Below are 55,704 nucleotides of genomic sequence, written 5' to 3'. Positions count from 1 at the left end.
ACATGCCAGTGTCCTACTTGAATAGGAACAGTTATAAGAAACTACAGAGAAATGTGTCACACGGTCACCTTTTTTTAGGATGACCTGGGCTGTCCCAGATTTCAGTGCAACCTCAGGTTTCCTGAGACGGCTGTGCAATCAGGTCACGCAGCAGAGTAAGGTAAAACCTCCATCCTGCCTCAAAGCAGTCTTTAATGAGAAGATCTGACTGTGACCTCGGAGCAGCTCCAGGATGGGCCAATTTCATCCAGAGTCACACAACAGCATGTCGTCGTTTACATGATTAACCATTAAAATTACAAACTATGTGAAACTGCATGTAAGCGTTCAGACCTTCTAACCGTCAGACTGTAGACGTCATGTCTCCATGCAGAAGTCATGTCTCCATGCAGACATCATGTCTCCATGCAGAAGTCATGTCTCCATGCAGACGTCATGTCTCCATGCAGAAGTCATGTCTCCATGCAGACGTCATGTCTCCATGCAGACGTCATGTCTCCATGCAGACGTCATGTCTCCATGCAAAGGTCATGTCTCCATGCAGAAGTCATGTCTCCATGCAGACGTCATGTCTCCATGCAGACACGATGTCTCCATGCAGACGTCATGTCTCCATGCAGACATCATGTCTCCATGCAGACACGATGTCTCCATGCAGACGTCATGTCTCCATGCAGACGTCATGTCTCCATGCAGACGTCATGTCTCCATGCAGAAGTCATGTCTCCATGCAAAGGTCATGTCTCCATGCAGACATCATGTCTCCATGCAGACATCATGTCTCCATGCAGAAGTCATGTCTCCATGCAGACATCATGTCTCCATGCAGAAGTCATGTCTCCATGCAAAGGTCATGTCTCCATGCAGAAGTCATGTCTCCATGCAGAAGTCATGTCTCCATGCAGACGTCATGTCTCCATGCAGACACGATGTCTCCATGCAGACGTCATGTCTCCATGCAGACACGATGTCTCCATGCAGACGTCATGTCTCCATGCAGACACGATGTCTCCATGCAGACGTCATGTCTCCATGCAGACGTCATGTCTCCATGCAGACATCATGTCTCCATGCAGACATCATGTCTCCATGCAGACGTCATGTCTCCATGCAGACACGATGTCTCCATGCAGACATCATGTCTCCATGCAGACGTCATGTCTCCATGCAGACATCATGTCTCCATGCAGACGTCATGTCTCCATGCAGACGTCATGTCTCCATGCAGACACGATGTCTCCATGCAGACGTCATGTCTCCATGCAGACATCATGTCTCCATGCAGACGTCATGTCTCCATGCAGACGTCATGTCTCCATGCAGACACGATGTCTCCATGCAGACGTCATGTCTCCATGCAGACACGATGTCTCCATGCAGACACCATGTCTCCATGCAGACGTCATGTCTCCATGCAGACATCATGTCTCCATGCAGACGTCATGTCTCCATGCAGACGTCATGTCTCCATGCAGACACGATGTCTCCATGCAGACATCATGTCTCCATGCAGACGTCATGTCTCCATGCAGACATCATGTCTCCATGCAGACGTCATGTCTCCATGCAGACACGATGTCTCCATGCAGACATCATGTCTCCATGCAGACATCATGTCTCCATGCAGACGTCATGTCTCCATGCAGACGTCATGTCTCCATGCAGACGTCATGTCTCCATGCAGACGTCATGTCTCCATGCAGACACGATGTCTCCATGCAGACGTCATGTCTCCATGCAGACACGATGTCTCCATGCAGATGTCATGTCTCCATGCAGACGTCATGTCTCCATGCAGACGTCATGTCTCCATGCAGACGTCATGTCTCCATGCAGACACGATGTCTCCATGCAGACGTCATGTCTCCATGCAGACATCATGTCTCCATGCAGACGTCATGTCTCCATGCAGACACGATGTCTCCATGCAGACGTCATGTCTCCATGCAGACATCATGTCTCCATGCAGACGTCATGTCTCCATGCAGACGTCATGTCTCCATGCAGACGTCATGTCTCCATGCAGACGTCATGTCTCCATGCAGACACGATGTCTCCATGCAGACGTCATGTCTCCATGCAGACACGATGTCTCCATGCAGACGTCATGTCTCCATGCAGAAGTCATGTCTCCATGCAGACGTCATGTCTCCATGCAGACATCATGTCTCCATGCAGACACTATGTCTCCATGCAGACATCATGTCTCCATGCAGACGTCATGTCTCCATGCAGACGTCATGTCTCCATGCAGACGTCATGTCTCCATGCAGACATCATGTCTCCATGCAGACATCATGTCTCCATGCAGACGTCATGTCTCCATGCAGACACGATGTCTCCATGCAGACGTCATGTCTCCATGCAGACGTCATGTCTCCATGCAGACATCATGTCTCCATGCAGACGTCATGTCTCCATGCAGACGTCATGTCTCCATGCAGACATCATGTCTCCATGCAGACGTCATGTCTCCATGCAGACACGATGTCTCCATGCAGACGTCATGTCTCCATGCAGACATCATGTCTCCATGCAGACGTCATGTCTCCATGCAGACACGATGTCTCCATGCAGACATCATGTCTCCATGCAGACGTCATGTCTCCATGCAGACACGATGTCTCCATGCAGACATCATGTCTCCATGCAGACGTCATGTCTCCATGCAGACACGATGTCTCCATGCAGACGTCATGTCTCCATGCAGACACGATGTCTCCATGCAGACGTCATGTCTCCATGCAGACGTCATGTCTCCATGCAGACACTATGTCTCCATGCAGACGGGATGTTTTCAGCCTCAGGTGGCAGATTCTGAGGCTAAAATGATGTAAAATGAATGTATGAATAAAGCAGCATAAAGAGCAACCAGACGTTTTCACATCTGAATCACACACAACAGACACTGTTTCCATGTTTCCACACGTCTTCCTGCTACTATCTACCTGCTATCCTCACTGCAGCACCTCCACCTCAGCTGCATCCCAAACGTCTTCCTGGCTTTATTCCAGCCATAGAGGATCATTATTTTCCTGATTTTCTCATCACTTGTTGATCTTTGGCTGCTCCTGATTGGACGTTACCGTCAGTTTAAGCTCTCTGATTGGTGGAAAGTCTGACAGGAAGTGTCTTCATCATCATCATCTTGGTAACATAGTGGTTATATTCTTTTTTTTATGATGAAAATGGGATAAATAATGGGGTTATCGTGGATCATTATGGAATTAGCTTGATTTAAACCTCCTGGATGGAATAGAAAGGCTGGAAAACTTCTGTAAGTCCTTTAAAGCTGGGGGGGGTCGGTACCCCTAACCAACACAGCCCACCCAAACGGATCCAGCAGCTTCTTGTCAGCCTATTTATTCATTTCGGTCAGGTGTGTTGGAGCATGGAGACAACAAAAACCTGCATGAGACCTCTGGATGGATGGATGGATGGATGGACGGGTTGACGGACGGGTTGATGGATGGATGGATGTTGGATGGATGGACATACGGACAAACGGATGGAGGAATGAATGAATAAATGGATGGACGGACAGATGGACAGGTGGGCGGATGGATGGATTGATGGATGAATAAATGAACAGACAGACGGATGGCTGAATGAATGAATGGATGGATGGACAGACAGATGGACAGGCGTGCAGATGGATGGATGGATGACTAGATGGATGGACTAATGGATGGATGGACAGACAGACGGATGGATGGATGGATGGACAGACAGACGGATGGGTGGATGGATGGACAGACAGACGGATGGATGGATGGATGGACAGACAGACGGATGGATGAATGAATGGATGGACAGACATCTACATCTACATGAAGCCTGGTCACATCTCCAGCTGCTACATCTACATGAAGCCTGGTCACATCTCCAGCTGCTACATCTACATGGAACCTGGTCACATCTCCAGCTGCTACATTCTACATGGAGCCTGGTCACATCTCCAGCTGCTACATCTACATGAAGCCTGGTCACATCTCCAGCTGCTACATCTACATGGAACCTGGTCACATCTCCAGCTGCTACATCTACATGGAGCCTGGTCACATCTCCAGCTGCTACATCTACATGGAACCTGGTCACATCTCCAGCTGCTACATCTACATGGAGCCTGGTCACATCTCCAGCTGCTACATCTACATGGAGCCTGGTCACATCTCCAGCTGCTACATCTACATGGAACCTGGTCACATCTCCAGCTGCTACATCTACATGGAACCTGGTCACATCTCCAGCTGCTACATCTACATGGAACCTGGTCACATCTCCAGCTGCTACATCTACATGGAACCTGGTCACATCTCCAGCTGCTACATCTACATGAAGCCTGGTCACATCTCCAGCTGCTACATCTACATGGAGCCTGGTCACATCTCCAGCTGCTACATCTACATGAAGCCTGGTCACATCTCCAGCTGCTACATCTACATGAAGCCTGGTCACATCTCCAGCTGCTACATCTACATGGAGCCTGGTCACATCTCCAGCTGCTACATCTACATGGAGCCTGGTCACATCTCCAGCTGCTACATCTACATGGAACCTGGTCACATCTCCAGCTGCTACATCTACATGGAGCCTGGTCACATCTCCAGCTGCTACATCTACATGAAGCCTGGTCACATCTCCAGCTGCTACATCTACATGAAGCCTGGTCACATCTCCAGCTGCTACATCTACATGGAACCTGGTCACATCTCCAGCTGCTACATCTACATGGAGCCTGGTCACATCTCCAGCTGCTACATCTACATGAAGCCTGGTCACATCTCCAGCTGCTACATCTACATGGAACCTGGTCACATCTCCAGCTGCTACATCTACATGAAGCCTGGTCACATCTCCAGCTGCTACATCTACATGGAACCTGGTCACATCTCCAGCTGCTACATCTACATGGAACCTGGTCACATCTCCAGCTGCTACATCTACATGGAGCCTGGTCACATCTCCAGCTGCTACATCTACATGAAGCCTGGTCACATCTCCAGCTGCTACATCTACATGAAGCCTGGTCACATCTCCAGCTGCTACATCTACATGGAGCCTGGTCACATCTCCAGCTGCTACATCTACATGAAGCCTGGTCACATCTCCAGCTGCTACATCTACATGAAGCCTGGTCACATCTCCAGCTGCTACATCTACATGAAGCCTGGTCACATCTCCAGCTGCTACATCTACATGAAGCCTGGTCACATCTCCAGCTGCTACATCTACATGGAACCTGGTCACATCTCCAGCTGCTACATCTACATGGAGCCTGGTCACATCTCCAGCTGCTACATCTACATGGAGCCTGGTCACATCTCCAGCTGCTACATCTACATGAAGCCTGGTCACATCTCCAGCTGCTACATCTACATGGAACCTGGTCACATCTCCAGCTGCTACATCTACATGGAACCTGGTCACATCTCCAGCTGCTACATCTACATGGAACCTGGTCACATCTCCAGCTGCTACATCTACATGGAACCTGGTCACATCTCCAGCTGCTACATCTACATGGAACCTGGTCACATCTCCAGCTGCTACATCTACATGGAGCCTGGTCACATCTCCAGCTGCTACATCTACATGGAACCTGGTCACATCTCCAGCTGCTACATCTACATGGAGCCTGGTCACATCTCCAGCTGCTACATCTACATGAAGCCTGGTCACATCTCCAGCTGCTACATCTACATGAAGCCTGGTCACATCTCCAGCTGCTACATCTACATGGAGCCTGGTCACATCTCCAGCTGCTACATCTACATGAAGCCTGGTCACATCTCCAGCTGCTACATCTACATGGAACCTGGTCACATCTCCAGCTGCTACATCTACATGGAACCTGGTCACATCTCCAGCTGCTACATCTACATGGAGCCTGGTCACATCTCCAGCTGCTACATCTACATGGAACCTGGTCACATCTCCAGCTGCTACATCTACATGGAACCTGGTCACATCTCCAGCTGCTACATCTACATGGAACCTGGTCACATCTCCAGCTGCTACATCTACATGGAGCCTGGTCACATCTCCAGCTGCTACATCTACATGAAGCCTGGTCACATCTCCAGCTGCTACATCTACATGAAGCCTGGTCACATCTCCAGCTGCTACATCTACATGGAGCCTGGTCACATCTCCAGCTGCTACATCTACATGAAGCCTGGTCACATCTCCAGCTGCTACATCTACATGGAGCCTGGTCACATCTCCAGCTGCTACATCTACATGAAGCCTGGTCACATCTCCAGCTGCTACATCTACATGGAGCCTGGTCACATCTCCAGCTGCTACATCTACATGGAGCCTGGTCACATCTCCAGCTGCTACATCTACATGGAACCTGGTCACATCTCCAGCTGCTACATCTACATGGAACCTGGTCACATCTCCAGCTGCTACATCTACATGGAACCTGGTCACATCTCCAGCTGCTACATCTACATGGAGCCTGGTCACATCTCCAGCTGCTACATCTACATGGAACCTGGTCACATCTCCAGCTGCTACATCTACATGAAGCCTGGTCACATCTCCAGCTGCTACATCTACATGGAACCTGGTCACATCTCCAGCTGCTACATCTACATGGAGCCTGGTCACATCTCCAGCTGCTACATCTACATGGAGCCTGGTCACATCTCCAGCTGCTACATCTACATGGAACCTGGTCACATCTCCAGCTGCTACATCTACATGAAGCCTGGTCACATCTCCAGCTGCTACATCTACATGGAACCTGGTCACATCTCCAGCTGCTACATCTACATGGAACCTGGTCACATCTCCAGCTGCTACATCTACATGGAACCTGGTCACATCTCCAGCTGCTACATCTACATGAAGCCTGGTCACATCTCCAGCTGCTACATCTACATGGAACCTGGTCACATCTCCAGCTGCTACATCTACATGGAACCTGGTCACATCTCCAGCTGCTACATCTACATGGAACCTGGTCACATCTCCAGCTGCTACATCTACATGGAGCCTGGTCACATCTCCAGCTGCTACATCTACATGGAGCCTGGTCACATCTCCAGCTGCTACATCTACATGGAACCTGGTCACATCTCCAGCTGCTACATCTACATGGAACCTGGTCACATCTCCAGCTGCTACATCTACATGGAACCTGGTCACATCTCCAGCTGCTACATCTACATGGAACCTGGTCACATCTCCAGCTGCTACATCTACATGAAGCCTGGTCACATCTCCAGCTGCTACATCTACATGGAGCCTGGTCACATCTCCAGCTGCTACATCTACATGGAACCTGGTCACATCTCCAGCTGCTACATCTACATGAAGCCTGGTCACATCTCCAGCTGCTACATCTACATGGAGCCTGGTCACATCTCCAGCTGCTACATCTACATGGAACCTGGTCACATCTCCAGCTGCTACATCTACATGGAGCCTGGTCACATCTCCAGCTGCTACATCTACATGGAACCTGGTCACATCTCCAGCTGCTACATCTACATGGAACCTGGTCACATCTCCAGCTGCTACATCTACATGGAGCCTGGTCACATCTCCAGCTGCTACATCTACATGAAGCCTGGTCACATCTCCAGCTGCTACATCTACATGGAACCTGGTCACATCTCCAGCTGCTACATCTACATGGAGCCTGGTCACATCTCCAGCTGCTACATCTACATGGAACCTGGTCACATCTCCAGCTGCTACATCTACATGAAGCCTGGTCACATCTCCAGCTGCTACATCTACATGGAGCCTGGTCACATCTCCAGCTGCTACATCTACATGGAGCCTGGTCACATCTCCAGCTGCTACATCTACATGGAACCTGGTCACATCTCCAGCTGCTACATCTACATGGAGCCTGGTCACATCTCCAGCTGCTACATCTACATGGAGCCTGGTCACATCTCCAGCTGCTACATCTACATGGAGCCTGGTCACATCTCCAGCTGCTACATCTACATGGAACCTGGTCACATCTCCAGCTGCTACATCTACATGGAGCCTGGTCACATCTCCAGCTGCTACATCTACATGAAGCCTGGTCACATCTCCAGCTGCTACATCTACATGGAGCCTGGTCACATCTCCAGCTGCTACATCTACATGAAGCCTGGTCACATCTCCAGCTGCTACATCTACATGAAGCCTGGTCACATCTCCAGCTGCTACATCTACATGGAGCCTGGTCACATCTCCAGCTGCTACATCTACATGAAGCCTGGTCACATCTCCAGCTGCTACATCTACATGGAGCCTGGTCACATCTCCAGCTGCTACATCTACATGGAGCCTGGTCACATCTCCAGCTGCTACATCTACATGGAACCTGGTCACATCTCCAGCTGCTACATCTACATGAAGCCTGGTCACATCTCCAGCTGCTACATCTACATGAAGCCTGGTCACATCTCCAGCTGCTACATCTACATGGAACCTGGTCACATCTCCAGCTGCTACATCTACATGAAGCCTGGTCACATCTCCAGCTGCTACATCTACATGGAGCCTGGTCACATCTCCAGCTGCTACATCTACATGGAACCTGGTCACATCTCCAGCTGCTACATCTACATGAAGCCTGGTCACATCTCCAGCTGCTACATCTACATGAAGCCTGGTCACATCTCCAGCTGCTACATCTACATGGAGCCTGGTCACATCTCCAGCTGCTACATCTACATGGAGCCTGGTCACATCTCCAGCTGCTACATCTACATGGAACCTGGTCACATCTCCAGCTGCTACATCTACATGGAACCTGGTCACATCTCCAGCTGCTACATCTACATGGAGCCTGGTCACATCTCCAGCTGCTACATCTACATGGAGCCTGGTCACATCTCCAGCTGCTACATCTACATGGAACCTGGTCACATCTCCAGCTGCTACATCTACATGGAACCTGGTCACATCTCCAGCTGCTACATCTACATGGAGCCTGGTCACATCTCCAGCTGCTACATCTACATGGAGCCTGGTCACATCTCCAGCTGCTACATCTACATGAAGCCTGGTCACATCTCCAGCTGCTACATCTACATGGAACCTGGTCACATCTCCAGCTGCTACATCTACATGGAACCTGGTCACATCTCCAGCTGCTACATCTACATGGAGCCTGGTCACATCTCCAGCTGCTACATCTACATGGAGCCTGGTCACATCTCCAGCTGCTACATCTACATGGAACCTGGTCACATCTCCAGCTGCTACATCTACATGAAGCCTGGTCACATCTCCAGCTGCTACATCTACATGAAGCCTGGTCACATCTCCAGCTGCTACATCTACATGAAGCCTGGTCACATCTCCAGCTGCTACATCTACATGGAACCTGGTCACATCTCCAGCTGCTACATCTACATGGAGCCTGGTCACATCTCCAGCTGCTACATCTACATGGAGCCTGGTCACATCTCCAGCTGCTACATCTACATGGAGCCTGGTCACATCTCCAGCTGCTACATCTACATGGAGCCTGGTCACATCTCCAGCTGCTACATCTACATGGAGCCTGGTCACATCTCCAGCTGCTACATCTACATGGAGCCTGGTCACATCTCCAGCTGCTACATCTACATGGAACCTGGTCACATCTCCAGCTGCTACATCTACATGGAACCTGGTCACATCTCCAGCTGCTACATCTACATGGAGCCTGGTCACATCTCCAGCTGCTACATCTACATGAAGCCTGGTCACATCTCCAGCTGCTACATCTACATGGAACCTGGTCACATCTCCAGCTGCTACATCTACATGGAACCTGGTCACATCTCCAGCTGCTACATCTACATGAAGCCTGGTCACATCTCCAGCTGCTACATCTACATGGAACCTGGTCACATCTCCAGCTGCTACATCTACATGGAGCCTGGTCACATCTCCAGCTGCTACATCTACATGAAGCCTGGTCACATCTCCAGCTGCTACATCTACATGGAGCCTGGTCACATCTCCAGCTGCTACATCTACATGGAGCCTGGTCACATCTCCAGCTGCTACATCTACATGAAGCCTGGTCACATCTCCAGCTGCTACATCTACATGGAGCCTGGTCACATATCCAGCTGCTACATCTACATGGAGCCTGGTCACATCTCCAGCTGCTACATCTACATGGAACCTGGTCACATCTCCAGCTGCTACATCTACATGAAGCCTGGTCACATCTCCAGCTGCTACATCTACATGAAGCCTGGTCACATCTCCAGCTGCTACATCTACATGGAACCTGGTCACATCTCCAGCTGCTACATCTACATGGAACCTGGTCACATCTCCAGCTGCTACATCTACATGGAGCCTGGTCACATCTCCAGCTGCTACATCTACATGGAACCTGGTCACATCTCCAGCTGCTACATCTACATGGAGCCTGGTCACATCTCCAGCTGCTACATCTACATGGAACCTGGTCACATCTCCAGCTGCTACATCTACATGGAACCTGGTCACATCTCCAGCTGCTATATCTACATGGAACCTGGTCACATCTCCAGCTGCTACATCTACATGGAACCTGGTCACATCTCCAGCTGCTACATCTACATGAAGCCTGGTCACATCTCCAGCTGCTACATCTACATGAAGCCTGGTCACATCTCCAGCTGCTACATCTACATGGAGCCTGGTCACATCTCCAGCTGCTACATCTACATGGAGCCTGGTCACATCTCCAGCTGCTACATCTACATGGAGCCTGGTCACATCTCCAGCTGCTACATCTACATGAAGCCTGGTCACATCTCCAGCTGCTACATCTACATGGAGCCTGGTCACATCTCCAGCTGCTACATCTACATGGAGCCTGGTCACATCTCCAGCTGCTACATCTACATGGAACCTGGTCACATCTCCAGCTGCTACATCTACATGGAACCTGGTCACATCTCCAGCTGCTACATCTACATGAAGCCTGGTCACATCTCCAGCTGCTACATCTACATGGAGCCTGGTCACATCTCCAGCTGCTACATCTACATGGAGCCTGGTCACATCTCCAGCTGCTACATCTACATGGAGCCTGGTCACATCTCCAGCTGCTACATCTACATGGAACCTGGTCACATCTCCAGCTGCTACATCTACATGGAACCTGGTCACATCTCCAGCTGCTACATCTACATGGAACCTGGTCACATCTCCAGCTGCTACATCTACATGGAACCTGGTCACATCTCCAGCTGCTACATCTACATGGAGCCTGGTCACATCTCCAGCTGCTACATCTACATGGAGCCTGGTCACATCTCCAGCTGCTACATCTACATGGAGCCTGGTCACATCTCCAGCTGCTACATCTACATGGAACCTGGTCACATCTCCAGCTGCTACATCTACATGGAGCCTGGTCACATCTCCAGCTGCTACATCTACATGAAGCCTGGTCACATCTCCAGCTGCTACATCTACATGAAGCCTGGTCACATCTCCAGCTGCTACATCTACATGGAACCTGGTCACATCTCCAGCTGCTACATCTACATGGAGCCTGGTCACATCTCCAGCTGCTACATCTACATGGAGCCTGGTCACATCTCCAGCTGCTACATCTACATGGAGCCTGGTCTCATCTCCAGCTGCTACATCTACATGAAGCCTGGTCACATCTCCAGCTGCTACATCTACATGGAGCCTGGTCACATCTCCAGCTGCTACATCTACATGAAGCCTGGTCACATCTCCAGCTGCTACATCTACATGGAGCCTGGTCACATCTCCAGCTGCTACATCTACATGGAGCCTGGTCACATCTCCAGCTGCTACATCTACATGGAGCCTGGTCACATCTCCAGCTGCTACATCTACATGGAGCCTGGTCACATCTCCAGCTGCTACATCTACATGGAGCCTGGTCACATCTCCAGCTGCTACATCTACATGGAGCCTGGTCACATCTCCAGCTGCTACATCTACATGGAGCCTGGTCACATCTCCAGCTGCTACATCTACATGGAGCCTGGTCACATCTCCAGCTGCTACATCTACATGGAACCTGGTCACATCTCCAGCTGCTACATCTACATGAAGCCTGGTCACATCTCCAGCTGCTACATCTACATGGAACCTGGTCACATCTCCAGCTGCTACATCTACATGGAGCCTGGTCACATCTCCAGCTGCTACATCTACATGAAGCCTGGTCACATCTCCAGCTGCTACATCTACATGGAGCCTGGTCACATCTCCAGCTGCTACATCTACATGGAGCCTGGTCACATCTCCAGCTGCTACATCTACATGGAGCCTGGTCACATCTCCAGCTGCTACATCTACATGGAACCTGGTCACATCTCCAGCTGCTACATCTACATGGAGCCTGGTCACATCTCCAGCTGCTACATCTACATGAAGCCTGGTCACATCTCCAGCTGCTACATCTACATGGAACCTGGTCACATCTCCAGCTGCTACATCTACATGGAACCTGGTCACATCTCCAGCTGCTACATCTACATGGAGCCTGGTCACATCTCCAGCTGCTACATCTACATGAAGCCTGGTCACATCTCCAGCTGCTACATCTACATGAAGCCTGGTCACATCTCCAGCTGCTACATCTACATGGAGCCTGGTCACATCTCCAGCTGCTACATCTACATGGAACCTGGTCACATCCAGAGGATGGAGCTTTCTGGAATGAACTTGGTAGCGATGGAGATCCATACACAACTGCAACAGCTGGTTCCTCATGCTGGTAAGCAGTCTGCTCATCCCGGAGGACACATTTAGGTACCAGATTCTGAGGATCACCAGAAGATTTTTCTTATATGTCTATGAATCAGCTGCCAGTCGTCCTCAGCGACTGGGACTCACCTGCAGCAGCTGAAACACAGTAAACCTCAACAGGAGAATATGACGGGAGTTAGCTGTGTTTTCCATCCCACAGAAGCTCCATGCCACCACTTCTGCAGGGTTGTCACGGTGACGGGTCATCCATGCAGGGTTCAGCATCAGGGAGGAGAAACAACCCACCAAACATCTGTTTACTGCCATGTTAACGTCTCCTCAAGCCTCCAACTTCAGTACATGTCAGCCTGACCATGATGATGATGATGATGATGGTGATGATGGTGGAGCCAACTGGTCACCATCTTCAGATAAAGAACATCTAGGTATTCAGAACTGGTCCCGGTTCTGACCCGAGACATGATGAAGGTCTGGGAGAAAACGGTTTGAGTAAAGTGATGAAGACTCTGCGAGCTTTGTCTCAGTGATGAAGATGAGCTGTAAGCATCGGTGGATTCAGACCAGGTCAGAACCGGATCTCAGTCCAGATTCCAGAGATGTGAGAGGTGATGAGGAGGAGGAGGAGGAGGAGGATGAAGCTCACCTCGCTTTGATGATCAGAAGGAACCACAAAGACAAAAAAAAAAACAAAAAAAAAAAATCTTTCAAAACAAAAAAAATAAAATAAAATAAAACCCCTCGACGAGCTCAGCACGTGAGGCTCGACCTTGCTGGCATCCCGATGAGTCTATGCGCGTCCGGACTGATGTGGCGCGAGCCTGACGTCCTGATCCGCGCTGACCGAGCTGCGGTGTGTCATCGCCTCGCGCCGTGCTACTTCCGGGTCACGCTGCGGACCCTGACTGCGCGTGCGAACGCGCCCCCTCCCTCCCTAAACCCCCCACTTGTCCGTGGGGCTCGGCTGCTTCAAAAGAACCGGTTCTTTGTCTCTGCGGACGAGCTGACTCTCAGAGCCGAATCTTTTCAGTGACCGAAGAGTCGGTTCTCGCCGCGGAACGATTCTTCAGAATGGGTGGGACTTTATTGTGATGGACACACCTCACAGCCAATCACAATCGAGAACGGGTTAGATCACGTGACAGGAGGAGGGCGCGCAGGAGTACAAGAAGTGTTGCGGAAGGGAAAGAAAGCAGCTTTTTTATTTATTTATTTTTAATTTTATTACACAATTGAACAAGAATTGGTCAAGAATTACATGAAAACAGGTACAAAAAGAATATGGAGGTCATGGAAAATACATTTAAAAAATGAACATCTTCACCTGTGTGTACGTCTATAGACATACATGTCACACAAAGTATCAGTGAGAATATGTCAGTGAAATAAGAATTTGTACAATATGCCCATAGTTTTAAATCCTTAGGATTTTCAAGATCTTTAATTCTGGTGCTGTATTGAAAAGGTTCTTGTAAAAAACATTGCAAAGCTCGCCCGCTATCAGCCCATTTCCTTTTGTGAATATGAAACTTTCCCATGAGTATAACAAGTTGTACAAAAAATGTCAAGTCCTTTTCCACTTTTTTATCTTCAAAATAAAACAAAATGTCCTTCTTTCTTCCTTTTTTAAATGTATGCAATGTTGTGTTTTCTTTCAAGTAAAAGTTTGCACATTAATCAGAACAATTTACTGAATAAACAGTGATAAAATAAATGATCAATATTTTCTACCTCCAGGCTGCAAAAGATGCAAGAGTAATCCATCTCAAAATGAAAATCTTCTTTAAGTGTTTTTTGCTGGATAAATTTTGTGTATGATGTTGTAAGAAACCTCTCTAGTTTTATTGTTAAGAAAAACATTTTCATTCATCAACCACACCTCTTCCAGTCAATATCATTAAAGAGAGATGTCCAAACATACTGAGCAGAAGGAACCGTTACATTTACCAAAAGATTTCTAATGTATTTGTTACAACATTTGGTAATATCTACATTTCCAAGAAAAATATTATTAACAGGAGCCATCATATAACGCTCAGATCTAGATCCTATAAGTAACTGTAAAAAAGGAGGCAGCTGGGTTTACATGCAAAAAGGGGAGACATTTGTGAATCTAAAGTGAAAAAATTTTTAGTTTTATTTTTTAAAATATGTTGCTTAAACAATGTGCTACCCTGTCAGAACACACTGCCAGCGCTGCGTAAGGAAGAGTAGCTAGTTAGTACTTTGCTTTAAGGATAATTAATTCACATATTTATGGATTAACGATCCAACATAACGCCCATTCAAAGATCAAACTTAGAATAAAGAAGGCTGTCTCTACGGTATAAGTTACCCCATCAAAGTATGTTGCGTTATATAGTAGGTCTATTTTTATGGAGGTACATTGTAAATTAATTATTGTAGATATTCAGATGTCATATAATAATGATAGTTTATGTCACAACACTAAAGTCCCATAAGAACTACATTAATTATACCTCGACAATATAAATTGACCAAAGTAGCTGCATGGTATATTTAAGAATGACCCAGCAGAGTAAATTACTAGGGGTGGGAAAAGCAAATTGAAAAATCAAATATGGGGATTTTTTTTCCTTCACAATTTTAAATTTTTTTTATTAATTTTTTTTTTTGTTTGTTTGTTTTTTTTTTTTTTGTTAAAACAATGGATTAAAAAAAAAAATCCATTAAAATTTTTTTTGCCATTTTTATTGTTCTTCATTTGTAATCTTTTTACTTGTCTTCTTGCATCATAGCAGCAGAATGATGGTCTGGCTGCTGTGGTGTTTTTCCTGATTGATTGTTTTTTTTTGTTGTTGTTTTTAATCTACAAAAATCATCAATATCGAAGAATCGTGAGAATCGCAATTTAAATCGAATCAGCACCAAAAAATTGGAATCGAATTGGGACAAAAGCTAATCGTCACAGCCCTGTAAGTTGTCCATAAAATATGCTACCTCATACAGTAGTCTATATGTGTGCAGGTATGATGTCTCAACATCGTAAATGACCTCATCGATGTCTCTGCAGTATGAAGGAAAGTTTCTACTGTTTTATAATTCTGTGCAACTCCTGCGACATGTTGGAGACTCTGCATCAGAGAACAACTGCAGATGTTGCTTGAAGTTTTTAAAATGACATTTTAACTTGGCCAGGGGTGTTTTCTAATTCTCTCTTTTTTTTATTTTTTTTTATTAATCTTATTTTTACAGACACTAAAAGAACCTGAGTTTACAATATTAATGTCTATTATTTGATTCAGTCAACCACTAAAATTCATTTATATATAAAAAACCCTGCTTTTTGGGGCAAATGTTGTTATGTGATTAAAATGTGATTAATTACAAAGCCTGTAATTAATGAAGTTAATTTCTCTAATCGAGTCCCACCTCTGATGAAAACACGTGAAATGTTTAACATGACATGAAAGTGAGTTTAGTTCACGAGGTACAGCTGAATAAAACCTCACATGGAGGTTCGGCTGTTTGACATGGACTCATGTATACGTGACCCTACAGCGTGTTTGTGTGGAATCTGTGTGTGTAGAAGGCATGATAGCATGTCTGATGGGTAGGATGAAAAGTTAGGACCCCAGACCAGGCTCGTTTTCTGTTCAGAGCTGATATTTTACATAAACATTCAGGTCATGTAACTAATAAATAACTGGGATAAAATGGTACGTCCTTTTTTAAAGCTCTTTATTTATCTCTTTAACAAAATGTAAAATAAAAAATACCAACATTTTTTATGTTTAATCTGCTGCTTTCTGTTTAAGGGACAGAACATCTGATTGTGTTCCAGACCTCCAGATGATCAGACGAAGAGAGACCACCTTCAACACCGTCTCCATTACAATAAATCTGTTTAACCTTTGAGTTCCTTAAACCGGAACTCTAATTTAATGTTAAACAGGTAACTTGTATCTGTCACTGCTAACTAATTTGAAACCAAACACATTTGAATTGTCACAATACAACTGAGTCCATGAAATGAAATGTAACTTCAAATGTTTTTAACCAGGAAAAAAAAAAAACTTAAACCAAGCTAAAGCATTGTTTATTAGGTGTTTATTACACAATCTACGTAATATTTCCCCATGCTGTGAATTATCAGGTATTCCTGGTGAAAATTCCAGTTGGTTAGCTGAACTAAAACGCTGCCTGAAGTTTTTACAGTGTAATGACTGCATATGTCCATTTAAATGATGCATATCAGAATAAAACCAATGTGAAACTTTCTATTTAATAGAAATTCTGGAGATGTATTTACTTGGTAGTTACGCTGCATAAACCCCGAATTAAAAGTTGCAGGATCTCATTAACATTGTAAACAAAACTCATCCTTAGACAAAGTTTGGCGTGATTAAATATCTTTCCTTTTATTCCACTTACAGTATAAAACCTTCATTTAAGGGTTTGAGATGACCTGCTGACCTGTAATTTTAGCGTTTCGTCGACTTTGCAGCGACGCTGTTGCTGAAAGGTCACACATGTAAAGAAGAGGTTCTGTTGAAGCGGCGCCGGAGTAAGATGGCTGAGAGGAACATGGACGGATCTGAGAAAGATGAAGGTTTGCAACTGTTTCCATCTTTGTTCAACAACTTGATGCAGCCGGGAGAAAGGAAAGAAGGATGGAGAGAAGAGGGAGGGGATGTTGAAAGTTTTCCTGTTACTCGTGTCAGCTGTTATTTTAACTGTTGGATGATTTTTATCAGCTTGCATCACTTCAGTCTGATAGTTTTATGACTTTTAATCCTTGTCCGGAATGTAAAGTCTGAACAGACATGATCCCGCCGTAGGTTCAGCGTTGCCTGATGGAGGAATAAAGGTAAGACGTGGTGACAGCTGTGATATCTGCAGCTGTTTGTTCTCAACTTGCTGTTTATTTACAAGCATTTTTCCTCAAACTTCCTGGTTTGTTTCTTGTCCTGCATTGAAGCAGGATGATGGTCTGGCTGCTGGGTTGTACTCAGCAAAGAGGAGTTTCTATAAATATAAAGATTCCATCAATAATTTAAATTTTGTTTTTGTTTATTTTGCATAAATGTTTTACTGCCCTGCGATGGACTGATGAGCTGTCCAGGGTGTACCCTGACCTCTGGGAGAGGCTCCAGCTTCCCCTGTCATGCCGACAGTAACACGCCCTGCTTTTCTTTTTGTTACATATTTACTACCAGGTAACATCTTTTCTTCTCACATCTGTGTTCCACCATCAGGATGTAGTTCATCGTGGTCCTGCTGGACCAGTTCTCCTGTTCCACCATCAGGATGTGGTTCATCGTGGTCCTGCTGGACCAGTTCTCCTGTTCCACCATCAGGATGTGGTCCTGCTGGACCAGTTCTCCTGTTCCACCATCAGGATGTGGTCCAGCGTGGTCCTGCTGGACTAGTTCTCCTGTTCCACCATCAGGATGTGGTCCTGCTGGACCAGTTCTCCTGTTCCACCATCAGGATGTGGTCCTGCTGGACCAGTTCTCCTGTTCCACCATCAGGATGTGGTCCAGCGTGGTCCTGCTGGACTAGTTCTCCTGTTCCACCATCAGGATGTGGTCCAGCGTGGTGGAAGGTCTTCCCTGAAAGAGACGTTGTCTGGATGGGAGCAGATGTTTCAGCATTGATGGAGCTTCCCAGATGTGGAAGCTGCCCACGCCATCGGCACTAATGCAACCCCATCCCATCAGAGATGCAGGCTGATAACAAGCTGGATGCTCCCTCTCCTCTTTAGTCTGCAGGACACGCCGTCCATGCTGTCCACAAACTATTTGACATTTTAGCGTTGCAGCTCTCTGGAATCGGGGATTTAAATCAAACCAACGATGCAGATTTAAAACAAAAACAAGTTGCTGTTCCAAGTAAAACACAAAGGAATTATTCTGGATTCTGTTCGCCAGCATCGTTAAAAGCTTAAATCTTGAATTTAAGCTGGAAATTCCTCCAGATGATCAGTCCACCTTACAGGTAAGCCACGGCTCTGGCATCAGTGTGACGTAGGCGAATGTGGAGACCGTTTCCTGCATCACTTCATAACCCTGAGAAGACGGAGAGACTGGTATTCACACACCTTAATGAAGAGAAGTTTATTCGATTAGAAAAGAGGGAACAAACGGCTGCAAGTGACAAGCAGAACGGTTTGTTGGCACAGTGAAGATCCCACCGATAAGAGAACCGTCATGGCAACAGTTCCTCACATTCAGACACGCTGAAGGGAAAACAGCTGCAAATAAAACCAGTTTAAGACATAAAGAGCAGCCATGCAAGGCGTTTCAAAACAAATAAATTAATAAGGAGAGCATCGGTTAAGGCAGACAGTAGCAGGGGGAGAGGGACCGACTGGACCAGCGGCGTTCAGCTGCAACGCAGGCCGTTATCTTAACGGGACTTCCTGGCAGCTGCCGGTCCAGCGCGCCGCGTCTCAGTGGGACAGAGCGGTGAAAACGGACTCTTCCGGCCTAAAAACGGTAAATCTTTCAGAGAACAGAGAGTTTGGTGAAGACAGACTCCCAGCGGGAGTCTTCCTCACTTTGACGGGTATAAATAAGTTTCCAGAGGCGGCTCAGCTCATCACAGGAAGTAGGGCGTGGTTGTTCGGGGGGGTATGACGCGCTCAGAATCCGGAACCGCCCGGAACAGCTTGGGCTCGCTCCGGTTCACGTCCTTGAACACCATGATGGAGGCGATGTTGCCGCAGCGGTAGCAGTAGTTGGGCGCCGACCACACCGTCACCAGCTTCTCGTCGAACATGAACTTGTAGCCCTCGTGCACCAGCTGGTGCGCACGGCAGATGAGCTTCAGGTTGTTGATGTGGACAAACTGAAACAACAGGATGTGAGGAAGACTTCATACCACTTAAAACCCGTTTTATTGTCGTTTCTAAGTGACTTTTACCTCGTTAGTGACCTTAGAGCCAAACAGCCAGCCGGCCCCCCGGGGACTGATGGCCCAGGTGTCCACGTCCTCCGGGTCCGACCACACCAGGTCACAGAACGCCCCCTTGTGAGGAATCTCCTGGTTGCGTTCGATGGTTCGGATTTGGTCCAGAGTCTTGATGTCAGGCGAGAGACCACCGTGGACGCACAGGACTTGTTCGTTTATCAGCTGGGATCCGAGTCGGGAAGAGAGAGCAGGAGAACCGTGAGAGAATAAATGTACGTCTATGTTCGTGTAGATTTTCACTGAAATGAGTTAAACGTGTTAAAACTGGAGGCGGGACTTTGATGTGGAAATCATGATTAAATACTTACAGAAAAATTAAGGAGGTAAAAAAAACTCATTTAATCGTGGAACCTTTTCCAGAGCATAATTTCCCGGTACATTACACTGATGCACACTCTACTTCCGCTGCTAACTTAGCCACGTTAGCGCTACATTTAGCTACGTCTCCGAGCCTTCAGGGAGTTTGTTTAGAGACAAAGTGAGCATCAACAAGTCTAGCGTCCCACTCTGCTGGTATGGAGGACTTTTGATGAGTAACACCAACAAACGTGTAGTTTTCTCTTTTCCGTTAGCAGCACCCCCCCCCCCCCCCCCCCTTTCCCCCCCCTCCTGTAGACCACATGTAGCTCCACGCTGCAGTCAGAGCAGGAGGCCACCACCTCTGACTGGTGTCGTCTTCTCATTCTGTCCCTACTGCCTGCTCTGTTACAGTTACTGGATGTGGCTTACTGGTTTAAACACATCAGCCAGGCTAACCCGACCCGGCTTGCTAACTCTCATCACTCATATAAACAGAAAATACGGGGCTGTGACGATATGCTGTTGTCCCGATTCGATTCCGATTTTTTGGGAGCCAATTCGATTGAAATTGCGATTTTCAAAATTCTTCAAAATTGATGATTTTTGTAGATTAAAAATGATTTTTTTTTTGTTCAACTTCTTTTGGTAAGTAATTTTTCTTGATTTCGGTACAGAGAAAACAAGCCAGTAGCCAGACCATCATTCTGCTGCTACAACGCACAAGAAGACAAGTAAAAAGATCAATAAAACCAATAAAAACGACAAAATTTTTATAGTGGAATAATTTTATTTAATTGAAAAAAAAAAAAATCGATTTTTTTTAAACAAAAAAGTTCATTTTAAAATTGTGAAACAAAAAATCCGGATTTTTGTTTTTTCGATCAGATTTTCCCACCCCTAGAAACTACGGGGAGATGTTTTAAGATCTCAGATCTAAAACTGATGCATTACATAAAACTCTTGATATGAATAATAAAAAGGTCGATCAGAAAGATGTGATGGAGCAGAGTGAAGGCTTGTCAACTTACCGCTGCAACAGTCAGCATGTCGAACACTTTGGTGCAATACCTCCAGGCATTAGCGTTCCCATACTTTGTTTGACATTCATCTAAATAACAATAAAGAGCAAAACATACATTTTATTCTACTTTGAGCGCAGCGGAAAGAAAATAAGTGAGGCGTTGAATGAAGTACATACCATAAAAACCATATACTTGTGTTATCTGTCTACTTTCATGGTTTCCTCGCAGCAGTGTGATGCGATCAGGCCACTTGGCTTTTAAAGCAAGTAGGTATGTAAACGTCTCCAAACTATAATATCCTCTGTCTACAAAATCTCCCTACAGGAAGAAAGAAAACACATCAAGAATCCAAAAACTTCAGAAAAATCCATCTCAATATAGTCAATCTTCATCATTTCCATTTTGAGACTCATGCGGCTGTTACATTTCATCTCATCTTTTCCATCTTATATGCAATAAGTAAAAGATAACACCGTGTACCGCAGGAAAACACGATGTATTCTCCTCCACAGACAGCATGGAGTCTGAATGACGTTTAAAATGAGGATGACTGCAGCAGAAAAGATGAAGAGCAGCTTTAATATCTTACCATGAAAATGTAGTTTGTGTCTGGAACTTGGCCCCCAGTTCTGAAGAGCTCGCAGAGATCATAAAACTACACCGGGAGATAAAAATTATTCATTTTAAAATGTTATTAAGATTAAGTGAATGCTGCGACTTTCAAACCCAGAGGAACCGGAACCCGAACCCAGTCAGACCTACCTGCCCATGAATGTCCCCACAAACTGTTACTGGAGTAGCAACTGGTTGGACGTTTGATTCTTCCAGCAGCAAGTCGCAAACATAATCACATAGTCTCTGTAAAAACAAAGAAAATTAAAGTTTATGTGAGAAAAACGCTTCAGGTGTGGGTGGCAGAGCTGTTGGTTGCGCCAGCTTCCATCTCCTTATGATTTTCAGTCTCTTATTTATATATATATATATATATATATATATATATATATAATTTTATTTTCTAATTCTTCATGGTTTTTAGTCTCTCACTTTTTTCATTTTATATATTTTTTATTTTTAATAGTATTTTATATTTTATTCTTCATGGCTTTTAGTCTCTTATTTATTTTATATATTTTTATTTTCATATTAAATTTGATTTTTTTTAGTGTTTTGTTTTATTTTTTATATATTTGTTTGTTATTTTTATTATTATTTATATATTATTTTATTTATTTTTATTCTTAATGGTTTTTAGTCTCTTATTTTTTATTTTATACTATATCTAATATATATATATACATATATATATATATATATATATATATATATATATATATAGTTTTATTTATTTTAATTTTTCATGGTTTTTAGTTTCTTATTTATTTTTCTGAGACAGTAAAGAGATGCTAGCTTAGCTGGCAAAAAACACCAGTTTCCTCTTTCCGTGGAACACATCTATCAGTCTGTCACACTGTCATAAATCCGCCACAAGACGACCAAACTCATCCTTCCAGGGGTTAACTAGTTAGAGTTATTCAAATTAGTTAAAGTTATTAAAACTAGTTAAAGTTATTAAACCTGGTGACCAAACTTCCCCCCGTCGCGCCTTTAACTTGTACTATCAGCTAAATGGTTAAATCAGCTTAATCCGAGTCCTGAAACTCACCTTTAGGTCGTTTTCCGGTAAATATTTGCAATGTTTGGCGATTTCAACGTATTTATCTAGATCTAAAGGAGCCATTTTATAAACAAAATCCTCAGAAATGAGCTGAGAAGGTTAGCTAGCTGGCTAGCGACCTGTGCTAGTTTCTGCCCTTCTTCCGCTTCCGCTCTGTCTTCTTCTTCTTCGTGTGAAATGTGTTACCGCCACCTTGTGGCCGTAAGGTGAGCTGCATATGAAATGAAAACCAGTTATCTCCAGGTATGTTTAGGATTTATAGCATTATGTGTCCAAAGATTTAAAAATTTAATGTTTTCTGATTATTTTCATGTGACTAGTCATGTGTCAAGCAGAAATTTTACAAACACAAATCTATTTAATAGTTTCATCAGATAAAGAGCTATTTATTCTCACTGGGAAATTAAACAGAAAATTAAAGGAAAACATATTATCTGCTTTTTTTCTAGCAGTTTTCCAAGCTCCTAAATAAAATATTACTTCTCTTGGTGTTGTATATTTGCAAAGAGAAATGTATTTGAGTCAACTGTGAAAATAAATTCTTATTACAATTGAAAAATTCATTTACTTATTAGTCTGACATTTTTTTGTCCTGATCTGCATAAATAGATTCATCTTCCACAAAACTTTGAATCCAAATAAATCCAAACAACTTCAGATTAAGAAGTTTTTACTTCTACATCATAGTAAAGAGTTTAATATAAAGAGCATAACCATGTTTACAAAGATTACTTTGAATAGACAAACAACTCTGGGTGTAAAGCTTTAGAACGGCAACTTTTGGGATAAATAACGCCTTATAGACTTGATGATTAGTTTTACAGCAGCTCTGTGTCTGCTTTCATCTTTTTTATCATTTTGTTCTTTTTCAACTCTGCATTTTCTTTTTTTCCCCCACTGACTACCACAGACATCTTCAGCTTTTGTCATTTTTGTCCTTTTAGCATGTTTTGTGGCTGGTGTGGTGATTTGCAGACAGTCTGGCCATGTGGCCGGGGAGTGCGGTGGTCAGCAGGTTCGGGGTCCTAAGTTACCGCTTGTGTTGTTCAGCAATAAAGCAAGCAGGTGTTCTGCTTATTAGATGTGATTATCCCTCCATCTAAATTCCTCTTTTATTACAGAGTTTGCATGGGACTGCTGGAGCGGATGGAAGGAGAACAGAAAAGGAAAGTAGGAGATAGAAACACACTGCAATACAAGCCAACCACTGATTCTGGACCTGCACCTGTACCACAACCCAACGCAGAAGCCCAAAGCAAACCCTACAGGCAGAGGGCCTGGCCAAAGCCAACGGAGAACCAGGACCCACAGACTGCCACCCGACCGGGGTTGGACCCCCGTCCCAGTGCACCAGCTGCACTTCCAGGGAACAAAGTTCAGCTGATCTCTATGAATTCTGCAGGTCCTGCAGCTCTGTCCCGTTACGGCAACTTTAACCTCTTCATCATCACCAGGTGGTGATAAGGTGTGCCACTGGGTGATGAAAGAGTTAATGATAGTTCCACCCATCTCTGTGCTTCCTCCATGTTACCTGCTGTGCACACGTCATTGAATATAAGTCTGTGTTTTATATTATGAACCTTAATTTAGCTGGTTGAGTGACACCTGACGTACAGCGACCACAACTCATTGAAGTCGCTGGAGCAGGTTCGATTCCCAGCTGGGCCTTCTGTTGCACGTCACCCCTTCCCTCTCTGACCTGCCTGTCTAATAAAGGTTCTGGAGCCTGAAAATATATCCCCAGCGCCGACATAGCTGTTTGTTTTTCAGCACAATGTTGTCGGGAAACCAAACAAAAATCATTAACTCAAGCATTTTTCTGCAACAACCCCGTGTATCCCGGGCCCCTACAGAAGGAAACACGGCTAGATGGGGAAATTACCGACTTTTTGTCATCTGGCTGTTTGAGTAATACTTGCAGCATCAAAATGACTTCTGGACAGAGGAGGCAATTCCTGGTCCAGAAAGTAAAAGTCCTGTCCGGCAGCTGTTCCGACCAATCCAGCTGAATTTAATGAGCAGAGTTTATTTTCCAGGTAAACGAGCCTGTTAGTGAAAACACCTGTTGTAAATTTACAGGTAGATCCAAAAACATGGCAGGACTTCTACTTTCTGGACCAGGAGTTGCCATCGCTGCTTCTGGATGGTAAAATACTCTCCTAGTCCGAAAGTTAGAGAAAGAAAGTGGAAATTTAATAACTAATATCAACAGTTATGCTGCTTTAGCAGGAAAAAATAATAAAAACCAGCACAACTCTTTACAAAAGCTGCCACAAAATCAGGCATTTTAGGTCACAACACTGAAAACAGCAGCAAAATCCTGAAGGGGCTGCTGGGCCCATCTTCACCACTAGGGGGCAGCACCACCACACACTGGACCTTTAAAATGTGGAACACTGCAATCCTGCACAGCTCTATGAACACTTATTCTTTTTAGGATTTATTTGTGTATGTTTTATTTTTTAACATCTGCTTTGAAATGTTTGAAGTGTTGCAGACAGCTGGGCTGGTTGTTGCAGGACTGAAGGCTTCGTTCCCAGGAAGCTTTAGTCCTTCGACATCTGCACTGAAATGCTGAACCTCTACCAGTCAGCTGTCGCCAGTGCTGATTTTCTGCTGTTGTGTGCGGGTGGAACTGCATGGCGACCAGAGAGGATGGAGAACTGCTGGGAAAGTGTATCAGGAGCAAGATGCAGCAGTAGTCACCTGCTTCCATCCGCTGCAGGACTGAGATAGTTTATCTGGCTCCTGTAAGTCTCCATAACAACCTCCATCTTGTCAATGTTCACTTTATTAGTCACTTTTCACTTCTTTTATCTACTGTCATGTTGCGGTTTGTGTGCTGGGGAGAGTGATGAGAACAGGATTTAAGCTTCCTGGAAACCTGAAGATGAATTAAAACATCTCCAACATTATTTAAACAAAGTCATGTTTCCTTCCAAATCTTCCAACACAGGCAGCAGACCTTAGATTGAGAGGTTGCTCCCACATCACAGCATCCTCCTCCTCCTCCTCCTCCTCCTCCTCCAGGACTGTCTCCGTCTCCTCCTCCGTCTCTGTGTCAGACATGTCTGTGATGAGGACTGTGGTGTTCAGTGTCTGGTTTCTGCAGCTCTTTCTCTGCGTCTCCTCTCTACCGGCGCGCGACCGGAGGACTCTGCGACAGCTGCAGGTGAGCTGAAGCTGCAAATCCAGGTAGATCCAAAGAAAAACAGGAGCTTCCAAGTTTTCAGTCTGAGATAGCTGGACAGTCCAGGTTGATTCTGAACGTGAAGTGCAGCGCGAGGAGTTAAACTCTGTGCATGGAGAGTTTTAGGGCTGGAAAGCGTCTGGGATCTGCTGTCTTCAGGTGTCCAACTGTCCTCTGGCAGCTCAGACTGCTTGTTCCAGCTTGGTAAAGACAGCGTTTGTCTCTGCAGCTTGATGGATGCCAGACCCCTCTGCAGCGCCGAGAGAGGAGATTATGCAGGTAGAGGCAAGTCATCTGGCATCTGGAGGGGGTTAAAACTCTGCTGGGTGCTGACTCAGGGGAAAAGGAGAAAGCTGCAGATAGCTACAGAGACACAACAAAGAAACTCCACCAAGGCTTTGTCTGCTCTCTGTTCTGCTTGTGTATGAACGCCACGGGACCAGTCGTATTCCTCATCGAAGAGCTTCTGTTAGAGAAATTAGATTTAATAGGAAGAGATTCATCTGTGAAACCCGGACCATGGTCTCAGACTTCAGCTCTAATGACTCAAAGTGGATCAACCTCCTTTCTATGTGCTTTATTTCTGTAGCAGCTGTAAATAATCTCCCCTTTTAGTTTCCTGAAAGTCCTTTAGGACAATCTCTGCCTGAAGTTCAGTCAGTCAATAAAAAACAAGTGAAAAAAAGTGATGGATGGAAAACATGATCTTCCTCAGGACGATCACAGAAAAAGGCCGAATGTTTCAGTCACCATGGCTGTTAGATGAGATCATGAAGCACACACTGGTTATATTCATGTAGAAACAGCCAGTAAATCAGTGTTTGATGGTTTATTATTCGTGATCATAATCTGAGGATGTTGGAAAGCTTTTTGTGTTCCGTGTGAGCGGAGCGTCGTCAGGAGGAAGTCTGTGGGATGAGCAGCAGAGTTGTGTCCAGATCTCCTCCAGACAGATCCTCCTGCTCTTCACTGTTCAGTGTCATTTTTTAGCTGAATGAAATTTAAAATGTCTTAATGAAAGAGAGGAGATGGTGTGGATGAACCGTGCACGCCCACAACAGTCCGGTTTCTCCATCTTTACATGCATTCAGGTTGCCTCCAGTCTGGTCACACGGCCTCCAGCAGAAGTTCAGCTGCAGGATCAGGTTTATACACAGTTAGCTGCTCCCAGGACTGGTCTCAGTTCTCCAGGTCTTCTCCAGGCCTTCTCCAGGCGTTCTCCAGGTCTTCTCCAGGTCTTCTCCAGGCCTTCTCCTGGCCTTCTCCAGGCTTTCTCCAGGCCTTCTCCAGGTCTTCTCCAGGCCTTCTCCTGGCCTTCTCCAGGTCTTCTCCAGGCCTTCTCCAGGCTTTCTCCAGGCCTTCTCCAGGTCTTCTCCAGGCCTTCTCCTGGCCTTCTCCAGGCTTTCTCCAGGTCTTCTCCAGGTCTTCTCCTGGCCTTCTCCAGGCTTTCTCCAGGCCTTCTCCAGGTCTTCTCCAGGTCTTCTCCAGGCCTTCTCCTGGCCTTCTCCAGGCTTTCTCCAGGTCTTCTCCAGGTCTTCTCCAGGCCTTCTCCAGGTCTTCTCCAGGTCTTCTCCAGGTCTTCTCCAGGCCTTCTCCAGGTCTTCTCCAGGCCTTCTCCTGGCCTTCTCCAGGCTTTCTCCAGGTCTTCTCCAGGTCTTCTCCAGGCCTTCTCCAGGTCTTCTCCAGGTCTTCTCCAGGCCTTCTCCAGGTCTTCTCCAGGTCTTCTCCAGGTCTTCTCCAGGCCTTCTCCAGGTCTTCTCCAGGTCTTCTCCAGGCCTTCTCCAGGTCTTCTCCAGGTCTTCTCCAGGTCTTCTCCAGGCTTTCTCCAGGTCTTCTCCAGGTCTTCTCCAGGTCTTCTCCAGGCTTTCTCCAGGTCTTCTCCAGGTCTTCTCCAGGCTTTCTCCAGGTCTTCTCCAGGCTTTCTCCAGGTCTTCTCCAGGTCTTCTCCAGGCCTTCTCCTGGCCTTCTCCAGGCTTTCTCCAGGTCTTCTCCAGGTCTTCTCCAGGCTTTCTCCAGGTCTTCTCCAGGCTTTCTCCAGGTCTTCTCCAGGTCTTCTCCAGGTCTTCTCCAGGCCTTCTCCAGGCCTTCTCCAGGCTTTCTCCAGGTCTTCTCCAGGTCTTCTCCAGGCCTTCTCCAGGTATTCTCCAGGCCTTCTCCAGGTCTTCTCCAGGTCTTCTCCAGGCCTTCTCCAGGTCTTCTCCAGGTCTTCTCCAGGCCTTCTCCAGGTCTTCTCCAGGTCTTCTCCAGGTCTTCTCCAGGCTTTCTCCAGGCCTTCTCCAGGCCTTCTCCAGGTCTTCTCCAGGTCTTCTCCAGGCCTTCTCCAGGTCTTCTCCAGGCCTTCTCCAGGTCTTCTCCAGGTCTTCTCCAGGCCTTCTCCAGGCTTTCTCCAGGCCTTCTCCAGGTCTTCTCCAGGCCTTCTCCAGGCCTTCTCCAGGTCTTCTCCAGGCCTTCTCCAGGTCTTCTCTAGGTCTTCTCCAGGTCTTCTCCAGGCCTTCTCCAGGTCTTCTCTAGGTCTTCTCCAGGCCTTCTCCAGGTCTTCTCCAGGCCTTCTCCAGGTCTTCTCCAGGCCTTCTCCAGGCCTTCTCCAGGTCTTCTCCAGGCCTTCTCCAGGTCTTCTCTAGGTCTTCTCCAGGCCTTCTCCAGGCCTTCTCCAGGTCTTCTCCAGGCCTTCTCCAGGCTTTCTCCAGGTCTTCTCCAGGTCTTCTCCAGGTCTTCTCCAGGCCTTCTCCAGGCTTTCTCCAGGTCTTCTCCAGGCTTTCTCCAGGTCTTCTCCAGGCCTTCTCCAGGTCTTCTCTAGGTCTTCTCCAGGCCTTCTCCAGGCCTTCTCCAGGCCTTCTCCAGGTCTTCTCCAGGCCTTCTCCAGGTCTTCTCCAGGCTTTCTCCAGGTCTTCTCCAGGCCTTCTCCAGGCCTTCTCCAGGTCTTCTCCAGGTCTTCTCCAGGCCTTCTCCAGGCTTTCTCCAGGCTTTCTCCAGGCCTTCTCCAGGCCTTCTCCAGGCCTTCTCCAGGCCTTCTCCAGGCCTTCTCCAGGTCTTCTCCAGGCCTTCTCCAGGTCTTCTCCAGGCTTTCTCCAGGCCTTCTCCAGGTCTTCTCCAGGCCTTCTCCAGGCCTTCTCTAGGTCTTCTCCAGGCCTTCTCCAGGCCTTCTCCAGGTCTTCTCCAGGCTTTCTCCAGGCCTTCTCCAGGTCTTCTCCAGGTCTTCTCCAGGCCTTCTCCAGGCCTTCTCTAGGTCTTCTCCAGGCCTTCTCCAGGTCTTCTCCAGGTCTTCTCCAGGCCTTCTCCAGGTCTTCTCCAGGCCTTCTCCAGGCCTTCTCCAGGCTTTCTCCAGGTCTTCTCCAGGTCTTCTCCAGGCCTTCTCCAGGCCTTCTCCAGGCCTTCTCCAGGTCTTCTCCAGGCCTTCTCCAGGCCTTCTCCAGGTCTTCTCCAGGCTTTCTCCAGGCCTTCTCCAGGTCTTCTCCAGGTCTTCTCCAGGCCTTCTCCAGGCCTTCTCTAGGTCTTCTCCAGGCCTTCTCCAGGTCTTCTCCAGGCTTTCTCCAGGCCTTCTCCAGGTCTTCTCCAGGTCTTCTCCAGGCCTTCTCCAGGCCTTCTCTAGGTCTTCTCCAGGTCTTCTCCAGGCCTTCTCCAGGCCTTCTCCAGGTCTTCTCCAGGCCTTCTCCAGGCCTTCTCCAGGCCTTCTCCAGGCTTTCTCCAGGTCTTCTCCAGGTCTTCTCCAGGCCTTCTCCAGGCCTTCTCCAGGCCTTCTCCAGGTCTTCTCCAGGCCTTCTCCAGGTCTTCTCCAGGTCTTCTCCAGGCCTTCTCCAGGCCTTCTCCAGGTCTTCTCCAGGCTTTCTCCAGGTCTTCTCCAGGTCTTCTCCAGGCCTTCTCCAGGCCTTCTCCAGGTCTTCTCCAGGCCTTCTCCAGGTCTTCTCCAGGCTTTCTCCAGGCCTTCTCCAGGTCTTCTCCAGGTCTTCTCCAGGCCTTCTCCAGGCCTTCTCCAGGTATTCTCCAGGCTTTCTCCAGGCCTTCTCCAGGCCTTCTCCAGGTCTTCTCCAGGCCTTCTCCAGGTCTTCTCCAGGCCTTCTCCAGGCCTTCTCCAGGCCTTCTCTAGGTCTTCTCAAGGCCTTCTCCAGGCCTTCTCCAGGCTTTCTCCAGGTCTTCTCCAGGCCTTCTCCAGGTCTTCTCCAGGCCTTCTCCAGGTCTTCTCCAGGCCTTCTCCAGGCCTTCTCCAGGCCTTCTCCAGGTCTTCTCAAGGCCTTCTCCAGGCCTTCTCCAGGCTTTCTCCAGGTCTTCTCCAGGCCTTCTCCAGGTCTTCTCCAGGTCTTCTCCAGGCCTTCTCCAGGTCTTCTCCAGGCCTTCTCCAGGTCTTCTCAAGGCCTTCTCCAGGCCTTCTCCAGGCTTTCTCCAGGTCTTCTCCAGGCCTTCTCCAGGCCTTCTCCAGGTCTTCTCCAGGCCTTCTCCAGGTCTTCTCCAGGCTTTCTCCAGGTCTTCTCCAGGTCTTCTCCAGGCTTTCTCCAGGCCTTCTCCAGGTCTTCTCCAGGTCTTCTCCAGGCCTTCTCCAGGCCTTCTCTAGGTCTTCTCCAGGTCTTCTCCAGGCCTTCTCCAGGCCTTCTCCAGGTCTTCTCCAGGCCTTCTCCAGGCCTTCTCCAGGCCTTCTCCAGGCTTTCTCCAGGTCTTCTCCAGGTCTTCTCCAGGCCTTCTCCAGGCCTTCTCCAGGCCTTCTCCAGGTCTTCTCCAGGCCTTCTCCAGGTCTTCTCCAGGTCTTCTCCAGGCCTTCTCCAGGCCTTCTCCAGGTCTTCTCCAGGCTTTCTCCAGGTCTTCTCCAGGTCTTCTCCAGGCCTTCTCCAGGCCTTCTCCAGGTCTTCTCCAGGCCTTCTCCAGGTCTTCTCCAGGCTTTCTCCAGGCCTTCTCCAGGTCTTCTCCAGGTCTTCTCCAGGCCTTCTCCAGGCCTTCTCCAGGTATTCTCCAGGCTTTCTCCAGGCCTTCTCCAGGCCTTCTCCAGGTCTTCTCCAGGCCTTCTCCAGGTCTTCTCCAGGCCTTCTCCAGGCCTTCTCCAGGCCTTCTCTAGGTCTTCTCAAGGCCTTCTCCAGGCCTTCTCCAGGCTTTCTCCAGGTCTTCTCCAGGCCTTCTCCAGGTCTTCTCCAGGCCTTCTCCAGGTCTTCTCCAGGCCTTCTCCAGGCCTTCTCCAGGCCTTCTCCAGGTCTTCTCAAGGCCTTCTCCAGGCCTTCTCCAGGCTTTCTCCAGGTCTTCTCCAGGCCTTCTCCAGGTCTTCTCCAGGTCTTCTCCAGGCCTTCTCCAGGTCTTCTCCAGGCTTTCTCCAGGTCTTCTCCAGGTCTTCTCCAGGTCTTCTCCAGGCCTTCTCCAGGTCTTCTCCAGGCTTTCTCCAGGTCTTCTCCAGGCTTTCTCCAGGTCTTCTCCAGGCCTTCTCCAGGTATTCTCCAGGCCTTCTCCAGGTCTTCTCCAGGCTTTCTCCAGGCCTCCTCCAGGCCTCCTCCAGGCTTTCTCCAGGTCTTCTCCAGGCCTTCTCCAGGTCTTCTCCAGGCCTTCTCCAGGTATTCTCCAGGCCTTCTCCAGGTCTTCTCCAGGCTTTCTCCAGGCCTTCTCCAGGCTTTCTCCAGGTCTTCTCCAGATATTTAGAAGTCTCTACGGACTTCCAGAACTTTCCACCGACAATCCAACATCTGGGAACTCATATCATCACTTCTTCTCTTGAACTCCTAGTCTTTCCCTCCGTCTTCCAACAAGCTCGGCTCGCATCTCGTTGTTTCACATGTTTTCTGAGTTCCAGATTTCTGTTTTTCCCTGTTCAGTTCTCTCGTCTTTCTTCCTGAGTTCCTGTTAGACTCACCTGGTCCCGTTAGTTTATTACACCTGTGTCTTGTTTGGTTTCTGTATCTATAGCCTCGGTTTCGGTTCTGCTGGCCGGTCCACTGTGTTCAGTTCTGGCTCCTGTGTCTGGTTGGCCGCCAGTTGAGTTACCTTCTGGAATAAAACGTCTTTCTGGCTCCGTTTTGGGTCCACAGCTTCCAGCTGGTCTTACTGGTGCCGTTCCTGTCCAAGCTACTGGGATGCCGTCTTCAGTCGGGTCTCACAGCTCCTGTTTGATCCACATCAGTCTCAGGACCACTTGGCTGGAACTGGTCTCTTGTCTGTTACTGGCCCCCTACAACTTGCCAGATCCACCGGTCAGTCCTCAGTCCTGATCCTGCTGGACCAGATCCACCGGTTAGTCCTCAGTCCTGATCCTGCTGGACCAGATCCACCGGCCAGTCCTCAGTCCTTATCCTGCTGGACCAGATCCACCGGTTAGTCCTCAGTCCTGATCCTGCTGGACCAGATCCACTGGTTAGTCCTCAGTCCTGATCCTGCTGGACCAGATCCACCGGCCAGTCCTCAGTCCCGATCCTGCTGGACCAGATCCACTGGCCAGTCCTCAGTCCTTATCCTGCTGGACCAGATCCATCGGCCAGTCCTAAGTCCTGATCCTGCTGGACCAGATCCATCGGCCAGTCCTCAGTCCCGATCCTGCTGGACCAGATCCACCGGCCAGTCCTCAGTCCCGATCCTGCTGGACCAGATCCACCGGTTAGTCCTCAGTCCTTATCCTGCTGGACCAGATCCATCGGCCAGTCCTAAGTCCTGATCCTGCTGGACCAGATCCATCGGCCAGTCCTCAGTCCTGATCCTGCTGGACCAGATCCACCGGTTAGTCCTCAGTCCTGATCCTGCTGGACCAGATCCACCGGTTAGTCCTCAGTCCTTATCCTGCTGGACCAGATCCATCGGCCAGTCCTAAGTCCTGATCCTGCTGGACCAGATCCATCGGCCAGTCCTCAGTCCTGATCCTGCTGGACCAGATCCACCGGTTAGTCCTCAGTCCTGATCCTGCTGGACCAGATCCACCGGTTAGTCCTCAGTCCTTATCCTGCTGGACCAGATCCACCGGTTAGTCCTCAGTCCTCATCCTGCTGGACCAGATCCACCGGTTAGTCCTCAGTCCTTATCCTGCTGGACCAGATCCATCGGCCAGTCCTAAGTCCTGATCCTGCTGGACCAGATCCATCGGCCAGTCCTCAGTCCTGATCCTGCTGGACCAGATCCACCGGTTAGTCCTCAGTCCTGATCCTGCTGGACCAGATCCACCGGCCAGTCCTCAGTCCTTATCCTGCTGGACCAGATCCACCGGTTAGTCCTCAGTCCTGATCCTGCTGGACCAGATCCACTGGTTAGTCCTAAGTCCTGATCCTGCTGGACCAGATCCACCGGCCAGTCCTCAGTCCTGATCCTGCTGGACCAGATCCACCGGCCAGTCCTCAGTCCCGATCCTGCTGGACCAGATCCACCGGCCAGTCCTCAGTCCCGATCCTGCTGGACCAGATCCACCGGTTAGTCCTCAGTCCTTATCCTGCTGGACCAGATCCATCGGCCAGTCCTAAGTCCTGATCCTGCTGGACCAGATCCATCGGCCAGTCCTCAGTCCTGATCCTGCTGGACCAGATCCACCGGTTAGTCCTCAGTCCTGATCCTGCTGGACCAGATCCACCGGTTAGTCCTCAGTCCTTATCCTGCTGGACCAGATCCATCGGCCAGTCCTAAGTCCTGATCCTGCTGGACCAGATCCATCGGCCAGTCCTCAGTCCTGATCCTGCTGGACCAGATCCACCGGTTAGTCCTCAGTCCTGATCCTGCTGGACCAGATCCACCGGTTAGTCCTCAGTCCTTATCCTGCTGGACCAGATCCACCGGTTAGTCCTCAGTCCTCATCCTGCTGGACCAGATCCACCGGTTAGTCCTCAGTCCTTATCCTGCTGGACCAGATCCATCGGCCAGTCCTAAGTCCTGATCCTGCTGGACCAGATCCATCGGCCAGTCCTCAGTCCTGATCCTGCTGGACCAGATCCACCGGTTAGTCCTCAGTCCTGATCCTGCTGGACCAGATCCACCGGCCAGTCCTCAGTCCTTATCCTGCTGGACCAGATCCACCGGTTAGTCCTCAGTCCTGATCCTGCTGGACCAGATCCACCGGTTAGTCCTCAGTCCTGATCCTGCTGGACCAGATCCACCGGCCAGTCCTCAGTCCTGATCCTGCTGGACCAGATCCACTGGCCAGTCCTCAGTCCTTATCCTGCTGGACCAGATCCATCGGCCAGTCCTAAGTCCTGATCCTGCTGGACCAGATCCATCGGCCAGTCCTCAGTCCTTATCCTGCTGGACCAGATCCATCGGCCAGTCCTAAGTCCTGATCCTGCTGGACCAGATCCATCGGCCAGTCCTCAGTCCTGATCCTGCTGGACCAGATCCACCGGTTAGTCCTCAGTCCTGATCCTGCTGGACCAGATCCACCGGTTAGTCCTCAGTCCTTATCCTGCTGGACCAGATCCACCGGTTAGTCCTCAGTCCTGATCCTGCTGGACCAGATCCACCGGTTAGTCCTCAGTCCTGATCCTGCTGGACCAGATCCATCGGCCAGTCCTCAGTCCCGATCCTGCTGGACCAGATCCACCGGTTAGTCCTCAGTCCTTATCCTGCTGGACCAGATCCATCAGCCAGTCCTCAGTCCCGATCCTGCTGGACCAGATCCACCGGTTAGTCCTCAGTCCTTATCCTGCTGGACCAGATCCACCGGTTAGTCCTCAGTCCTTATCCTGCTGGACCAGATCCACCGGTTAGTCCTCAGTCCTGATCCTGCTGGACCAGATCCACCGGTTAGTCCTCAGTCCTGATCCTGCTGGACCAGATCCACCGGTTAGTCCTCAGTCCTGATCCTGCTGGACCAGATCCACCGGTTAGTCCTCAGTCCTTATCCTGCTGGACCAGATCCACCGGTTAGTCCTCAGTCCTGATCCTGCTGGACCAGATCCACCGGTTAGTCCTCAGTCCTGATCCTGCTGGACCAGATCCACCGGTTAGTCCTCAGTCCTGATCCTGCTGGACCAGATCCATCGGCCAGTCCTCAGTCCCGATCCTGCTGGACCAGATCCATCGGCCAGTCCTAAGTCCTGATCCTGCTGGACCAGATCCACCAGTTAGTCCTCAGTCCTTATCCTGCTGGACCAGATCCACCGGCCAGTCCTCAGTCCTGATCCTGCTGGACCAGATCCACCGGTTAGTCCTCAGTCCTGATCCTGCTGGACCAGATCCACCGGTTAGTCCTCAGTCCTGATCCTGCTGGACCAGATCCACCGGTTAGTCCTCAGTCCTGATCCTGCTGGACCAGATCCACCGGTTAGTCCTCAGTCCTTATCCTGCTGGACCAGATCCACCGGTTAGTCCTCAGTCCTTATCCTGCTGGACCTGTCTGCTGCTTCTGACACAGTGAACCATCAGATTCTAGACTCCACTCTCTGAGCTCGGCATCGCTGGATCTGTCCTCTCCTGGTTCTCGTCCTACTGTACCTCTCAGGAAGATCCTTTAGATCTGGGGTGTCAAACTCTCGTCCTCAAGGGCCGGTATTCAGCAGGAGCATGGAGACAACATTAACCTTCAGGATACCGGCCCTCGAGGCTTCAGAGTATCCTGGCGAGGAGAAGAGTCCTGATCACATAAAACCAGGGGAGCCTCAGGGATCGGTGCTCGGCCCTCACGGCTTCTCATTCCACCGTTACGCTGATGACACTCATCTTTTCCTTCCAGACGACACGTTTCACTGAGAATATCGGCTTGCTGGGCTGGTATCTCTGCATGGACGGAGGATCGCCACCTTCAACCCAATCTGTCCAAGACAGAACCAGGCTTGTTTTGGTTTAGAGCAGCGTAAACCGGATCAGAACCAGCTGTGAACCCATCACGGTGGACTCTGGGAGACTGTGACGGGTTTGTTTTGGTTTAGAGCAGCGTAAACCGGATCAGAACCAGCTGTGAACCCATCACGGTGGACTCTGGGAGACTGTGACGGGTTTGTTTTGGTTTAGAGCGGCGTAAACCGGATCAGAACCAGCTGTGAACCCATCACGGTGGACTCTGGGAGACTGTGACGGGTTTGTTTTGGTTTAGAGCGGCGTAAACCGGATCAGAACCAGCTGTGAACCCATCACGGTGGACTCTGGGAGACTGTGACGGGTTTGTTTTGGTTTAGAGCGGCGTAAACCGGATCAGAACCAGCTGTGAACCCATCACGGTGGACTCTGGGAGACTGTGACGGGTTTGTTTTGGTTTAGAGCGGCGTAAACCGGATCAGAACCAGCTGTGAACCCATCACGGTGGACTCTGGGAGACTGTGACGGGTTTGTTTTGGTTTAGAGCAGCGTAAACCGGATCAGAACCAGCTGTGAACCCATCACGGTGGACTCTGGGAGACTGTGACGGGTTTGTTTTGGTTTAGAGCGGCGTAAACCGGATCAGAACCAGCTGTGAACCCATCACGGTGGACTCTGGGAGACTGTGACGGGTTTGTTTTGGTTTAGAGCGGCGTAAACCGGATCAGAACCAGCTGTGAACCCATCACGGTGGACTCTGGGAGACTGTGACGGGTTTGTTTTGGTTTAGAGCGGCGTAAACCGGATCAGAACCAGCTGTGAACCCATCACGGTGGACTCTGGGAGACTGTGACGGGTTTGTTTTGGTTTAGAGCAGCGTAAACCGGATCAGAACCAGCTGTGAACCCATCACGGTGGACTCTGGGAGACTGTGACGGGTTTGTTTTGGTTTAGAGCGGCGTAAACCGGATCAGAACCAGCTGTGAACCCATCACGGTGGACTCTGGGAGACTGTGACGGGTTTGTTTTGGTTTAGAGCGGCGTAAACCGGATCAGAACCAGCTGTGAACCCATCACGGTGGACTCTGGGAGACTGTGATGGGTTTGTTTTGGTTTAGAGCAGTGTAAACCGGATCAGAACCAGCTGTGAACCCATCACGGTGGACTCTGGGAGACTGTGATGGGTTTGTTTTGGTTTAGAGCAGCGTAAACCGGATCAGAACCAGGCCACCTCCAGCTGCAGCTGATTGGTGTTCTGCTCAGCCTGTGATCTCTGCATACTTTGGATCCTTCATGCAGCAAACATTACCTTCAGCGGGCATAATCAGACACGTTTGTGTTCAAACACTTTGTGTTTGGGACTTTCTGTGGTTAAATATTTACGCGGAGACATTCGTTCCACTCTGAGCATCGTTTACTGCAGCGTGTGCTGCTGACGTTGGGAGTAGGAGTCAGCAGATGTGTGTTTTGTGTTTCTTAGACTCTGGACCTGTTGTTGTTGTTGTAGCATTTTCCTCTGTTCGCTGTTAGAGAAGCATCCTGGAAAACCTTCATAACACTGCGTTACGGTGAGGATGACTGATGTCAGGACTGAACAGGGAATTTCCAGACATCTGCAGCTCTGTGCAGGGTTACAGCTCTGTGTGTGTGTGTGTGTGTGTGTGTGTGTGTGTGTGTGTGTGTGTGTGTGTGTGAGTGAGGTAAACCTCTTCTCACTTGCACATGTTCATACCTGCATTTGCCTACTGTAGCGAGGCGTCATAAGCCCCGATGTAACAAATGCAGCCATGTTAGACGGCTCTGCAGCAGCTTAGTCTGGGACACACAGAAACATGCTCTGCAACATAAAACCAAAGTGTTTAGTGGATTTAGTGTCATTTAAATCCAGGTGTTTTTCTTCTGAAGTCAGATCAGTTTTGAGGGGTGAAACATTAAGATGAATGAATAAAGAATAAGATGTTTTCATGGAGAAGGTGAGTTGCAGCAAAATGCAATTTAAGCAAGTTACAGGTCATTTGTTTCATGCTTCATAATTACGCAAACTTCTACTTTTACACTGCCCAGCATTTTATTTGTTTTTATTTTATTTTATTTTATTTGTTTTTATTTTTTAATTTAATTTAATTTAATTTAATTTAATTTAATTTAATTTAATTTATTTATTTATTTTATTTTATTTTATTTATTTGTTTTTATTTTATTTTGTTCCATTTTATTTTATTTTATTTTATTTGTTTTTATTTTATTTTATTTTATTTTACTTTATTTGTTTTTATTTTATTTTATTTCATTTTATTTCATTTATTTGTTTTATTTTATTTGTTTTTATTTTATTTTATAGTTCGGTTGATCAGTCATTTAAGTGTCATTAAAACGTTTCTGATAATTTCATCAGAGATATAAAAAAATCCAATCATCCAAACTAAAATGTCTTAAAGTTTCTCTTCTGGACTTTGTTTTATCTTCATGTTTCTCTGATGAGGATCAACCAGTTATTTCGAGTTAAGATGTGTCCTGGTGTGAAGAAGCCAGTTAGCAGGAAAACCTTCTGCTTGTTCTGGCCTCCATGTTGACTTGCAATCAGCAGAAATCCACATGTCAGTGTGAAGACAACATGTTTCGACATAAAAACAGTTTAACTGTTGGCATGAAGATGGACGATGAAGGATTTATAATGAATGCTGGTAGTGTCGTGTGACTGCTCTGCTCATCATCCAGGCAGCTGCTGCAGTGAAGCTCGGTGGTCTGACATTGTTTTAAGTAAAAACCGTCTCCACAACAGCTTCCGGCTGCAAAGCAACAACTGATTACACTTCAGTCTTTACTGTTAGGAAGCTGGGCTAGAAATCATCATGTAAGTCAGAAATAACAACACGATTTAGTGAAATTTCACTTTTAATTCCCATTTTCTCCACAACCTCATGTTCTGACAGCAGACTGAGCGTTACCAGGTCCATTTCACTTTTATAAACTCACCTATTTCCAGCTAATTAAACTCACTCAAGTTAATTAAAAAAAAAAAAAAAAACAGTTTTCAAAGTTTGGATTAGTAAAGTAAATATTCAAATTCAATATTTTGTTTACTATGACATATTTATTGTTATTTATTAATTGAATATTAAATTGTATTTTATTCTTTTCCAGTTATTTTTTTCCCCAGTATTTATGTTGTTTTATCTAATAGTAAGTAAATGTAGGTATTAAGAGTTAACTGGTTTCCTTTTCATCCTGAGAGGATGGATTAAGGAGACTTTATTCCTGCTGTTTGTCGGAGCGGCGGCAGGACAGGTGGTTGTTGGGAACGGTGTAGATTCATAAATCAGAATTTTATTCTGACAGGCTGAGAACACAGAAACCCCAGATAAACACTGCACCGATGTTTTTATCTGGAAAACAGAAAAATAAAACCTGTTGTCCAGCCTGGGATTAATCTCATCATAACCAAGTCTGACCTGCATCATTCTACTTTCATGAGTAATGATAGGTTAGGAAAAAGACACAGCTGATCCTTCCCAGCCTCTAGCTGGACCCAGACAGCCGATGGAGCTGCAACCTTCTGGTGTTTTGTCTGAAAACAGCCAACGTAGCAGAACTGGACCAGTAATCATAGGTTAGAGGGGGACAGCCAATCAGCTTGCAGCTGACTTCAGCCATGAGTAATGAGTATGAATCTACAACCACAGCATCTTATCAGACTGCTAATACACGGCGACGTTAGGATGATGTCATCAGAAGGAGGAAGATGCAGGAAGGAGATGATGTGAGCTTTGTGACATGGTGCATCATCCTGCTGGACGTTTCCATCAGAAGACGCTACACTGTGCTCAGAAAAGGATGGACCATTTTGATGATTATTTTGTTTTAATCATCAAAATGACAGCTCGCCAGTCCGTCGCAGGGACTGGCGAGCTGTCCAGGGTGTACCCTGCCTGTCGCCCAAAGCCAGCTGGGATAGGCTCCAGCTTCCCCACGACCCTGAATTGGATTAAGCGGTTTAGAAAATTAATGTTTTCTAAAGGATATTTAATGGAAAATAAACATTTTCATTGCATACTTGTACTTCTTGGTACTAAAAGAAAGAAAAATGTGAAGTTCTCATTATTTCTATGCTGTTATTGTTCTGTTCTGGTCCAACAAGAACATGAGACATGAGAACACAGCTGGCGACAAGCCGTGGGCGATCTCATCCTCATCACAGCCTGACCTCATCCTCATCCTCATCACAGCCTGACCTCATCCTCATCACAGCATGACCTCATCCTCATCCTCATCACAGCATGACCTCATCCTCATCCTCATCACAGCATGACCTCATCCTCATCACAGCATGACCTCATCCTCATCACAGCATGACCTCATCCTCATCACAGCCTGACCTCATCCTCATCACAGCCTGACCTCATCCTCATCACAGCATGACCTCATCCTCATCCTCATCACAGCATGACCTCATCCTCATCCTCATCACAGCATGACCTCATCCTCATCACAGCATGACCTCATCCTCATCACAGCATGACCTCATCCTCATCACAGCCTGACCTCATCCTCATCACAGCCTGACCTCATCCTCATCACAGCATGACCTCATCCTCATCACAGCATGACCTCATCCTCATCCTCATCACAGCATGACATCATCCTCATCACAGCCTGACCTCATCCTCATCACAGCATGACCTCATCCTCATCACAGCATGACCTCATCCTCATCCTCATCACAGCATGACCTCATCCTCATCACAGCCTGACCTCATCCTCATCACAGCCTGACCTCATCCTCATCACAGCATGACCTCATCCTCATCACAGCATGACCTCATCCTCATCACAGCATGACCTCATCCTCATCCTCATCACAGCATGACCTCATCCTCATCACAGCCTGACCTCATCCTCATCACAGCATGACCTCATCCTCATCACAGCATGACCTCATCCTCATCCTCATCACAGCATGACCTCATCCTCATCACAGCATGACCTCATCCTCATCCTCATCACAGCCTGACCTCATCCTCATCACAGCATGACCTCATCCTCATCCTCATCACAGCCTGACCTCATCCTCAGCACAGCATGACCTCATCCTCATCACAGCCTGACCTCATCCTCATCACAGCATGACCTCATCCTCATTCTCATCACAGCCTGACCTCATCCTCGTCACAGCATGACCTCATCCTCATCCTCATCACAGCATGACCTCATCCTCATCACAGCATGACCTCATCCTCATCACAGCATGACCTCATCCTCATCCTCATCACAGCATGACCTCATCCTCATCCTCAGCACAGCCTGACCTCATCCTCATCACAGCATGACCTCATCCTCATCACAGCCTGACCTCATCCTCATCACAGCATGACCTCATCCTCATCCTCAGCACAGCATGACCTCATCCTCATCACAGCCTGACCTCATCCTCATCACAGCATGACCTCATCCTCATCCTCAGCACAGCATGACCTCATCCTCATCACAGCCTGACCTCATCCTCATCACAGAATGACCTCATCCTCATCCTCATCACAGCCTGACCTCATCCTCATCACAGCCTGACCTCATCCTCATCACAGAATGACCTCATCCTCATCCTCATCACAGCCTGACCTCATCCTCATCACAGCATGACCTCATCCTCATCCTCAGCACAGCATGACCTCATCCTCAGCACAGCATGACCTCATCCTCATCACAGCATGACCTCATCCTCATCCTCAGCACAGCATGACCTCATCCTCAGCACAGCATGACCTCATCCTCATCACAGCCTGACCTCATCCTCATCACAGAATGACCTCATCCTCATCCTCATCACAGCATGACCTCATCCTCATCACAGCATGACCTCATCCTCATCACAGCATGACCTCATCCTCATCACAGCATGACCTCATCCTCATCACAGCATGACCTCATCCTCATCACAGCCTGACCTCATCCTCATCCTCATCACAGCCTGACCTCATCCTCATCACAGCATGACCTCATCCTCATCCTCATCACAGCCTGACCTCATCCTCATCACAGCCTGACCTCATCCTCATCACAGCATGACCTCATCCTCAGCACAGCATGACCTCATCCTCATCACAGCCTGACCTCATCCTCATCACAGCATGACCTCATCCTCATCCTCATCACAGCCTGACCTCATCCTCATCCTCATCACAGCATGACCTCATCCTCATCCTCATCACAGCCTGACCTCATCCTCATCACAGCCTGACCTCATCCTTATCCTCATCACAGCCTGACCTCATCCTCATCACAGCATGACCTCATCCTCATCCTCATCACAGCCTGACCTCATCCTCATCCTCATCACAGCCTGACCTCATCCTCGTCACAGCATGACCTCATCCTCATCCTCATCACAGCATGACCTCATCCTCATCCTCATCACAGCCTGACCTCATCCTCATCACAGCCTGACCTCATCCTTATCCTCATCACAGCCTGACCTCATCCTCATCACAGCATGACCTCATCCTCATCCTCATCACAGCCTGACCTCATCCTCATCCTCATCACAGCCTGACCTCATCCTCATCACAGCCTGACCTCATCCTCATCACAGCATGACCTCATCCTCATCACAGCATGACCTCATCCTCATCACAGCCTGACCTCATCCTCATCTTCATCACAGCCTGACCTCATCCTCATCCTCATCCTCATCACAGCCTGACCTCATCCTCATCCTCATCACAGCATGACCTCATCCTCATCACAGCCTGACCTCATCCTCATCACAGCCTGACCTCATCCTCATCACAGCATGACCTCATCCTCATCACAGCATGACCTCATCCTCATCACAGCATGACCTCATCCTCATCACAGCATGACCTCATCCTCATCACAGCATGACCTCATCCTCATCCTCATCACAGCCTGACCTCATCCTCATCACAGCATGACCTCATCCTCATCACAGCCTGACCTCATCCTCATCACAGCATGACCTCATCCTCATCCTCAGCACAGCATGACCTCATCCTCATCACAGCCTGACCTCATCCTCATCACAGCCTGACCTCATCCTCATCACAGCCTGACCTCATCCTCATCACAGCATGACCTCATCCTCATCCTCATCACAGCCTGACCTCATCCTCATCCTCATCACAGCCTGACCTCATCCACACCACAGCATGAGGTAGAGCAGATGAGCAGAATGTGGAAAAAGTCAGTTAAGCCGTGCTCTGCCTGTTGAATGACTTCTCCTGGAGGAGTATGCGTGATCTCACCAGCTGTTCTTATTGGTGTTTATTTGACTGTTTGGTTCTGGAGATACCAAAGAATGTAACTCTGCAAAAAGTCAACTTTATAGTTTATTAAACACAAAATAAACAGAGTTTTTCCTCGTTGTGATGCTCAGTTTGGAGATCAGCAAGTCATCTTCCCCATGTCTACATGACTAGACTCGCTGAGTTGCTGCCATATGATTGGCTGATTGGACATGAGAGAACCTGACAGTGTTTCTGTGTGTTGACAGGGATGGCCTTGCAGCAGCAAGAGGTCAGGGGGCAGACAGACACTAAACCCAGATGGATGTTCTCAGCCTGCTCTGAAAGCCAGAAATGAAACTGAAAGGTGGAAACACGGGCGATGCGGAGTACCAGACCAAGCCAAGTTTCTGCAGCCTGATGTGTCCCGCGCCGGTCTGCAGAGACGAGGCCTGAGCAGACAGCAGCGCAGGAAGAGGTTTACTCTGTTTGGAGGACGATGGGAGAAAACTCACCTCACTTACAAGTAAGACATACAAACATTCTGATGTGTACTTTATCCAGCCTGTAGCTGTTTACATCACCCAGTGTTTGGATGAAAAACATCCCCCGGCGCCTTACAGGCACTAAACGCTTTAAAAATCCTTATAATTGCATAGTCAGTATATTTGTGTTTACTGGGGGTAAATGGGAAGGAACATTGCAGCAGAAGCAGAAGTAAATCAGACTTTGTGTTTATTCTAACTGCTGTGTTGCAGGATGAGAAGCTGGCTGTGTTCTCCTGTTGTAGCCGAGCTTCTCAGGCATTAATGCTGTCCAGCCACGTCTTCCATCATTTCCTCTTATCCCGACTGCTGTCCAGCTGCCAGCCAGCGGACAATGTGCCTCACACCTCCACTGATGGAAACTAAGACTTTATTCTACATCTATATTCATGAAAGCTAAATTTGATTCTGCCAAAAACCCCTGTAGCCACATATATGATATCATCACCTTATCCGATCATACAGCTGTTCTACGTTTACTGTGCATGACGGTTTCTCAGACAGCCATCATCTTCTTCTGCATGCCAGTAAATCTAATACCTGTCATCTAATCCATGAGGGCTCAGAAACCTTTATATTATTTAGATAAATAACTGTCCTTCAGGGATACTTCTTGATGACTAATTAAAATGGTTTGAACATGCAGAGTTCCTTTGTGGTAAGCGAGCTCAGAGAATTTACTTTCTCAGGAGGATGAGCTCCTTTAGGGAGCTTCCAAAACGATTTGGGAGAGGAGAAACTTTCCCTGATGCCAAATAAGACAGAACAATAAATAAATGAATAAACAAACAAACAAACAAACAAACAAATAAATAAATAAATAAATAATGCAAAGCTTATTGAAGTGATTCCGTTTTAAGATCATAATTAAAGTTTATTAAACTGAACAAAGAACAGCCTTGTTCAGCCTTGTCAGAGATACATGCACTATAAACCTGATCAAAGACTGATCACTCATCAATAACTCACTGAATTCGTGAAAATAATGAGCTTGTTTTATGAATCCTGGAGTTATTGATGGCAAACTTTTGTCATCCTCCACTTGTCAACAAGGTCTCTAGTTATGGAGGATTCGCAGCCTGGTAGGGGGAAGGGATGCTGTACGCTGCATGGCGTCAGCGGTGAGTTTGGGACCATCATGAGAGGAAGATGGCCAGAAGCTTTCATGACTAACCTGATGAGATCAGACTTTCAGCGTCCCGTCACAACAGTTTCTCTTCTGACCTGTCAGGTGATGGGTCAGCATGTCCATTGTGTTGCCAGCTAAACGCTAATCGGTGACTAGAGCTGTGTGGGAGGCAGAATGAGTGATAAGTGACAGATTTGTGTGACTTGACACCATCAAATCATTTATTTTATTGGTCCAAAGCTGATATGAGTTTATTAGTTCAAGTTTATAGTAGTTTATTAGTTTAATTGCCACAGTGGCCCCAACATGTAGTCACTGACCTGTTCAAATATGAGGCATCAGGTTCAAAGACTTCGCCCTCCAAGCGATGGCTCATGTACCTCAGGGGGAACCCAGGTCTGACAATAGTGGGTTATGCTGTTATTCCATGATGCAGTCCTGGAAGGCATCATTAGATATGGCACATTGCAGACATGTAGGTTCATCTCACATCTATATGAACATTTCTGTCCTTTTCTGTGTTTCTGTCCATCAGGATCATGCGCTTCCCTCAGCAGATGAATGAAGACAAAGTTCGGCGGATTTTGCAGAAAGCGTTCGGTGTGTGGAGCGCAGTCACTCCTCTGAGGTTCAGAGAGGTCATCAATGAACAAGCAGACATCATCATAGACTTCACCAGGTTAGAGACAGTCTCCAGTAAACCCAGTAGATAGCTGGTTGTCTCCAGTAAACCCAGTAGATAGCTGGTTGTCTCCAGTAAACCCAGTAGATAGCTGGTAAATCTCCAGTAAACCCAGTAGATAGCTGGTAAATCTCCAGTAAACCCAGTAGACAGTTGGTAGAGCTCCAGTAAACCCAGTAGACAGTTGGTAGATCTCCAGTAAACCCAGTAGACAGCTGGTTGTCTCCAGTAAACCCAGTAGACAGCTGGTTGTCTCCAGTAAACCCAGTAGACAGTTGGTAGATCTCCAGTAAACCCAGTAGACAGCTGGTTGTCTCCAGTAAACCCAGTAGACAGCTGGTTGTCTCCAGTAAACTCAGTAGACAGTTGGTAGATCTCCAGTAAACCCAGTAGACAGTTGGTAGATCTCCAGTAAACCCAGCAGATAGCTAGTAAATCTCCAGTAAACCCAGTAGACAGTTGGTAGATCTCCAGTAAACCCAGCAGATAGCTGGTAAATCTCCAGTAAACCCAGTAGATAGCTGGTAAATCTCCAGTAAACCCAGTAGACAGTTGGTAGAGCTCCAGTAAACCCAGTAGATGGCTGGTAAATCTCCAGTAAACCCAGTAGACAGTTGGTAGATCTCCAGTAAACCCAGTAGACGGTTGGTAGATCTCCAGTAAACCCAGTAGACGGTTGGTAGATCTCCAGTAAACCCAGTAGACAGTTGGTAGATCTCCAGTAAACCCAGTAGATAGCTGGTAAATCTCCAGTAAACCCAGTAGATAGCTGGTAGATCTCCAGTAAACCCAGTAGACAGTTGGTAAATCTCCAGTAAACCCAGTAGACAGTTGGTAGATCTCCAGTAAACTCAGTGGATAGCCGGTAGATCTCCAGTAAACCCAGTAGACAGTTGGTAGAGCTCCAGTAAACCCAGTAGACAGTTGGTAGATCTCCAGTAAACCCAGTAGACAGTTGGTAGATCTCCAGTAAACCCAGTAAACAGCTGGTAAATCTCCAGTAAACCCAGTAGATAGCTGGTAAATCTCCAGTAAACCCAGTAGATAGCTGGTAAATCTCCAGTAAACCCAGTAGACAGTTGGTAGATCTCCAGTAAACCCAGTAGACAGTTGGTAAATCTCCAGTAAACCCAGTAGACAGTTGGTAGATCTCCAGTAAACCCAGCAGATAGCTGGTAGAGCTCCAGTAAACCCAGTAGACAGTTGGTAGATCTCCAGTAAACCCAGTAGACAGTTGGTAGATCTCCAGTAAACCCAGTAGACAGCTGGTTGTCTCCAGTAAACCCAGTAGACAGCTGGTTGTCTCCAGTAAACCCAGTAGACAGTTGGTAGATCTCCAGTAAACCCAGTAAAAAGCTGGTAAATCTCCAGTAAACCCAGTAGATAGCTGGTAAATCTCCAGTAAACCCAGTAGATAGCTGGTAAATCTCCAGTAAACCCAGTAGACAGTTGGTAGATCTCCAGTAAACCCAGCAGATAGCTGGCAAATCTCCAGTAAACCCAGTAGATAGCTGGTAAATCTCCAGTAAACCCCAGTAGACAGTTGGTAGATCTCCAGTAAACCCAGTAGACAGTTGGTTGTCTCCAGTAAACCCAGTAGACAGTTGGTAGATCTCCAGTAAACCCAGTAGATAGCTGGTAAATCTCCAGTAAACCCAGTAGACAGTTGGTAGATCTCCAGTAAACCCAGTAGATAGCTGGTAAATCTCCAGTAAACCCAGTAGACAGTTGGTAGATCTCCAGTAAACCCAGTAGACAGTTGGTAAATCTCCAGTAAACCCAGTAGACAGTTGGTAGATCTCCAGTAAACCCAGTAGATAGCTGGTAAATCTCCAGTAAACCCAGTAGATAGCTGGTAAATCTCCAGTAAACCCAGTAGATAGCTGGTAAATCTCCAGTAAACCCAGTAGATAGCTGGTAAATCTCCAGTAAACCCAGTAGATAGCTGGTAAATCTCCAGTAAACCCAGTAGACAGCTGGTAGATCTCCAGTCAAAATTATGGTTACACACTGGTGTAACAATCTTCCTTTCTGTAAAGTAACATTAACTATATTCCATTCTGTTCCCAACATGGAACAGAGTCTGTCTCTTTGTAATGACAAATTCACTCGTTCCTGCTCCTGCAATTCATCAGTAGAAATCTGTTAATGTGTTCATTTTTGCCCCAAAACATTTTTTTGGTGGGGATAAGAGCCTCGTTGTGGACCAGTCATTTTACTGGACTTTACTGGATGTTTGCTGATCCAACAGGATCATCTGCTATTGGATGAGAGTCTGGCTTCAGTGATTAATTCCATTGGGAATTGTCAGAAAAAACAATTTTGTATTTAAACAGCAAGGGCTTCAGTCACAACAGTTACTGTGGGTCACACCAATGTAGTTTATTGTGCAACTCTAAAACTCTAAAAGAAGCAGACAGGAAAGAACAAGGTGATAGATCGTCGTGCTGAGACTGGGGAGCCAATCATTTACCACCAGGGGGCTGGGGGTTTACTAATCTAAGAACCTTAGATTTCCAGTGGTGTTTAATATGTAGGTATGGACGGGAAACATACCGTCTGGTACCATGGGTGGGTTACAGACAGGACGTGTAGCCCAAACGCTCAGAGAAACCTGACCGCTACATGTCAGACTCCACAGACCTCAGTTAGCATGCTACATGCTAAAGCTAATCTAGAAAAACATGGCAAAAAGAGGCAAAAGAAAGGTCGGTTTGTTGGTACATTACATTCTGCGGACAAAAAAAATTGGAAGTCCTTTTCATAAAACATTACAGATGGTGCAAAGAAGCACAAAAGACAACAAAGAGAAACATTCTTCTATCTCTGGTTTGCAGTGCAAACCTGAGATGTATCTCTTTATTTTGTGTTTTATATTGTTATTTTATTTTCGTGTGCTGTTTTTTATTCGTTTGCTGTTCACTCTGTTTACTTTGTTCAGCTGTTTGTTGTTTTTAAAGTGCTTTAGAAATGAAAATGGTTGGTATGGTAAACTGAATGCAAAGTCAGGAAGGAATTCTGAAATCAATCCAGGTGTTTTAAAACGACCAAAGTGACGGTGTAACATATAACTGGTAGAAGAAATGAAACCTGAATTCCATTCAGCGTGAAATAAGTGATGTATTGTTGCCTGAGGATGAAGTGACTGGTGTTATTCAGTGTTTAAAATGATGCATGAAATCAGGAATGTTTTGCTAATTTAGCCAGATTTAACCAGGCAGAAGCTGCTGCTGTTTTTATCCAACATCTGCTTTGGCATCTGGATCATGACGCTCCCATGGTATAACCTCTGTCTCTTTTACGACAAGCCACGTTTTCCTTCCAGTCCTGACACGTTGACGAGTTACTGTCATGACTCACTGTTAAATCTATATTAATCTTTTCTGCTGAAACAGGGAGGTGATAAATTCATCTCTGGCTGGAAGCATTAAATGAAACATGTTTTATATTTCTTCTAACCAGGGTAATACCAACCTGAGGAGATGTTTCCATTTCACCTATTAGATTAGAAACCAGGACAGATTCTGGTCCAGAATTACTGCAACATTTCTCAAGCTGAGATAATATAATCCAGAATTATCCCATTAACTGTAAAAAAACAAAAAAAAACAACAACAAAAAAAAAACCTGTAATGTCATTATTTCCATTTTCTCTTTATTTTTACGCACAAGTGAAAAACCACTGAGGTAAAGGAAACACGGCACATTGACATTTCTGATGTAAATAACATGAAAAACCTGTAACGGAGAAAATACACAAAATATTCATTATCTAAGTATATTTGAGTGTCATCAGCATAAAAGCAGATCTTGCAGTTGCTCCTTTAATTTGATCTTCTCAGCTGTTTTTTATTATCTAACATGAAAAAGAATGAAGCGAGGTTTGGTCCTGTAGGGTTTAGGGCTGTGTAATATATACACTTTTAATACGGATTTTTGCTCCAAGCAATTACAAAATCAGGGACATCAACAAAACCAGTTTGCCATTAGAATAATTGAACCATAATACACTCTTTTTTTAATCATGTGTTGGTAAAAACAACCATTTCTGCTGCATCAGAAAGACGCAGCAGGAAAATACCAGTAGGTCCAGTGCTGCGGAAACTGGTGCCATCTTATCGGCCTTGCTGCTCTATGTATCGAGTAACCCATATAGAGGTTTTTTAAAAAAGTGAAAATCTAGCAACTTGTCCAGGCGTTATTGGAGACTTAATGGAGTCTGAGGTGAAAACGTGTCATTCTGTCTCTGACCAACGAGCAGTAGTGCTGCTATGAACTCCTCCCCCGTCCCAAAGCACCGACAGGAGGCCCGGTGTTGAGCTTATTTCAACACAACAGCGGGTCGGTCCTGGCTTGTGCTCCATCCTGGGGGAATGTGCTCGCTCAGTGCAATGAGCTATCCTGTTGAATAATCGGGATTTTAATATTGACCCAATATAATTGTGATGAGAATTTTCCTTAAATGAGCAGCCCTGTTGGGGTTGCGGCTGTCCATTAAATCATACTTGTGCAGGTACTGGCACGGGGATAACCTACCGTTTGATGGTCCGGGAGGAATTCTTGCCCATGCGTTCTTCCCCCGCACACACAGAGAAGGAGAAGTCCACTTTGACTATGACGAGAACTGGTCTGTGGGCAACAGTGTAGGTTAGTAGACATGAACTTCCTGAGAATTGGGAAATCATTATTTAAGCTCCTGTCAGGGTAACGTCTTGATACTTAGCGTGTCTGCTCTTTTATTCACATTACAGGCACCGATCTGCTCCATGTGGCAGCTCATGAGTTCGGCCATGTCCTGGGTCTGCAGCACTCCCTGGAGCCCGACTCCATCATGTGTCCTTTCTACAGCGATGACTACCCTCTGCAGCTCAGTGAGGATGACAGGAGGGGCATTCAGTATCTGTATGGACCGCCTCACCACACACCACCTGAGATCACTGAGACCAATGAGATCAACGTTGAAGTGGTGAGATCATGGCACTGAACCCTCCAAAGATTAATGCGGTCATTTTAAAGTTTTCAGCAGTTTTCTGTCATTTGCTGATGTGTTGCAGCCGGACGCCTGCAGGACCAACTTTGACGCTGTGTCCATGATCAGGGGAGAGCTTTTCTTCTTTAAGTCTCAGTATGTGTGGCGTATCCGAGACGGGCAGCTGGAGGCGGGCTATCCGGCCTTGACTTCACGACACTGGAGAGGTATTCCTGACAACATTGATGCTGCATATGAAGACAGGTCTGGAAACATCTGGTTCTTTCAGGGTAAGCATTTTGTTGCAGTGTATGACTAGAGAATTAGATTTGCTTTTGCAGAACTGGGAAAAGGAAGCTGACTGGGCACCATCCAGCAAAATCCTACTTCATTTCACCAAAACAACTTACACAGTAAAAACTGCAGAATCATCAACATTTTACTGTAAGAATACCTGCAGAATAACTCTTTGCTGTAGTGATACTTGTAATTTACCAGATTTATGTTATATATGCTGATCAACCATACACCAATAGGTTAACATCCTGTTACACTGCAATTACCTGATTGACATCCACTACATACCAGTTTTATAAACCAGGTACATCGTCCACTTAATCGGCTCCACCTGTTCAACTTCATGTTGACATAATTATCCAATCAATCACATGGCAGCAACTCAGTGCATGGAGTCATATAAACATAGTGAGGATGACTTCCTGAAGTTCAAACGGAGCACAGCCTCCCTGAGTCCTGCTGCTGACCATGTCCATCCCTTTCTGAGCACAGTGTAGCATCTTCTGATGGAAACTTCCAGCAGGATGATGCACCATGTCACAAAGCTCACATCATCTCCACCATGACGATGAGTTCACTGTCCTCCAACGGCTCCACAGTCACCAGATCTACATCCAGCAGAGCAGCTTTGGGGGATTCTCATCATGATGAGGTGGAACGGGAGATTCTCATTGTGATGAGGTGGAACGGGAGATTCTCATCATGATGAGGTGGAACGGGAGATTCTCATGGTGCTGAGGTGGAACGGGAGATTCTCATGGTGCTGAGGTGGAACGGGAGATTCTCATGGTGATGAGGTGGAACGGGAGATTCTCATCATGATGATGAGGTGGAACGGGAGATTCTCATGGTGATGAGGTGGAACGGGAGATTCTCATCATGATGATGAGGTGGAACGGGAGATTCTCATGGTGATGTGGGGGAACGGGAGATTCTCATCATGATGTGGTGGAACGGGAGATTCTCATTGTGATGAGGTGGAACGGGAGATTCTCATGGTGATGTGGGGGAACGGGAGATTCTCATCATGATGAGGTGGAACGGGAGATTCTCATTGTGATGAGGTGGAATGGGAGATTCTCATGGTGATGAGGTGGAACGGGAGATTCTCATCATGATGAGGTGGAACGGGAGATTCTCATCATGATGAGGTGGAACGGCAGATTCTCATCATGATGTGGTGGAACGGGAGATTCTCATTGTGATGAGGTGGAACGGGAGATTCTCATGGTGATGTGGGGGAACGGGAGATTCTCATGGTGATGAGGTGGAACGGGAGATTCTCATCATGATGAGGTGGAACGGGAGATTCTCATGGTGATGTGGGGGAACGGGAGATTCTCATCATGATGTGGTGGAACGGGAGATTCTCATCATGATGTGGTGGAACGGGAGATTCTCATGGTGATGAGGTGGAACGGGAGATTCTCATCATGATGAGGTGGAACGGGAGATTCTCATCATGATGAGGTGGAACGGGAGATTCTCATAGTGATGAGGTGGAACGGGAGATTCTCATGGTGATGAGGTGGAACGGGAGATTCTCATCATGATGAGGTGGAACGGGAGATTCTCATCATGATGAGGTGGAACGGGAGATTCTCATGGTGATGAGGTGGAACGGGAGATTCTCATGGTGATGAGGTGGAACGGGAGATTCTCATAGTGATGAGGTGGAACGGGAGATTCTCATCATGATGTGGTGGAACGGGAGATTCTCATCATGATGTGGTGGAACGGGAGATTCTCATGGTGATGAGGTGGAACGGGAGATACTCATGGTGATGAGGTGGAACGGGAGATTCTCATCATGATGAGGTGGAACGGGAGATTCTCATGGTGATGAGGTGGAATGGGAGATACTCATCATGATGAGGTGGAACGGGAGATTCTCATCATGATGAGGTGGAACGGGAGATTCTCATGGTGATGTGGTGGAACGGGAGATTCTCATCATGATGTGGTGGAACGGGAGATTCTCATGGTGATGAGGTGGAACGGGAGATACTCATGGTGATGAGGTGGAACGGGAGATTCTCATGGTGATGAGGTGGAACGGGAGATTCTCATCATGATGAGGTGGAACGGGAGATTCTCATGGTGATGAGGTGGAACGGGAGATACTCATGGTGATGAGGTGGAACGGGAGATTCTCATGGTGATGAGGTGGAACGGGAGATTCTCATGGTGATGAGGTGGAACGGGAGATTCTCATGGTGATGAGGTGGAACGGGAGATTCTCATCATGATGTGGTGGAACGGGAGATTCTCATCATGATGAGGTGGAACGGGAGATTCTCATCATGATGAGGTGGAACGGGAGATTCTCATGGTGATGTGGTGGAACGGGAGATTCTCATGGTGATGAGGTGGAACGGGAGATTCTCATGGTGATGAGGTGGAACGGGAGATTCTCATCATGATGAGGTGGAACGGGAGATTCTCATCATGATGAGGTGGAACGGGAGATTCTCATGGTGATGAGGTGGAACGGGAGATTCTCATGGTGATGAGGTGGAACGGGAGATTCTCATCATGATGTGGTGGAACGGGAGATTCTCATGGTGATGAGGTGGAACGGGAGATTCTCATCATGATGAGGTGGAACGGGAGATTCTCATCATGATGAGGTGGAACGGGAGATTCTCATGGTGATGAGGTGGAACGGGAGATTCTCATGGTGATGAGGTGGAATGGGAGATTCTCATCATGATGAGGTGGAACGGGAGATTCTCATGGTGATGAGGTGGAACGGGAGATTCTCATGGTGATGAGGTGGAACGGGAGATTCTCATCATGATGTGGTGGAACGGGAGATTCTCATCATGATGAGGTGGAACGGGAGATTCTCATCATGATGAGGTGGAACGGGAGATTCTCATCATGATGAGGTGGAACGGGAGATTCTCATGGTGATGAGGTGGAACGGGAGATTCTCATCATGATGAGGTGGAACGGGAGATTCTCATCATGATGAGGTGGAACGGGAGATTCTCATGGTGATGAGGTGGAACGGGAGATTCTCATCATGATGAGGTGGAACGGGAGATTCTCATCATGATGAGGTGGAACGGGAGATTCTCATGGTGATGAGGTGGAACAGGAGATTCTCATCATGATGAGGTGGAACGGGAGATTCTCATGGTGATGAGGTGGAACGGGAGATTCTCATCATGATGAGGTGGAACGGGAGATTCTCATCATGATGAGGTGGAACAGGAGATACTTATAACAATCAGCATCTGTAATGTTTCATACCAATATGGAGTATAATGTCTGAGGAATGTTCCCACTTAAGTCAGTTTTGGAGGTGAAGGGGATTCAGCCCAGTACTAGAAGGTGAACCTGATAATACCCTATTCTTCATGTTATGTGTTTGTCAGTATGGTGACTGACAAAGACACATGTAGTTGGTGCAATCAGATTTCTACACTTTAGTGCCATGTAAACGCTCCATATTATCCTTGTATCGAAGATTATCTACAGAATCAACATTTTTCATCTCAATGAAAATATGTTTCATTGAGTGTTTGAGCTTCTTCTCTGTCTTTCTGTTGTGGCAGGAGAGAGCTACTGGGTGTTTGATGCTGAGAGGAAGATAACTGGACCAGACTCTGTGCAGAAGTTAGGTCTTCCTGTCATGAATATTCAGGCAGCTTTGAAGTGGGAAGAGCATCACGCTGAGAAAGTCTACCTCTTCAAGTCCTATTCTTACTGGACCTTTAATGTTCAAGAGAACCGAGTCGATGACGTCCGTCCTCGCAGCATCCATGAGTTGGTAGGAGTGCCCAGTAACATCGATGGAGCCTTTCTGGACAGATACGGTGAGGACTGGGCTCAGTTAATGTGTCACAAGATTGTTTTACTACTTCCCAACAGTTGACTTTTACCATCTATCACCCTCTGACAGGCCATGCCAATTTTCTGAGTGGGCTGTACTACTGGAAGTTTGATCCTGTTGCGCTGAAGGTGCTGGAAGGCTTTCCTCGGGCAATCGGGATGGATTTCTTTGGCTGTTCTGCCTCTCTGTATTAATAAGTTCATTCCTTCACATCTTCAACCTCCTCAGAGCAGTTATTTATCAAAATAACCCCAGATCCAACTCTCAGGTCCAGATTTACTAAACTGTGGTTGTAAATAGCATTTACGGGACTGTCCAGTATGAGATCCTAAAACTGCTGTAGTTCATCAGCTCCAGCAGGAAAAGGTCATGTGACTCCTACTCAGTATGTTGTTGTGCTAATATGAACTATTTTCTTTTGTTTTCAGATAATTAAAAACCTGCTAATGTGGATTTCTTTGTGAAGATCCGTGAATAAAGGGATATTCAGATGAGCTAGGGTTAGCAAAGGTTAGCCTTATAACAATGGTTCTAATAGTCTAATCATAGAAAACTGGATAAACTAGATCTGAATACACACTTATAAAGACAACCTTTTATATAAATCCTCCTGTAGTAATCATATGTATCAGCCTCGTGGCTTTGCTTGTTGCAGCCCAGTGTCTGACAGAAAAGATATGCTAGGCAGGAGCAGGAAGAGTTTGGGTTCACCAGGGGACAAAAAAGGAAGGTCTACTCTTTGAATCAGGTATGATCAGGGCTGGATTAAAAGTACAGATGCCCCTGGGCCTAGAGTATTCCAGGGGCCCCCTTCCCCACTGCAACATTGTGAAAATTATGAATGATACACTGTGAAACGGCATTTCTAACATCTCTCAGCCACTGGTACCAATTACAACACACTAGACACTGGTGTGACTTTCTGGCTTTTATGTACATTTTGTTTCATGTCCAAACTGCTGGTGTATGTCCTACATGAGGCCCACACGGGTCCCATGTGGACGTGGGCCCCTGGGCCTGTGCCCATAATGCCCATTGGATAATCCAGCCTCGGGTATGATTGAATAACTTGAGTCATAAGACGTCATGTTTCTTTTCAACTGCATGATGGGTTATTGTTATAATAATGGAAATGATTTGTGGGACTCTTTACATAAATAGGAAGAATTGTTCAACACTATACAAGCAGATAAAAAGGCAGACATTGTAACATACAGAAGAACTCTGTATGTGAAGCTTTAAAACCACACTTCTGGCTCCTTGAGCACTTGTTTCTGGATGAGTAATGCCTTTAAAAAGTGTTTTTCAACCCGTTTTGAGCAAAGGTACACTTTATTCACCGGAAAAGTCTCAAGGCACACCAAAAACCAATGTTTTTTGTTTTTTTAAAGTTTATATTAATAATATAAAGTCAGTCTTGTTAAAGTGCCTTGAATAGAAATTAGATAAACATAAACATGGGAAATCAGGGCCTTTTAAGATAAACACAGACCTGCTTTTTAGAACAAT

At 47.0% G+C, this 55,704-nt stretch overlaps 2 protein-coding genes across 2 annotated transcripts; one reads left to right on the top strand and one right to left on the bottom strand.

Annotated features, from left to right (window-relative positions):
* Positions 1–18,773: 18,773 nt before the first annotated feature.
* On the bottom strand, positions 18,774–22,768 carry ppp6c (protein phosphatase 6, catalytic subunit). The gene is made up of 7 exons (XM_079256109.1): positions 22,624–22,768; positions 21,723–21,818; positions 21,550–21,615; positions 21,137–21,278; positions 20,967–21,046; positions 19,591–19,800; positions 18,774–19,515 (listed from the first exon to the last, which is right to left on the bottom strand). The coding sequence occupies exons 1-7, from the start codon at positions 22,696–22,698 to the stop codon at positions 19,267–19,269; spliced, it is 918 nt and encodes a 305-aa protein (XP_079112235.1). The 5' UTR covers positions 22,699–22,768; the 3' UTR covers positions 18,774–19,266.
* A 20,235-nt stretch (positions 22,769–43,003) lies between these two features.
* LOC306768176 (stromelysin-3-like) lies at positions 43,004–54,389 on the top strand (the record flags this gene model as incomplete). The annotated part of the gene is made up of 8 exons (XM_079256407.1): positions 43,004–43,024; positions 43,176–43,258; positions 44,942–45,085; positions 49,602–49,735; positions 49,840–50,054; positions 50,143–50,347; positions 53,918–54,178; positions 54,265–54,389. 8 exons carry the CDS (start codon positions 43,004–43,006, stop codon positions 54,387–54,389), a joined length of 1,188 nt encoding a protein of 395 aa, XP_079112533.1.
* Positions 54,390–55,704: the final 1,315 nt, after the last annotated feature.

The sequence above is a fragment of the Telmatherina bonti genome (assembly GCF_933228915.1).
Source record: "Telmatherina bonti genome assembly, chromosome: 17".
NCBI lineage: Eukaryota > Metazoa > Chordata > Actinopteri > Atheriniformes > Telmatherinidae > Telmatherina > Telmatherina bonti.
The sequence above is the reverse complement of the archived record's forward strand: the minus strand, read 5'-3'. Positions and strand labels throughout refer to the sequence as shown.

What these genes read in the sequence shown, in the direction of transcription:
- ppp6c (XM_079256109.1), bottom strand. Translation starts at nt 22,698, where the DNA reads ATGGCTCCTTTAGATCTAGATAAATACGTTGAAATCGCCAAACATTGC. An exon ending in GTGGGGACATTCATGGGCAG is followed by an intron (nt 21,616 to 21,722) that starts GTAGGTCTGACT and finishes CTCCCGGTGTAG; the next exon opens with TTTTATGATCTCTGCGAGCT. An exon ending in GCTCTAAGGTCACTAACGAG is followed by an intron (nt 19,516 to 19,590) that starts GTAAAAGTCACT and finishes CTGTTGTTTCAG; the next exon opens with TTTGTCCACATCAACAACCT.